General features: G+C 35.5%; 2 protein-coding genes across 7 annotated transcripts; one reads left to right on the top strand and one right to left on the bottom strand.

Annotated features, from left to right (window-relative positions):
- Positions 1 to 31,484: 31,484 nt before the first annotated feature.
- On the bottom strand, positions 31,485 to 69,496 carry LOC138694573 (meiosis-specific nuclear structural protein 1-like). Of its 4 annotated transcripts, none has more exons than XM_069818438.1 (10): positions 69,122 to 69,496; positions 48,886 to 49,065; positions 48,466 to 48,572; positions 45,308 to 45,431; positions 43,334 to 43,563; positions 38,991 to 39,107; positions 38,518 to 38,644; positions 37,416 to 37,619; positions 33,641 to 33,825; positions 31,485 to 31,825 (listed from the first exon to the last, which is right to left on the bottom strand). In XM_069818438.1, the coding sequence occupies exons 3-10, from the start codon at positions 48,507 to 48,509 to the stop codon at positions 31,657 to 31,659; spliced, it is 1,200 nt and encodes a 399-aa protein (XP_069674539.1). In that variant the 5' UTR covers positions 48,510 to 48,572; positions 48,886 to 49,065; positions 69,122 to 69,496; the 3' UTR covers positions 31,485 to 31,656. The 4 variants fall into 4 exon arrangements, with proteins under 4 accessions (XP_069674539.1, XP_069674538.1, XP_069674537.1 ...); XM_069818437.1 differs by lacking the exon at positions 69,122 to 69,496 and adding an exon at positions 59,141 to 59,337; XM_069818436.1 differs by lacking the exon at positions 69,122 to 69,496 and adding an exon at positions 52,928 to 53,130.
- LOC138694575 (guanine deaminase-like) lies at positions 59,495 to 70,950 on the top strand. Of its 3 annotated transcripts, none has more exons than XM_069818441.1 (10): positions 59,495 to 59,509; positions 60,982 to 61,285; positions 62,558 to 62,665; positions 64,139 to 64,402; positions 64,650 to 64,868; positions 65,721 to 65,828; positions 66,662 to 66,769; positions 66,853 to 67,018; positions 68,224 to 68,379; positions 70,662 to 70,950. In XM_069818441.1, exons 2-10 carry the CDS (start codon positions 61,265 to 61,267, stop codon positions 70,856 to 70,858), a joined length of 1,347 nt encoding a protein of 448 aa, XP_069674542.1. In that variant the 5' UTR covers positions 59,495 to 59,509; positions 60,982 to 61,264; the 3' UTR covers positions 70,859 to 70,950. The 3 variants fall into 3 exon arrangements, with proteins under 3 accessions (XP_069674542.1, XP_069674541.1, XP_069674540.1); XM_069818440.1 differs by lacking the exon at positions 59,495 to 59,509 and adding an exon at positions 59,523 to 59,790; XM_069818439.1 differs by lacking the exons at positions 59,495 to 59,509; positions 60,982 to 61,285 and adding an exon at positions 61,385 to 61,414.
- Positions 70,951 to 72,089: the final 1,139 nt, after the last annotated feature.

The following is a 72,089-nucleotide window of genomic DNA, read 5'->3' as shown; positions in this document are numbered from 1 at the left end:
AAGTGAAATAAGAAGACTAAGAAGACTGAGAAGAGGATGAAAGGTAAGTAAAATAAGAAGACTGAGAAGACTGAGAAGAGGATGAAAGGTAAGTGAAATAAGAAGACTAAGAAGACTGAGAAGAGGATGAAAGGTAAGTGAAATAAGAAGACTAAGAAGACTGAGAAGAGGATCAAAGGTAAGTAAAATAAGAAGACTAAGAAGACAGAGAAGTGGATTAAGGTAAGTAAAATAAGAAGACTACGAACACTGAGAAGAGGATGAAAGGTAAGTGAAATAAGAAGGCTAAGAAGACTGAGAAGAGGATGAAAGGTAAGTGAAATAAGAAGACTAAGAAGACTGAGAAGAGGATGAAAGGTAAGTGAAATAAGGAGACTAAGAAGACTGAGAAGAGGATCAAAGGTAAGTAAAATAAGAAGACTAAGAAGACAGAGAAGAGGATTAAGGTAAGTAAAGTAAGAATACTACTAAGACTGAGAAAAGGATGAAAGGTAAGTAAAATAAGAAGACTAAGAAGACTGAGAAGAGGATGAAAGGTAAGTGAAATAAGAAGACAAAGAAGACTGAGAAGAGGATGAAAGGTAAGTGAAATAAGAAGACTAAGAAGACTGAGAAGAGGATGAAAGGTAAGTAAAATAAGAAGACTAAGAAGACTGAGAAGAGGATTAAAGGTAAGTGATATAAGAAGACTAAGAAGACTGAGAAGAGGATGAAAGGTAAGTGAAATAAGAAGACTAAGAAGACTGAGAAGAGGATGAAAGGTAAGTAAAATGAGAAGACTAAGAAGACTGAGAAGAGGATGAAAGGTAAGTGAAATAAAAAACTAAGAAGACTGAGAAGAGGATCAAAATTAAGTGAAATAAGAAGACTATGAAGACTCAGAAGAGGATGAAAGGTAAGTGAAATAAGAAGACTAAGAAGACTGAGAAGGGGATCAAAGGTAAGCAAAAGAAGAAGACAAAGAAGAATGAGAAGAGGATGTAAGGTAAGTGAAATAAGAAGACTAAGAAGACTGAGAAGAGGATGAATGGTAAGTAAAATAAGAAGACTGAGAAGACTGAGAAGAGGACCAAAGTTAAGTGAAATAAGAAGACTAAGAAGACTCAGAAGAGGATGAAATGTAAGTGAAATAAGAAGACTAAGAAGACTGAGAAGAGCATCAAAGGTAAGTATAATAAGAAGACTAAGAAGACTGAGAAGAGGATGAAAGGTAAGCGAAATAAGAAGACTAAGACGACTGAGAAGAGGATGAAAGGTAAGTGAAATAAGAAGACAAAGAAAACTGAGAAGAGGATGAAAGGTAAGTGAAATAAGAAGACTAAGAAGACTGAGAAGATGATGAAAGGTAAGTAAAATAAGAAGACTAAGAAGACTGATAAGAGGATGAAAGGTAAGTAAAATAAGAAGACTAAGAATACAGAGAAGAGGATTAAGGTAAGTGAAATAAGAAGACTAAGAAGACTGATAAGAGGATGAAAGGTAAGTGAAATAAGAAGACTAAGAAAACTGAGAAGAGGATCAAAGGTAAGTAAAATAAGAATACTAAGAAGACAGAAGAGGATTAAGGTAAGTAAAATAAGACTACGAAGACTGAGAAGAGGATGAAAGGTAAGTAAAATAAGAAGACTAAGAAGACTGAGAAGAGGATGAAAGGTAAGTGAAATAAGAAGACTCAGAAGACTGAGAAGAGGATGGAAGGTAAGTGTAATAAGAAGACTAAGAAGACTGAGAAGAGGATCAAAGGTAAGTAAAATAAGAAGACTACGAAGACTGAGAAGAGGATGAAAGGTAAGTGAAATAAGAAGAATAAGAAGACTGAGAAGAGGATGAAAGGTAAGTGAAATAAGAAGACTAAGAAGACTGAGAAGAGGATCAAAGGTAAGTAAAATAAGAAGACTGAGAAGAGGATCAAAGGTAAGTGAAATAAGAAGACTAAGAAGACTGAGAAGAGGATGAAAAGTAAGTGAAATAAGAAGACTAAGAAGACTGAGAAGAGGATGAAAGGTAAGAAAAATAAGAAGATTAGGAAGACTGAGAAAAGGATGAAAGGTAAGTGAAATAAGAAGACTAAGAAGACTGAGAAAAGGATGAAAGGTAAGTGAAATAAGAAGACTGAGAAGAGGATGAAAGGTAAGTGAAATAAGAAGACTAAGAAGACTGAGAAGAGGATGAATGGTAACTAAATAAGAAGACTAAGAAGGGTGAGAACATTATGAAAGGTAAGTGAAATAAGAAGACTAAGAAGACTGAGGAGAGGACGAAAGTTAAGTAAAATAAGAAGACTAAGAAGACTGAGAGGAGGATGAAAGGTAAGTGTAATAAGAAGACTAAGAAGACTGAGAAGAGGATCAAAGGTAAGTAAAATACGAAGACTAAGAAGACTGAGAAGAGGATGAAAGGTAAGTGAAATAAGAAGACTAAGAAGACTGAGAAGAGGATGAAAGGTAAGTGAAATAAGAAGACTAAGAAGACTGAGAAGAGGACGAAAGGTAAGTAAAATAAGAAGACTAAGAAGACTGAGAAGAGGATGAAAGGTAAGTAAAATAAGAAGACTAAGAAGACTGAGAAGAGGATGAAAGGTAAGTGAAATAAGAAGACTAAGAAGACTGAGAAGAGGATGAAAGGTTAAGTGAAATAAGAAGACTAAGAAGACTGAGAAGAGGATGAAAGGTAAGTAAAATAAGAAGACTAAGAAGACTGAGAAAAGGATGAAAGGTAAGTGAAATAAGACTAAGAAGACTGAGAAGAGGATGATAGGTAAGTGAAATAAGAAGACTAAGAAGACTGAGAAGAGGATGAAAGGTAAGTAAAATAAGAAGACTAAGAAGACTGAGAAGAGGATCAAAGGTAAGTAAAATAAGAAGACTAAGAAGACTCAGAAGAGGATGAAAGGTAAGTGAAATAAGAAGACTAAGAAGACTGAGAAGAGGATGAAAGGTAAGTAAAATAAGAAGACTAAGAAGACTGAGAAGAGGATCAAATGTAAGTAAAATAAGAAGACTAAGAAGACTCAGAAGAGGATGAAAGGTAAGTGAAATAAGAAGACTAAGAAGAGGATCAAAGGTAAGTAAAATAAGAAGACTAAGAAGACTGAGAAGAGGATGAAAGGTAGGTGAAATAAGAAGACTAAGAAGACTCAGAAGAGTATGAAAGGTAAGTGAAATAAGAAGACTAAGAAGACTGAGAAGAGGGTGAAAGGTAAGTGAAATAAGAAGACTAAGAAGAATGAGAAGAGGATGAAAGGTAAGTAAAATAAGAAGATTAAGAAGACTGAGAAGAGGATGAAAGGTAAGTGAAATAAGAAGATTAAGAAGACTGAGAAGAGGATGAAAGGTAAGTGAAATAAGAAGACTGAGAAGTGGGTGAAAGGTAAGTGAAATAAGCAGACTAAGAAGACTGAGAAGAGGCTGAAAGGTAAGTAAAATAAGAAGACTAAGAAGACTGAGAAGAGGATGAAAGGTAAGTGAAATTAGAAGACTAAGAAGACTGAGAAGAGGATGAAAGTTAAGTGAAATAAGAAGACTAAGAAGACTGAGAAGAGGATCAAAAGTAAGTAAAATAAGAAGACTAAGAAGACTGAGAAGAGGATTAAGGTAAGTAAAATAAGAAGACTACGAAGACTGAGAAGAGGATGAAAGGTAAGTGAAATAAGAAGACTAAGAAGACTGAGAAGAGGATGAAAGGTAAGTGAAATAAGAAGACTAAGAAGACTGAGAAGATGATGAAAGGTAAGTGAAATAAGAAGACTAAGAAGACTGAGAAGAGGATGAAAGGTAAGTAAAATAAGAAGACTAGGAAGACAGAGAAGAGGATTAAGGTAAGTGAAGTAAGAAGACTAAGAAGTCTGAGATGAGGATGAAAGGTAAGTGAAATAAGAAGACTAAGAAGACTGAGAAGAGGATCAAAGGTAAGTAAAATAAGAAGACTAAGAAGACAGAGAAGAGGATTAAGGTAAGTAAAGTAAGAATACTACGAAGACTGAGAAGAGGATGAAAGGTAAGTAAAATAAGAAGACTAAGAAGACTGAGAAGAGGATGAAATGTAAGTGAAATAAGAAGACTAAGAAGTCTGAGAAGAGGATGAATGGTAAGTAAAATAACAAGAATAGGAAGACTCAGAAGAGGATGAAAGGTAAGTCAAATAAAAAGACTAAGAAAACTGAGAAGAGGATGAAAGGTAAGTGAAATAAGAAGACTAAGAAGACTGAGAAGAGGATCAAAGGTAAGTAAAATAAGAAGACTAAGGAGACAGAGAAGAGGATAAAGGTAAGTGAAATAAGAAGACTAAGAAGACTGAGAAGAGGATGAAAGGTAAGTGAAATAAGAAGACTAAGAAGACTGAGAAGAGGATGAAAGGTAAGTAAAATAAGAAGACTAAGAAGACTGAGAAGAGGATGAAAGCTAACTCAAATAAGAAGACTAAGAAGACTGAGAAGAGGATCAAAGTTAAGTAAAATAAGAAGACTAAGAAGACAGAGAAGAGGATTAAGGTAAGTGAAATAAGAAGACTAAGAAGACTGAGAATAGGATGAAAGGTAAGTAAAATAAGAAGACAAAGAAGACTGAGAAGAGGATGAAAGGTAAGTGAAATAAGAAGACTAAGAAGAGTGAGAAGAGGATGAAAGGTAAGTAAAATAAGAAGACTAAGAAGACTGAGAAGAGGATCAATGGTAAGTAAAATAAGATGACTAAGAAGACTGAGAAGAGGATGAAAGGTAAGTCAAATAAGAAGACTAAGAAGACTGAGAAGAAGATGATAGGTAAGTGAAATAAGAAGACAAAGAAGACTGAGAAGAGGATGAAAAGTAAGTAAAATAAGAAGACTAAGAAGACTGAGAAGAGGATGAATGGTAAGTGAAATAAGAAGACTAAGAAGACTGAGAAGAGGATGAAAGGTAAGTAAAATAAGAAGACTAAGAAGACTGAGAAGAGGATGAAAGGTAAGTAAAATAAGAAGACTAAGAAGAGTGAGAAGAGGATGGAAGGTAAGTAAAATAAGAATACTAAGAAGACTGAGAAGAGGATGAAAGTTAGGTAAAATAAGAAGACTAAGAAGACTGAGAAGAGGATGAAAGGTACGTAAAATAAGAAGACTACGAAGACTTAGAAGAGGATGAACGGTAAGTGAAATAAGAAGACTAGGAAGACTGAGAAGAGGATGAAAGTTAAGTGAAATAAGAAGATTAAGAAGACTGAGAAGAGTTTGAAAGGTAAGTAAAGTAAGAAGACTAAGAAGACTGAGAAGAGGATGAAAGGTAAGTGAAATAAGAAGACTGAGAAGAGGATGAAAGTAAGTGAAATAAGAAAATTACGAAGACTGAGAAGAGGATGAATGGTAAGTAAAGTAAGAAGACTAAGAAGACTGAGAATAGTATGAAAGGTAAGTAAAATAAGAAGACTGAAAGGACTGAAAAGAGAATGAAATGTAAGTAAAATAAGGAGACTACGAAGACTGAGAAGAGGATGAAAGATAAGAAAAATGAGAAGACTACGAAGACTGAGAAGAGGATAAGAGTAAGCAAAAGAAGAAGACTACGAAGACTGAGAAGAGGATGAAAGGTAAGTAAAAGAAGTAGACTACGAAGACTGAGAAGAGGATGAATGGTAAGTAAAAGGAGAAGACTACGAATACTGAGAAGAGGATGAAAGATAAGTAAAATAAGAAGACTACGAAGACTGACAAGAGGATGAAAGGTAAGTAAAATAAGAAGGCTACGAAACTGAGAAGAAGACGAATGGTAAGTAAAATATGAGGACTAAGAAGATTGGGATGAGGGCGAATATTAAATATAATGGGAAGACTACGGAGACTGAGAAGTCTACGTAACCTGAAAAGACTCTGATATCCGAGAAGACTACGCAGAGTTAGAAGAATGCGAAGATTGAGAAGATTGCGAAGAGTGAGAAGGCCTGGAAGACTGAAATGGTTAAGAAAACCGAGAGGACTAGGAAGGCTGAGAAAATTGAGAAGACTGAGAAAATTAGGAATACTGAGAAAACTGCGAATAATTAAAAGACTACGAAGAGTGAGAAAACTTCGAAAATTTTTTAAGACTACGAAGACTGAGATGACTACGCTGTCCTGGAAGACTAGGAAGACTGAAAAGACTGGGAAGACTGAGAAGATTGAGCAGACTGAGAAGACTATGATGACTGAGAAAATTGAGGAGACTAGGAAGACTGAGAAAACTACGAAGACTGAGGAGATTGAGAATAGCTGGAAGACTGAGAAAATTAAGACTGAGAAGATTGGGAAGACTGAAAAGATTGAGAAGACTGAAAAGATTGAGAAGACTGATAAGTCGAGAAAGACTGAGAAAATTGGGAAGACTGAGAAGACTATGAAGACTGAGAAGATTTAGGAAAGCTGGAAAACTGAGAAGACTGAGAAGATTGGGAAGACTGAGAAGACTACGAAGATTGAAAAGACCTGGAAGATTGAGAAGATTAGGAAGACTGAAAAGATTGAGAAGACTGGGATGACGAGGAAAACTGAGAAGATTGAGAAGACTGAGGAGACTATGAAGACAGAGAAGATTGAGAAGATCTGGAAAAACTGAGAAAACTAGGAAGACTGAGAAGACTACGAAGACTGTGAAGATTGAGAAGACCTAGAAGACTGAGAATTTTACGAAGACTGAGAAGATTGAGAAGACCTGGAAGTCTGTGAAGATTGAGAAGACTAGGAAGGCTGAGAAGATTGAGAAGACTACGAAGACTGAGAAGAAAGAGAAGATTGAGAAGATTAGGGAAACTGAGACCACGAATACTGAGAAGGCTGAGAAGACTAGGAAGACTGAGAAAATTGAGAAGACTGCTGGGAGTGAAAAAGCTGAGAAAACTGAGAAAATTTCTAAAATTGAGAAGACTAGGAATACTGAGACGAATGCAAATATTAAGAAGAGTACGAGGACTGAGATGGCTAAGAATACTGAGAAGACTAGGAGTAGCTAGCAAGAATACTACGTAGATTGAGATGGCTATGAATGTTATGAAACTGTCGTAAAGGAAGACGACTAAGAACAAGAGGAATATAGTTCTTAATTTTCATTGTAAGTAGCCCTAATATTTGGAATGCTAATTTATATAGATAATGATAATGTGAGAATAATTAGATTAATAATTAGGAATTGAAGGAAATATAAAGGAAAATGTCGCGACGAGTAAAGGAGGAATTGTAAGTAAATCACGTACTGAGCATTTACAGTGTGCACGATGTGATGGTAGAGACGTAATTCTACTAAGAAAATGTCGTTAAATGAAATTTATCCAAGGGACACAAGAATGTAATGGAAATTATGGTGATTGAAAGGACGAAGAACGCTACTGTGATAAGAATATGAAGAAGATGCCAGGAATTGGTGGCCGGAATGTCTCTCACTTCATTTAAATTCTGAATTTTGAGTTTCCCTTCTTTTCCTTGTAGATGTCTTCAAACTCAATGCAAATATATCATTGATTCCGGGGTGAGTTCTTTGTTAAATTATAGCATATTTGTTAATAATATAATTTTCAATTTTTTTTATTAAATTCAGAGCTGGTTTATGTGAACCGGCTACAATGAGTCAGCGGCGGCTGACGAGACCCGTTCCATTCCAGTTCCCCTCAAAAGGGAACTGCTATGGACTTAATGCAGCTTCTTGCTAAACATTCACGTTTCATAGTCGTCTGTTTAAACGGTCTTACAATCCACTATGACTGTTTCAATCAGGTTAACTGTTTACTATATTGTGCCCTGGAATGTAGTTTCAGTGACAATATGAATGTGAATGTAGCTTGAAGCTGGGGGACCGGATGCGATGTAATCCAGTTCTCTTGATGTACCCAGAAGTGTTGTGCACTATATCAATATAGAAATATGTTAATTCTTCGATGCTCATAAAACTTGTGGATAAAACCGTCATAGATTTTAATTTACTAAAAGAGTTCAATTAGATAACAGTTTCGTTGACCGACATAATGATACTGATTCATGTTTACATTTTCAGTAATAACTTCGGATAGATTCAATTTAGGCCTAAAATTTCCACATTTCCAACAGATATTTTCGTGGTTGTCTTTTGCTGGTGCAAGAACTACCGAAGTTTTCAAATGTACAGTTATCCAAAAAGGAAAGAGACGACTCTTGGTGATGCGAATGTCCAAGTTTTATAGCGTGGTTCACACGATATCGACGTCACCATGCAGGAAGACATCTGGCAGTGCATGCGTATTTTCACCCTATTCCAAAGTAGACACCAGTCAAAATGTTATTAGTTATCTGTTCATTTCTGATACAGATCCCTGATTACGTCATAATACTGCTGAAGTCGATTGAGTCATGAATCTCTTGTATGCTTTTAAGCAATTTAGGACATAACTTACGTCTTCCTGTATGGATATTATTTTTAACCAGTGCAGCATCGTAATGCGGCAATGTACGAGGCGCATCCAGAAAGTAAGTTTCCCGATTTTTTCCCCTTGAAAGTAAACGTAATTAGCCGTGTCAATTGCGCATGAGTAACAGATCTATGACGTATCAATCATATGCCAGCCGGACAGGTCCCGCCTGGTGCCAGTATCGTGGCAGCAGTGGTCCGAAATGGAAGCTCTTATTTCTTCTCCCGCTGCCTGCGAGGTTCGATCGGTGATAAAGTTCTTTAATGTACAAAGCATTGCGCCAATTGAAATTCATCAGCAGCTCTGTCAGGTCTATGGGCCGAACATGCAGATGGTGCGTCGCTGGTGTAGGCAGTTTTCCGAAGGTTGTCAAAGAGTCCATGATGAAGAGCGCAGTGGGCGACCGTCCCTCATCAATGATGATCATGTTGAGCTGGTGCGGCAGTGCATCATGGAGAACCGTCGCTTCACGATTACGGAGCTGAGCAGCTATTTTTCGCAGATATCGCGATCCTTGTTGCATGAGATTGTCACTAAGCACCTGCTGTTCAAAAAAGTGTGTGCCAGGTGGGTGCCGAAAAACCTGACACCCGAACACAAAATGGAACGTTTAGGAGCAGCATTGACATTTCTGCAACGGTATCACGATGAAGGCGACGAGTTCCTCGACAGGATCGTCACGGGCGATGAGACTTGGATTTCGCACTTCACCCCGGAAACCTAGCAGCAGTCAATGCATTGGCGGCATAGTGGATCTCCGGTCAGGACGAAATGCAAACAGACGCTGTCGGTACGGAAAGTGATGTGCACGGTGTTCTGGGACAGGAAGGGCATGCTGCTCATTGACTTCCTTCCATGAGGTGAAACAGTGAACGCTGACCGTTACTGTGAAACACTGCGAAAATTGCGACGTGCCATTCAAAACAAGAGGCGTGCAATGTTTACTGCAGGTGTTGCGCTCCTCCATGACAATGCTCGTCCACATACGGCTCGGCGCACAGCAGCTGTTTTGACGGAATTTGGCTGGGAGTTGTTTGATCAACCACCCTACAGTCCTGATCTTGCTCCCAGTGATTTTCACGTTTTCTTGCACCTCAAGAAATTCCTGTCCTCCGGTGAGTGTTTTGGCAACGACGAAGACCTGAAGACTTCTGTCACACGCTGGTTCCATTCACAGGCGGCAGAGTTCTACGACAGAGGGATACAAAAGTTGATCCCACGATACGACAAGTGTCTCAATTCTGATGGTGGCTATGTTGAAAAATAGCTGAAACATTGCTGTACCTGTTGCCAATAAATGTTTTCCTGAAAGTGTGTTCTTTTTTTTTTAAATAGGGAAACTTACTTTCTGGATGCGCCTCGTATGTACAATATGTCACCTTTAAGTAACTCACTGTGTAAAACCTTACTAGGTCGCTCACACGGTTCTTCGATAGCTTTTGTTTTTAATGAATTGCTAAACTTTTGTCTGTTTAGTTCACTTTCACAGTATCTTCATGGTTGTGTTCTAGAAAATGTTTAATCACTTGATTTTTTCGTTCACCTTAAGAAAACATTGTTTAGGCCTAGCCTACATCTATCTATACTACATCGCCATCTTGTAAGACCATTTCGAAGTTCTGTGTGATTTTTTAATTTAAAACCGGACACAACAAAGTTTACCCGCGTTCACTCAGGATTGTACAGGGACATAATTTTATTTTTATTTCAATTTTTATTGTACCTGAGGTTTTGAATGTACTTCACTCCCACTCCCTCTACTAGTAAACTTCCAACCGCTCTCAACACAGAATCAAGCGTATACAGTCAAAGTCGCCTTACGGTCAAAGTAAACACAAACAGTACTGAATTAGTGAGCATAGTACCTTCCAGAATTATGTTCGCGTTTTCCAGTGACGAAAGAGCTTTCCATATTGAATCATATTCTCGCACAGGTACTGTCATCCGTTTGCCTATGTCGCATCCCGATTTTTCTCACCCGCTTCTGCTCGTCCCTCTTTAAAGGCTAGTGGCTGGGCTGTCTTAGCTCTTTTCTGACAACATTAATTTCTGTTAGGAATTAGACGTCTACGTAATATTATACAACTGTTTAAAATAACATAAATAAAACGGCCTCGTTAATTAATTAACTGTCACGGGATTTCCCTCCTTTCTACGACCCTGCGACAAAACCACTTGGACTGACAGTAGAGAGCATGTCTGAGTAATTTTATCTTTTCGAATCGGGCAGAAGTGAAGATTGAATTTACAGTACGTAAGGTACTCTTTTATAGAGTGGGTACAGAATTATTTCAACATGAATTACTAGTACGAAGGACGAAACTGGTAATTGGAATTAGGTACAATAGTCTATAGTGCGATAATTTGCAAAAAAAATAAAATAAAATAAAAAATAACTGAAGCCTGTATCGAAATGAGCGGCCACCATTTTCAAAATTGTGTTTAAATATCCATATTATGATTATTTTTCAATTTAACTTCATTTTCTATATTGTACGCTAATGTGCTGTATACAGTATAAAGTACATTGCATGATGAATACGTCCGAATGGATAGCTTAGTTCGTTAGTAAAAACACTTACTGTTAATACTGTACTGTATTTTGATTAAACAAAAACCTAGTGAAAATTATCAAACTCAAAATCGCGATATTTCCTACTTTACGTAAATGGATGAACTACTTTTCTTCCCTCCTCTACCTAGTAAAGTGATTTATTTGTATTTTACGCCACTATCATCGAACTCCAGTCGTAGAAGGGGGTAATAAACGGTTTCCGGTTCTCAACCGTTAATACAAAGGTATAGCCAGGTTAATATTAGAAATGTTACTAAAAATAAAATGATGTCCTTGTACTATCACACAACTACTCATCTCGAAGGCTGACTGACACCGACTGGATGTAATCTAATGAACATAAAACAAAAGAAACGACGTCAGATTTCCCTTTAATAGTTGGTAAATAATTAACAGGAAGCACAAAATTTAATCTTATCCTTATCAAACAAAAAATAATAGAAACCAAACTCCGCTAACAATATTAGCTATTATATGAAATATAGGGCCTGAACTATAGACGTATAATAAGAAAGATAGAACATCATCAACTAATTTTGTAACAAGATGGCGAGCAAGGAGTGTGGTCAAAGATTAACTGTTAAAACTTTCTATTCAGAAAATAGCGGAATGATAATTTACATCAAATTTACATGGGAAACTAAGCCTTAGCTATACTCTACAGACCTTAAAGTAAGCTAATTAAAAGTTAAACAGCACTAGTAACATAATCCTGAACTAACCCGCATGATAGAGATTCAAACGTAAAGAGAAAGTAGAAGGACAAGTGAAGCACACTCAACTAACTGCTGCTCTTCGATTAGCTCACCAGCAAGGCTCAATCTCTCACCAACTTCCTTTTTATTACGAATAAAGGATATCGATAGGATTTAATGTCGGCAACTATAGCAAAGGAAGGAAGCTGCGTCCAAACCATTGCAAAATTCAATTCAATTGCCAGGGCCGAATTAGTAAAAGTAGGCCTATTGGTGCCAAATTAGGATAACCTTAATTCCCAACCATTCGCGCAAGGGCCTAATTCGTATGCAGCCGTACGCTCTCAGGAAGTGAAAAGGCATTCTAGAGCGACTTCACTGGACCTAGCACATACATGATTGAATCGACAGATTGCACCATATAGCTAAGTGACGGTATATACAAAAAGCGACCATTCAGATCAAACATTCCTCACATAAAAGAAGAGGTATCGCACAATATGTATGTATATATGTATGTATGTATGCATGTATGTATGCATGCATGTATGTATGTATACACACAAATTCCACAATTTGGGACATCTGACCGACATCTACGGCCGACCACTAGGATCCAGAATACAAAGCAAAATACAATATGATTGCTGAGAGAATACGGAACAATGATAAATTTAAAAATAAAGTACAATTTGATTTCGGAGAAACATGAGATGAAAGTACATTGAAGAGTAATGAAATGAAGTAAATATATATATATATATATATATATATATATATATATATATATATATACCTATATAGTAAGTAATGTCATTAATTTCAGGAGTTACTCTTTGAGATATTCAAACAAAAAACTTTAATACAATTTTGCTTGTTTTTTGCTTCCTCTTCGAGATAAAAATTGTTTTATGTGAAACATTACATAGCGTGTTTTGGGAATGCTATTGATTTAATTTCCAATATGCTCAGTCAATTTAAGACATTGTATTTTGATAATAAATGATTGAAAGAATTTCAGTTTATTCCTTTAAATGCGAAGTAATTTGATGCGAACAAGCGTAACATTGTAAAATTCCTTTGCAGAACGAAAAGTTACATTTGTTCGGATTAAATTTCTGCACATTTAAGTGACAAAACTAAAATTCTTTCAATCATTTATAATACACTGTTCTCTTAAACTGACTGAACAGTTTGGAATTAAATGAATGGCTTTCTCAAAACACGCTATGAAATATTTTATATAAAACAATTTTTATATCGAAAAGGAAGTAAAAACGAGCAAAATTTTATTGAACTTTTTTGTTTGAAATATCTCAAAGAATAACTCTCTGACATTACTTAGGGTCCACTCTGTATATAGCTCCACGAGCTGCCTCCGTTTTGCAACGAAACGATTGGGAGCTCAGCTTCAATTCCACTGTAACTTACTACCAAATGCTCGGTAACACACCGTTCTTGCACTAAAAGATCGGGCATATTTTTTTAACGTATGAAACAAACAAAACATTAATTTGACCAAAAAGAGGAGCCACTCCTTTTCTGCAGGGAGTCCAATTTGTTCTACGTAATATAAGTCTAAGACCCCGTATGAGTAAAACTCATGTTCGGAGTATAGAGTAGTTTAATAAATCATTACTAAGAAACGAAGCAGTGACGTGTCGTACATGGGAGGCAAAGAAAGTATTGCTTCCTCTGTGCAGAAAGCGAAAAAGAATAAATGTATTGCAGGAATTATATTTTAATCGTGAGAACTATAAATTCTTTAACATTAAAGTGTCACAAAATTCTTTCTCTGAGCGCCTGTTCTGGTAGAGCCGGATTCGTTATTCATATTCTATAGAGAAGAAATTACTGGAAACCATTCACAGTATTGAGGACTTCTATGCTATCAGTTTTCTACTATACACAGTGAGGGAAGTGTGACGGTATGAGACGGTATGGAATACCGCCACTGGTTTCTATGACCAGGAAACATACCGTTAGTGAAAAATGACATACCGTCACTGAAAAAATGTGATTAGTAAAATTATGTTTATACATTTCTTCTCAGCAAAGAGTACTAGGCCTATCTGTTTGCTTCCTAAATCTAAACCAGCCTTCTGGAACTGTGTTCAGTGTGTATTTAGACACGCTTATTTGATAAGCTCAACCCCTGGAATGTTTACAACGGTAGTATTTCAACTATAGAAGGATGTGGTCTGTAGCTTATTTTAAATGATAATTCGCAAAGGACATTGTAAAATGATCTAGTAAATAGCTGAAGTAAATTGAAATTATTTTATTAAGAAATTTACTGTGTTGCGTAAGCTTCAAAGATTCGCGTTACTGATTGCTCGAAACAATTTATTGTACACATTTATGTCTATGTTGTAAGGGAGGGGGTATGCCTTTTTTAAATCGAGGTATGCCAAAGGAAAATCTTGGGGTAGCATACCGCCTCTGGTTTTTTCCCCACTTCCCTCACTGACTATACATATACCTACAAATTTGTATTACTGCTTTCCTCTCATAAAATTGCATCGCGCGCCACTGAAACGAAGATACAGGTAATATTATACCCACTTAAAATGAAAATAATTCAAGTACTGCATTTAGTAAGGATTTAATATTAGTAAGAAGTCAGAATGAAAATTTTATAGGTTAACTTGATAACAAAATAGAATAAAAGCTGGTTCACAATAAACCAGGATCGGAAACGAGAACGAGAACGGAAATAATGTTAAAATAAATGATTTTACGTTCTCGTTCTCGTTTACATTCCCGGTTTATTGTGAACCAGCCTTAAATTAGACCAGTTTCTTATGGCGCACCCTAGGTAACGAATTTATCGATAAATTGGTCTGCATAATTGGTATCATATGGATGAATGTCGAACTGAGAATCAAATGAATTAAAATGAAGTAGGCCTACAGGTATCACAAATTCAATAAATCCTTACGCTTAGCTACGGTAGTCACTGATGCAGTTTTTTTTGCATGTATAGTAAGTATCGCTATTTCTTCGAGCTGTGATAGTTAATTAAAATCTACAGTAGGTTAAATAATATACATTAAGGTACTAATTTAAATTGCATGTTGTAAATATCTTCTATTTCTAATTTGGATTTATACGCTATATTTTTTTTTAATACAGATACCAGTACTTCAAAATAATGTCATAATTTTTGCCATCAGTTCTGACTCATTTTGCCTTTTCAAATAATAGTACATTATGCAACGAGCCTATAATGGTAGTAATTAAGACGCAAGTATGTTTGTTTATGAAACGAGCGCAAGCGAGTTTCATAATTTTCATACGAGCGTCTTAATACCATTATAGGCAAGTTCCATACGACTTTTTATGCTCGACCATATTTCCAACTTGAAATTATTCAAAATTAGGTCTTATGGTTATGTGCGAACTGGCCTGAATTGTGAGATGTGCGCAGACGTGAAAGTATTGATTTTTTCTGAGGCCGAATGTCATTGACCTTGACAGAGAATAAGATGAACATTAGTCTGATATAACCTGGAAATTGATTTAGAATTGAAAAAAGAGATGACAAATTGAATTTATTTGAATATTATTTACAATTAACGCTAATTATTATAGTAACAGAACATAGCCTTCTGCGACAGTATTGGATTTCCAGCCTCCGTGACTTTTCGCTAATTGTCTTTCGATTGCATATCCGAGAATAATCGATATTTGCGGTTTTATAAGGGTACAAAGCTGACTTGTCATTGGCTGAACACCTGAACTTTAATGAATAGGTGTACTTTAATGACATGCATTAAAGGACTGCTACCAGGTATATAATTACTACATTTCGGCATGGTCGAGCATAAAATATACTTTTGTTATATTTTTAAGGTTTTTTGTGTGGGTAGAATTTAATAATGCATATTTAAAAATTTGTTTCAATTGAATTTTGTTTTCGACACCGTAATGACTTCACGTTATCCCAACTCTCCCAGCTTCAGTGCTAGTACGTACGAAACCTCCAACCAGATCTAGACAGACAGCGCAATGGACAGATCCGATAAATGGAAAAAGTAAACAATCCCTAGCCTCTTCCCTCCAATCCTGCCCAATATTGCACTATTAGTTAACCAGTATATCTCTCAGGCGAGGACCTGGAACTTCGAAGTCTAATCATTAAGTACGTAAACTTGGCTGAAGATTATGTAATAATAACTCGATAGGAACCGGTTCGATGTCCTGAATATTTTAAGGAAATATTTCAGGTAGTTTTAAATGAGGATAATACAAATAAAGCCCCTAAAACCACGAGTGATGAGCTCAAATTTTCAACTCTGAAATTATGACTTCAAATGCTCATGTAAAATCGAAAAGTTTTTTGTTGACCTCCAGATATGAATACAGTACGGCTCCAGTTCTGTGAATGGTTGTAAACGTACCGTGACCTAGTAAACAATGATGATGCTAGTTCAGTTCAGTTCATGCACTGACACCGAGTACATCACAGACGGTAAGAGTGTCTGTCAAGCTGATGTCTTTAAACATGCAATGAAAACTGCAAGTTAGTCGTAAAATAGAAAATGGCGAGGACTTTAAAATTTTAAACATATCGCAAGTAATTAGTACAAAATTAATGCTCCTACGCGATTTATAATGTCGCTGCCTGCTGGGATAAAATTTTCACTGATACTCTAAAGACAGGCTGGAATAAATTACTTGCATATGAAGTCGAAAGGGCTACTTCTGAATAAAGAAACCTTATGTAAAATCGACTAGTCATCAGAGCCGTTAGTAAAATACTATTAATTTTTTTGAGAACAGAGTAAAACTATACGAGTAAGTTTGTTTGGAACTCTTTCAGTCCTAAAAATATTAAAGTTCATAAAAGGAAGAGGAAAGCTGTATATTTTATATCTGTGGATGTAATTTGTGTTTAGTATTAAAGCAAATCGATGGTGCTGAACATCAACCTAGTATTTTTTTAATTTTATTTTAGTAGATAGGTTATTTTACGACGCTTTATCAACATCTCAGCTTATTTAGCGTCTGAATGAGATGAAGGTGATAATTCCGGTGAAATGAGTCCAGGGTCCAACACCAAAAGTTACCCAGCATTTGCTCATATTGGGTTGAGGGAAAACCCCTAAAAAAATCTCAACCAGGTAACTTGCCCCGACCGGGAATCGAACCCGGGCCACCTGGTTTCGCGGCTAGACTCTCTAACCGGGACTCCACAGGTGTGGACTCAACCTCGTATCTTCATAAATAAAGAAAAAACAATTTTACACGCGTCTGGCCGCGAAACCAGGTGGCCCGGGTTCGAATCCCGGTCGGGGCAAGTTACCTGGTTGAGGTTTTTTCCGGGGTTTTCCCTCAACCCAATACGAGCAAATGCTGGGTAACTTTCGGTGCTGGACTCGGACTCATTTCACCGGCATTATCACCTTCATTTCATTCAGACGCTAAATAAGCTAGATGTTGATACAGCGTCGTAAAATAACCTAATAAAAAAAACAATTTTACAGGAGAGCGAAGAAACACTTTATATCTTGATAAGGGAGAAATGTCTGACATATGAGAGTAATTAAATCTCTTCCTGTGAAGTTTGTCTCCATGCCTTGACTTACGATGCGTTTGAGGAAGTTCCGGGAAAATTTCTTTAATGGGAATCAAATGAAATCTTATTGTGTTCATTTTTTTTTACATACGAGCAATAGTAACAAATATAAATAACACTCGGGAGGAAATTAAACGGAGAATAAATATGGGAAATGCTTGTCATTATTTGGTTGAAAAGCTTTTGTCATCTAGTCTGCTGTCAAAAAATCTCAAAGTTAGAATTTATAAAACAGTTATATTACCGGTTCTTCTGTATGATTGTGAAACTTGGACTCTCACTTTGAGAGAGGAACAGAGATTAAGAGTGTTTGTGAATAAGGTGCTTAGGAAGATATTTGGGGCTAAGAGGGATGAAGTTACAGGAGAATGGAGACAGTTACATAACGCAGAATTGCACGCATTGTATTCTTCACCTGACATAATTAGGAACATTAAATTCAGACGTTTGAAATGGGCAGAACATGTAGCACAATGGGTGAATTCAGAAATATATATAGAATGTTAGTTAGGAGACCGGAGGGAAAAAGACCTTTGGGGAGGCCGAGACGTGGACGGAAGGATAATATTAAAATGGATTTGAGGGAGGTAGGATCGTAGAGACTGGATTAATCTTGCACAAGATAGGGACCGATGGCGGGCTTATGTGAGGGCGCCAATGAACCTGCGGATTCCTTAAAAGCCATAAGTAAGAAAGTAACTACGAGGTTGCTGTTCAACACCACCGAAATGCTACCTTTGTATACTTATTTTGGTACAATCGGGATTATGGGTCTTTTCCTAGTGCGCCTGCATCGCTGCAACTTTGGTGAACCAAAGTAGTGGGCTATTTCTGTAAGGATTTTATACAGAACTGGAGTTGTATTGTAATGCAACATTCCTCCTTCCTCAGTAATCAATCTAAACTTGAATCGTTTATTTCTAAAACCCCACAAGTGACAAAAATAAAACTTTTTGGAAACCAATAAAAACTGTTTAGTTTCATTAATTTTATTTTAATTCTCAAAATGTATTTAACAAGTGATATTAGTTGCTAAATATGAGGTTTATTCACAATTAGTTGTGTTTTATAATATATATAAAGTCCCTCCCAAAAATTAAATTAATTAGAATGTTATGGGTTTTTTTCCAACAAACAAACTGAAACTAAGCAAAGCATTGCCTTTTTCCAAGTATTAGAGTGAATGAAAGTAAATATGAACAAACTTTATAATCTATGTAAAAACTGCAGTATAAAATCACAAAAAAAAAATAAATTCTGCTGTAACAGACATTTTTCTTATCAAGACTATACAATTCTTTGATTAGTTAAAATACTAGCACTATATCATGTTCTTACAGCTCTAAAACAATCACACCATTTACTTACTTGCAATCTCCGCCAATTTGAACTTCAGGTTTAATAGTCCCTTTGTTGGTTGCGTAAGATTATTATTATTATTATTATTACCTATTTTTTTTAACTGTGCCTTCTTTATAACGTTTCTTTTGTACATTTCATCATTCCTAACGCCCCTTTTTCTTTTCTTACGCACTTCATTATACTCATTAGCAACATTTTCATCACTTGAACTAACAATCTTGTAACAAAATACTCAAAACAGATAATAATAGTAAAGTAATCAGCAATAGACGAAACAAAACACTGATCCGGCTGTGACTGGAATCAGCTGTTGGGTGCAATAGTACTGCTGTTAGCTACTGCAGCAGACTAGTTTATTTGAAAAACACCATAATGTGATTGTAGTTATGGGGTTTTTATGGGGCGTATTTCTTGTCCAATTTTTTACATGTTACAGTCATGCTAGATATAAGGTTTTTATATCAAAAGATGCGCATTCATAATGGCAATCAAAATTCACAAAAAAACGCATTTTGTAAAAAAAAAAAAGTAGGTTGTGGTGTTTTTACAATAAACGATTCACTTACAATAAAACATGGTTAGTAAGCTTACAGTATATGGTTAGATATATCTGTATGTATGACTACTCTAAACTTACCTTATGAGAATTTTTATAAGGACTTTCTTCTTGTGTATTAAATTTAAATGCAAAGTACACAAGCTTCATAAACTAACGTGTATCCCAGTGTTGTCAGACACAGCCTAAACGGAGCGGAGCGCTCCACTATAACGTCTATAACTTGTTGCGAGCTCCGGTGCTTCCACAGACATAAGCAAGTTCACGCTCCGACTGGACGTCTCTAGCACCACAACCGGTTTCAGAGCTTACAACTCTGACACTACTGGTGTATCCGATATGGCTGCTCGTTCCAGAAGTAAGTTTACGTTCATATAACCTGCAGAGCGACAGATCACAGTCGCTTGAAAGTAACGATGTTATCGTCCTTGCATAGACAGAGTTTCTTAAACTCTTTAGGATAGAGTATCTTCCGCTTAAAACCTTAACTCACTGCTTCTCTTTTGTACGAATCGCACGGGTATAACATTCGTTTCAAGGCAAGTAAAACCGGTCGCACACCAAATGCAGTCTTTTATCTAGGAACGAAACATTTTGTAGTTTTTTTTAGATTTCCTGCTAGTTGTGAGATTTCAGAGTGTATTACAATGTTTTATTGGTCATTGTGCGAAGTTGTTTCCGTGTAGTTAGTTAATGAGTTGCGAAGGATATTGGAAGTGAAGAAGTAGCTATACATACGTTTGTAGCTGTTATTTTGAGATACTTTATTTAATTTTATGTTGTTGTTGTTGTTGTTCTTTTCTAATGCCAGGCATTTGACAATAAAGTCATTTGACCTCTTGCACTCCAATATTTTTCAAAGATATTATCATGACTAGCCACTGAAGCACAGATTTTGAGGTTAAATGGCAAGTTGTAGCCGATTTAAGTGAACACCATATTTTAACGTTTTGGTGGCTACTTCATTCACACACAACCCCCAGAATGTCTGGAGGACCACACCTGCTGTTGGTCGACGGGTCCATTGGACCTAGCTGGGAGATCTTGTTGATCACCAGCTTTCCCTCCTTAAGCCACTGGAGGACGATCTTAGTGCCATAGCAGGCAGTGGCGGCTCGTGCCGGATAAATTAGGTGAAGGCCAATAGAATTCTAGGTAATTTCCTGGAATCGTTATATAGCCGTGACGTCGCGAATGCTTTTGTAACCTATACGATGGCCATATTGAATTAATGCAATATATTCACCATTTTTTAAGTTTTATGAAAAGCACAGCATATAAAATAAACAAATTTTCAACATTTTCGGAAGCTACGTCCCCTTAATCCCGAAGAATTCACTGTCCCAACAAAACTTCCACACAATACATACCACAACATAATAAAACAACTACAAGTCCACATTACATAAAAAAGACCAGGGGCGTATTTTGCGGGCTACCGGGGCTACCGGCGGTAGCCCAAGGAAATTACAAAAGAAAAAGTTTATAATATAACATAATGTAATAGTTTTGTATTATTAGTTTTACCATAGTAATTAAAATTAAAGTAATTGTTAGATATATTTTGTGTAATAATAGGGTCAGCGGTAGCCCAAACCCTTTAACCAGTATACGCCACTGAAAAAGACAAAATCTAACACATTTTATACAACACATCAAATTAAAAGAGTACACAAGAAATAGGACCTATAACAAAATTCAAAATCACAATCATAATCGTAAACTGTATTCATATTTTAAATCAACTTCGGAACATGCAACTTCCAATATAAGCTTACCTATCCAGTAAAATCAAATAACTACGATTAAATCAAAGCAGTATTCTGTTGAACAGAAAACTTACACTTGAACGGAAAAGAAAGGGGCATTAGTAATTTCATCTCTTACAAGTTCATTGATGCATTCAGAAATACAATCAATTATTTCATTTTGAATCGTTTTAGATTTCCCAGAAAATACAGGCCTAATTTTTTCATAGTGATTTCTAATTTCCATAGGGCCAATGAAATGAGAGCCAATAATTCTTTGAAATTCCCCCTGTTCTGTGACGAAATACTCTCATCATGACCGCGAAAAGCCAACTCCTGCTTGCTTAGAAACAATACCGTATCGATTGCGGTGTGCATTACCAATCTATTTAAAGGTACGTTTTCATTAAATTTACTTACGTATAACCTATAACTTTCCTTTAGTGCATCCGCAATGGTGTTCATGTTCTTCTGCAGTGCCTTTAATTGCAAAATACATTTAATGTGTTCAGCTGAATCTGCATGGCTGTGAAGACCGCGATTGACATTTTTGAAATCACAAAATCCAGTTGAATTCCAAGCGAGTCTCTTGTTCCCCAGAAGAAGACAAGGCCAACAATATAACTTCTCGTTATAATGACTTCCACATAACCAGTTGCAATCGGCATACCACGAATCTTGAAACTGAATATTGTATGACCGACCACCACTTTTCACTTTTTTCACAGTTATATTAATGTGACATGTTGTTCTGCGGTATTTTAAAATATCTTGCTTATCTTCTGCATAACAACGAGAGAACGGTGTCTCCAAAAGATTACACACTAAATCGTTTAACGGATGCATGTTTTCATCGCGTTAATACACGTAATAACACCTTCACACTTCGCTGCACTTGTCACAACAAAGAATACGTAAAGCGAAATCGTTGATCAGCGCGGGTCAAATGTACAACGTAGTTTCAAATGTTATGCCAACTTTCTTTATTACAGGGTACTCAAATTATTTCAAAATCCATACAAAACATAATATTCAAGAGGTGCTAACGTTAAAAAATACCAAAATATATACGTTATATACTAAATTTAAACAATATTTAACTTCTTTACAGAATATTTTATGTTTTCTTATTTAGTTGCAAAATATTACAGTTTGCCGCCCTGATCCAATGTTTGGACGAGAGAGAGATTCTGTCTTTCAAGAAAGGAGATGAATGCCTGCTCCACAGACATTCATAATAGCACTGCCTTCGTGATCTAATACAGGCCGTAAGGCAGACCACGTGACTCGCTTGACAGCTGATCGCGAAGGGCGGTCTTTCAACCATGTGAATTAGTTGCAGTGCATGAAGAATAACATATATTTCTCTGAAATGCAGTGTAATTGCGTCAGTAAAATTTTAAACAGTGATTGTGAGACACTTGAGACAGAATTTACTTGCAATTTAAGGTATAATATTATTATTTTTGGTGTGAAAATTACGTTGTTGCAGGCAAAGTTCGTATGTGTAATACCTGCCTTCATTTCGATTAAATATTGCGCCCTTATGTGGTTAAGTGAAATTTTGGTCTTATAAACAGTAGGCTAAATATGTGTAATAATACATACGTGAAAGTGAAACATTGACTGGCATGTAAAGTAAGTTGTGATTAGGCCTAAGTGCAGCGTTACCGATGTTACTCTTGTCTAATCCATTATTGTTAGTTTACCGTATTTGTGTTATTAAATTTAAATTATTGCGCCCTTTTTATTTGCGAATAACCTACATTACACGAGTAAATAATACGACGTTTGATAATATACACAATTTGAACTAAAATTCGAGATACATATATAGTATATTACGAAAAATTATACCCTATAGTTTTCATTACTGTTACAGTATCTAGAATTGTAATTAGTTGAAATAAAGCACTCATGCTTCATTACGAAATTCTTGCACATTCATTTATGCACGTTTCAACAATTTTCAGTTGCATCGCACGCATATTTTAATGTGTTGAAGTTATAGGTTATGTTTATTCTATCAGTACTTGCCTTATTTCCATATTCGCAATTATGCATTATAATTAAGCATAACGCTACGTATAACTTATAAATGCAATTTGTCTACACTTCAATTGTATTTATTCGTTTGAGACGGTACTCCAGTCTGAAGTTTGATTAGTTTAATATGTTACTAGGGCTAAACTAGCGCTGAGGTAGTTCCCTTCGTATTCATACATCTTGCACATACAAATTAGTTCGGTTCGTTCAGGATTTTAATATGCCTTGCTTATAGAATCAAATGCATCTCCACAAAAAATAAATTCAACTGTTTTCAGTTCAGAAATTACCGGAACTATACCTCAGCGCTACTAAATAATATAACGTATGTACATTTCATAGGAGGGACTGTGGTGAATTTTCTACCTATAAGTAAGGACAGTAACCGTGTTCTGAAGTTTATCCTAAAAATATATTTTTCTTTATTAAATCTCAAAACAGTTTTCGTTCTCAATTTAAGCCTAAAAATGTTGACGCAGATAGGTTATGTTAACATGGTAAATTCTCTTCACATAAAAATAACACAGTTTTATTTATTATTCCTGCCACATTATGCAACACATAAATGGAACTTATGCACATATTACATTGAATAAAAATTTAATTGTATTATTTATTTGTTCCCTACTATACTGGGTTGTAATGAATTGTATTTATCTAACCTACCAGATTAACACACAACTGTACATACACTAATTTCATAGGAGGGACTGTGGTAAATTTTGTACCTACAAGTAAGGAAGGTAGATGTGCTAAATTAAAATCACAATATAAATAATTCTTCTTTATTAAATCTCAAAATAGCTTCCATTCCAAACTTAAAATGTTGATGCAACCAGGTTATGTTAACATGTAAAACTCCGTTCACATTAAAATAACACAGTTTTGTAATTATTTTTGCAACATATTATGCAATAAGAAGTGTGAAGGGGTCTTATACACACATTACACTAAATAAAATTGAGCGCCAACACGCTATAAAGTAATATATTTCACTCAGCTCCGTATACTCAAATAGAAAAGCCCGACTCGAGTGACGTCACACAACCTGCATTACGGCCAGGTCTAGATCACGATGGCAGTGATAATAGCCTCGCAAAAGGGACCGGTAATTCATAGTAAGGAACTCGTTGTCATGGCAACCGGTTGTGTTTACTGAAGGCGAAAAGGAAAGTCTCATTCGGACCTTCAGCTGGTCTGCTAGCCACGTGGCCTGACTGGTGAGGGGTTCGTGTGAAGTACTCCAGTGAACGGTAACTGAGCGGATTAAGCCAAACAAGATATTAAAAAATAGAGCAAAATATGGTTTAGTGAAGAATTCATTTTATTTTAATTTATTGATAAAATATATTTTATTAATGCACGAAAAAAGGGGTGAAGGTGGCCTTCATGTACTTCACTTGAATAACCGCCACTGATAGCAGGTCAGCACTAGGAACAGAAAAGTAAAAAGAGGAGGAAGGAAAGGGAAAAGAACCCCTAGGCCTCGAATGTTCTAATGCCGTTGGGGTCGAAGAAAGTAAGAGTTCAGTCAGAGGACTGGATAGGAAAGGGTAAAGAGGGAATTAGGTATTGGATAGAGGAAAATTATACCAAATTCAGTCATTAACACATCAAGCTGACCAGTGCTAATTGATGAGTAGCCCCTCTCTTTAGTTCAACTTGTAAAATTATGCTTACTAACAGCTGCACCACGGGAAGGTAGGGATGGGACATTAGGTATTTGTCCAGGTTGGTTCCTTAAAGCCTTCAATGGGAAGGATTAATGGCTCTCCCCCCTGTATCCGACAGATACCCTTTTGCAGCCTATATTTAATTTTATTAGACAAGAGATCAAAAGGAAATTATTGTGTTCAATCAATAAAAAAAAAAATAGACATTGATAGTTTCGTTACAGAACTTAGAAATAGCCCGGATACGTTTCACAACTAGGCTACTGCTAATCAAGAGTAACTACATTTAATTATCTGTTAGGACTTGTTGGAGACAAGATTAGGAAAAGAAATACAATATTCATGGCCATGTAACTTTAAAAAAAAAAAAAAACCAAAAACAAATGCGGCACAGCTTCGCAATCACAACGCTGAAGGGAACAGACAGCAATGTTTTTTTTTCTATCTTCGCAAAGCGCATGCGCAATTTGAAATATCTCAAGCATATTACACTGCTCCGTCAAAATAGGAGAAAGTCAATGTTCACTTACATAGATATAACACGCTGAGCAAGTCCCCTGCAATCGGCAAGGATCATTTTTAGGTACAGGCAAGACAAGATAGTCTGATCTTGGTAGAGCATGAAACTCGAGGAATATTATGGACAGGAAAACATCGATCATACGGATCGGGATTGGGTATTTAAGAATTGTTAAATTAGAAAAAGTGAATCTGATACAACGTTGATACAAATTAATTTTATTTCCTAGAATATATCTATCAAAATTACAATATTAAATAAAGAAAGAAATAAACAAACACACACACACACACACACAAAGAAAATAAATAAATAAATAAATAGACGAACAAATGAATAAATAAGTAAATAAATGAATGGATAGATAAATAAGTAAACCAAACAAATAAATAAATACCAAATAAGTAAACAAATAAATTAATTAAACAAATAAATATTACCTTGCACTCTCCAGCAATATCCTTAATATTTGCGCCGTTTTCTAGGCGTTGAATAATGTTTACTTTGTCAAAAATACTGAGACTTGCCTTACTAATATCCAGGGGCTTGGATTCTCGTCACAACAGACCATGTTGTACTATTTTCTGCTTTCTTTAGACTCAAACACATTCTACTAAATCGACGGAGCAGTGTATTCGAAATGTAATACGTCTACACTAAAAGTGACTACAGAAATAGAACGATTGTTACATAGGAATGTTGATCCTGAAACCGTCTGAAGGGTACTGATAAGGTATAACTTACATGGAATAGTGACTAGAATGAAACCCTACGTCAGTAGGAAAATTCTAACAATTGGAATGGAATTTCTAGAAAATGATTTACAAAAGTGTTCTACTCTATGTGGAAAAGCTCTGTCTAGTGATAAGAGCAACTGTAATTCATTCGTGTCAGATGGACGTAATTACTGTATTTACGTTGAAGACTTGGAGAAAAACTTTCGAAAATTGCTCTTGGTAGTATCGCGGTTATCATGCAGGCCGTTTGGTCAGAGGTCGCGAGTTCAATCCTGATCGAGAATGATACAATTTATTTTAACACAGTTTCCTCCGAGAAGAAAGAAAGCTTTGTGTCCCGTATCGTAGATATTCGGTCATCTCCTTCTCCTCTCGCCCCAAGTAAAATAAGTGGATAATTTCTTGCCCATGTTTAATGCAGATGCTGAATAATGTCTGCAGTTGAGCGCTTCGTTTAATAATAACTACTAACAGTTCTGCAAAAATATGTGATTTAAAGACTTTATAGGATAAGAAAACGTGACGACAAGGATAATTCTCAATCTAGTAATAAGGTACCCAACGAGGAAAGCCTAATGCCGAATACGTCAGTATAAACAAAGCAAAGCTTAAGCAAAAACTCCAATCATAAACAACAATAAATCTAGTGAATAAGTATTTTAAAAATCACATTATTGCTAATCCACTTAGTAATGAAAGCAACATTACGTAACAAATGATGATTTATGAATAATTTGAAGCAACCACATGAAGACAATTTCACATTTTATCTAAATTATAACTCGAGACATTCAAAGAAAATGTGTTTATACAGGGTGTTTAAAAAATATGGGGCATAATTTCAGGTATGTATTTCCCACATGTAGACAATCAAAATATTTCATTACAACATGTGTCCGGAAATGCTTTATTTCAGAGTTATGGCCTTCACAACATTGAAATTCACCGGAACGTTTTTCTTTCCGCAGGTCGTTGCCGTCAAAGGAGACATTAAGAGGGCACTCTGACAGTTCATTCCGAGGTGAAGGTTACATTCAGTGTTGTGTAGGCGTTAGACTGTGCGACATATATTCAAATCAAGAGCTGACAGAGATACACTTCATGTACGGTAAGGCGGACGGCAATGCTGCGCTGGCTCGTCGTTTGTACCAGGAGAGGTACCCACAGCGACAATGTCCAGATCGGAAGACATTTGTACGTCTCCATTATCGTCTGTGCGAGTATGGAAAATTTAACTCTCCTGGTTTGGGAAGGGGACGACCAAGATCTACAACTCCAGAAGTACAGGAGGAGATTCTGGAGGCTGTGAACATGACTCCTTCTATCAGCACACGAAGGATAGCGTTGCAAGTCAATGTTCCTCATACGACTGTCTGGAGACTGTTGAAGGAGTATCAATTGTATCCTTATCATTTGCAACGTGTACAGGCCCTGTCACCAGCAGATTACTCTGCACGAGTTAGGTTCTGTCAGTGGTTCTTGCAGCAGTGTGGTGTAAATCCGAACTTTCCTGCCTTAGTATTATTTACAGATGAAACACAGTTCACACGAGATGGCATAACAAATTTCCATAATCAGCATGTATGGGCGTATGAAAACCCACGTGCAACTGTTCCATCTCATCACCAGGTGCGGTTCTCCCTCAACATGTGGGCCGGTATCATTGGTGATCGATTAGTTGGACACCATGTACTTGTAAACAGACTTACGGGGCAGGCGTACACAAACTTCCTGGAAAACACCATACCTCATGTTTTAGAAGACACTCCACTGATCAATCGTCAACACATTCACTTCTTGCATGATGGCGCTCCTGCACACACTTCAGTCGTAAGGATCGCCGGTACTTGGATCGAAGGTTTCCTGATCGATGGTTAGGTAGAGGTGGCCCAATTGCTTGGCCTCCACACTCACCTGATCTGAACCCTCTCGATTTCTACTTGTGGGGCCATTTAAAATCATTGGTTTATTCGTCTCCGGTGCCTGATTTGGAATCCCTTCGGAATGGAATTGTGGCATGTTCTGAGGACATACGCAATACTCCTGGAGTTTGGGATCGTGTTCGCAGGTCAATGAGACATCGATGTGAGGTCTGTATTCAAGCAGGAGGTGGACATTTTGAACATCTTCTCTAATGACAACGACCTGTGGAAAGAAAAATGTTCCGGTGAATTTCAATGTTGTGAAGGCCATAACTCGGAAATTAAGCATTTCCGGACACATGTTGTAATGAACTATTTTGATTGTCTACATGTGGGAAATACATACCTGAAATTATGCCCCGTATTTTTTAAACACCCTGTATAATTGCTCAAAGGTAATAAAATTGATACAATGAATTGGAATAAACTTGTGGGGATCCGACAGAAAAAATAAAGGAGTATCTAATATTTGTGGATCTGGAAAAGGCTTTTGACAGTGGACTGGAATAAACTTATGAGGATCCTGACGAAAAAAAAATACGTAAGTGAACGTAATATTTGTGTACCTGGAAAAGGTTTTTGACAGAGTGGATTGTAATAAACTTATGGAGATCCAGTAGAAAAAATAAAGAATTTATGTAATATTTGTGGACCTGGAAAAGGTTTTTTTTTTTTTTTGACATATTGGATTGGAATACACTTATAGGGATCCAGAAGAAAAAAATAAAGAAGTATATGTAATATTTGTGGACCTAGAAAAGGCTTTTAACACAGTGGATTGGAATAAATTATGGGGATCCTAAAATAAATGAAGTGTACATAATATTTGTGGATCTGGAAAAGGTTTTCGACAGAGTGGATTGGAATAAACTTATGGGGATCCTGAAGAAAAAAATAAAGAAGTTTATGTAATATTTGTGGACCTGGAAAAGGTTTCTGACAGAGTGGATTAAAATAAACTTATGGGAATCCGGAAGAAAAAATAAAATGGTGTATGTGATATTTGTGGATCTGGAAAATGCTTTTGACACAGTGGATTGAAAAAAAAAAAACTTATGGAGATACTGAAGAAAATAATTGTGGATTGAAAAGAGAGAAGGCTGTTCTGTAACCTCATATGAAATGAGTCTAAGTCAGCATAGGACAAGAAATGTCAGAGGGAATTTGAACAGAGAGAGGAGTACGACAAGGATGCCCTTTATCACCTACCTTGTTCAACATGTACTTGGAGGATTTAGTGAAGAACTGTTTTCAGAACACAGAACGGGTGATAACAGGAAGAAGAAGAGTAAAGTACATAAGATTTGCTGATGATTTGGCGTTCTTAGCAGGAAAGAAGACTATACTAAGAGGCATCCTTGCCAAAATCAGTGTTATTTTCACAAAACTTGACTAGTTTTAACTCTGTTGGTTGTCTCCCAACATAAATATTTTGTTTCCTCCATATTTATCTCAAAGTCATCTTTACTATATTCTTCTTTCGCCTTCCAAGCCATGTATTCAAGATTATCAGTGTCCTGTGAAATGACTACCTGATCAGGTGCAAAATGAAGTGTATGTAACAAAGTTTGGTCTGTAATTGGTATACCCATATAGAGACATTTGTCTTGTGTCGTAGATTTTATGCATATAAAAGAATTCTGTTCTTAACAAAAGGCCCAAGTAACTATTACACTGCTGAGGATAACTCAATTCTTATATAATGTCTAAGATGTCGGATACATAATATAGGACAAATCCTAAATGCAGGTGTTCTACGTTTTGTATCATTTAACACACCAAAGTTGGCATATGTCTACAAAAATAAGTTTTCAGGTGGGATAGATGGCAATGAAATATATATATTTTTTTTAATTTCCAGAAATGTTTCCATATCGAGGTAATATGGTAAAAGTATGTATGTACTGTATAATGAAACTTGAGCACACCTTTTCTAGTGAATGTGGATTCATTTGTAAACAATATCGTGGACCAAAATGCTGATCCCAATCATTTATATACAGAAAGCAAGAATATATTTTCTTTTAGTAGGTTATTTTACGATGCTTTATCAATATCTTTAGCGTCTAAATGAGTCCGGGGTTCAGCACCGATAGTTACCCAGCATTTGCTCATATTGGGTTGAGGGAAAACCCCAGAGAAAAACTTCAACCAGGTAACTTGCCCCGACCGGAAATCGAACCCAGACCATCTGGTTTCGCTAACAGACGCGTTAACCGTTACTCTACAGGTGTCGACGAAAACAAGAATAAAATCTATTATTTATCGTGGAAGAACATCACTTTCAGTAAATCCTTCAAATCTCTGAATAAGATAGAGATACAACCTTCCATTCTGTCACATAACATACCCTGTACTGTTGAAATTCTTGGTACATTATTAAAATAACAATTCACACAATGGCAGCTGATTGGCCGAGGCAAGTGAAGCCAGGCCTCAGCCATTGAAACTGAACTTTTGTGTTTTTAGTCGTACATAACATATGATATTAGTTATTTGAATGAAGCATAAAGTGTTGTAGAAGTATCAGTATTAGAAAACTTTGTGATGTACATAGTCCTGTCTTGCAGTAAAATTTGTTTCTGAAGCTCGAAACATTCCGGTTGGGTCTGGCTTCTGCATTTCGTGTTTCCGTGGTTTTTAGTTTACACTCAGAAAGCTGGAACTGAGGCACATTTCTCGTGGCCTAACAGGTATTCACCAACCCATCAGCCTTCATTTCTTCCTTTCACAGACCGGTCTTTTGTCAATGCCGGTCTCAAGGGTGGGATGTGGTGAGAATAGCAGTGGGTGTCTCGTCTTCCATATTATGTGTTTCGGGAAAATAGGAACAGAAAGAGATGCAAGAAATAATGATCATAATTATAGTTAATTCTTTGTTAGAGTATTCCTTTTCGAGAGAAAATAATATTCGTCAATTTAAGCACAGAAACAATCATAAAAAAAAAGCAAGAAACATCTTTTGATTTCAATATTTTCTAATGTTAATACAAAAAAAAAAAAAAAAAAGAGTTCAGACAAGCTTGAGAGTGCCCCCCCATAACTCTATGTTGAAGGACGGAATATTAAACTATTATTATTATTATTATTATTGTTCTATCTGTTGGATCTCACATTTCTGCTTTATTTAGACAGGCCAGTGCTTCGTTTCCGTCTCAGGCCTCATAAATCGTCAGGACAGCTCTGTCTGTGAGAATCAGCAAGGGTCTACACGACTTAGATCCCTGATCACATATATAACAGATTGACCATCTCCATGTTAAAAACGGTAACATGTGCAAGAGAACAACCATCAGGATCGCCACTGTCAATTGGTAACAACCGCTAGATGGAAGTACAGTTGCTCCATGCATTTCAAATGGGAGTAATTTCTTCTGCAGTTGATAAATGGCAACACAGTAAAATTGATCAAAGTTGTTGCCTTCAAAGCCCATAAGGTTGATCAATCTGTTATATGTGATCTGGGCTTAGATCAAAGGAAAGGATGTGAAAAGTAACTATTTTACTTAGGGTGTATAAACAGCAGTGACCTTATGTGGGAAAGACAATGAACCTCCGAACTGCATAGGAAAATGGATACGTTCTGAATGGATCAAAGATGCCAGAATAAAGTAATTAACAGCTAGTGGAGTCATTTAAATAAGGGAGAGACAGAACTGTGTTTTAAATATCAGTAAATTGTACACAAAAGTGATATAAATAAGCTTAGTATTTCTTTATGTCTCTCAAATGCATTCAAAATGGACTTACAAAATTACGAAAATACTCCGGGAACATACAAAAATACAATCGGATGTGACTGGACGGCATAAAAATTACACACGTAGAGGATTTCAGTAGTATAAAAAGGCCTTGAATCCATCTCAAGATTCCTCTGCAGCATTTTCACTATTATCACCATATTTTTTAACAAACTCTGAGCCTAGATGTGGCAGATCATCCTCACGAAGAACTCCTCTAGGTAGATACCCAATAAGTTTACCAGCATGCTCCTTCAACATGCGTAAACGTTCTTCTTCAATCAAACGTTTCCTGAAATAACACAAAAATATGCTCAATAAGATTGTTTAGACTTAAGAATTTAATTATAACAACTTTCATGTGTTAAAATGAAAACATAACTAAATTCTTAAGTGATACAAAGCGTGTAATCGACATGTATAATTTGTTTAGAGTTGTAAAACTGAGTACAGTATAGGTACATACTGGCCAAGCTCTAAAGAAATTATGCAAACTCAAGACCTAAACTAACAGAAAGAACTGTGTCATTGGCATAGTGGTCCGATAAGCAGGTACAATAAAACAAAATATATTTGTTTATGTTCCGTCTAATTACTTATTTTTAATATATAAATAGGTCAGCACATGATGATGCCATTTATGGCGAAAACGTTCGTCCTTACCCACACCTGGGCTTTATTATGTGTAATTAGGTCATGTGCTGACCTATTTATATATTAAAGATAAGTAATTAGACGGAACATGTACAAATATAATATTTTGTTTTATAATTGAAAGAAGCTGTAACATGACTACTGACACCAGTAGTAAGAAAAACATATACGTTGGTGTTCAATGAGATAAGTATTAGTAATTCTAAAAACCGAACAATGCTAAAAACTATATTTTAAATCAAAAACTGAATGTGTTCCAGCTACATTCGAGAGAAAACTATTAAAAATGAGCTTGTATCACAGAATGTTACAGGAATAAGCCCACTGTAGTCCATCAATGGAAACTCCAATCTATGTTACATCCTTTGTAAAATATCGTGGGATCGAAAACAACTGGATAATTTATGTAAGCATGTGATAGTAACAATTTCACTGTTCTAAAATATATCTGAGTTGGGAAACTATTATTTAATGAACGTAAGTAAACAAATGAAATCTTTTTGTTTTGCCTTATGTTTGAACCAATTAGAACTAGCTTCCAGCAGATACTACTACTACTACACTCATTATCATAAAAACAAACACAAATGGCTACTATGAAACACTGCTTTCAAACTTCATTCGAAAAAGACAGTTATAGTGAAAAGTTCGTCCAAAACAAACTAAAGAGTGGTAACTCGATTTTTCAGTGCCAATGATTGACAACTTCTGGAAAGAGTTCATTTTCAACTTCCATACAGTTATCACGAACAAATATCAGGAAAGCTAACAACTGGCATTATATTGTTACATGATAACTAATATCTACAAATTTCGAGGTGCGTCTAGGAGGCATTGCAGCAAATGCACTGGAAAAATTTTGAAGCACCCGCAAGACTTGTCGCATTAGCAAATAGTCAAGGAATGCTTTTGTAAATAGTGTCAAAGAAATGGATAATGACGATCAAAGATAAACAATGTATTAGTCTATAAGTTTAATCTGTAAGCATACTCTGTAAATAATGTGTCTGTCATTAGTCTGTAAGTGTACTCTGTACTCTATAAGCCATTTTTTCAATAAGATAAGTCCATAGAATCCCTTTAGGGCAAGGATCTCCTACCTCCTGGTAGGACTAGCTCGAAAACCATCTCACCGGATGAGACAATCCCTGTGTTTTTTCAATACATGAAACAAATATTTCTTTCGCCAATTTCACTGAGAACTACCCTTGCTGATAGATGTAGTTCTACATCCATAAAATCTCTGGCTCACTTCACTAGAGAGCCAGTGCTGTTCCTCCTCTCACCCACCTCATTTAAAAAGAATTCGAGAGAATCCTGTCCTCTCCAGGGATCACATCTGGTCCACAGGACGTACTTTGCCGATCACTGGACTAGCTTGTTTGATTTTCATTAAAATCAATTTCAAGTAATTACGGAAATTAAATCCACGACACGAATGTGGCAATGTTACCTGGCTTTCTCTTCTTCAAGTTCCAGCTCATGCATGTGCAACAGATACTTCATTTCCTCTGCTCGGTGCTGTCGGCGTTCTTCTAGCATTTCAGTCACTGATCGGCGATATTCTAACATTTTTATGCGGCGCTTTTCTGCTGTCAGTTGTTCCAAACGCTCATTTTCTGCAAATTCTTGTAACAGCTATGAAGAAAGAAACAAATGACTATAAATAATACTAGACATATATTGCAGTGCCAGTTAAAAATAAATAAAATAAAAACAGAAGTCCATCAGTCATCCTACTTGTATTATTTATCTGTGATGCTGTCTACTTCTTGAGGGTTCCTTCATGAAATGACAAATGGAGTGGAATTCAGAAAACAACAGCTATAGTCCATTACAGGACAATGATACTTTCCTCCATGGACTACTCAAAACTACTAAAAAAAAAAAAAAAAAAAAAAAAAAAAAAAAAAAATCATAATATGTTGACTGATCTGTAAACATTTCATAGAAGAATCTAGCATATTGCTTTGCATTACCCCATTTCGTCCCTTAAATAAAACGTGAACAAATATGCGAAAATAATTTGTTCAGGACATAAATGATAGTGTGAAAAAACATTTTATTAAAAGAAACTGGCAAAAATGTAAACAACGAAACCATATGCCTACGTGGAATTAGTTAAATTTCTGATGATATCTATATAATCTGATTTTTAACTTTCAAAACCCCTGCATAATATATGTATGTTTACATTGTTAATATTATTGCAAACAGCAAATGGAAACAAATTATATTGGAAATATAATCCTAAACACATTATTGCTTATTGTTTATCTCAATTCGAAAAAAAAATACAAAAACCAATTTTCAGTATCAGTAAAACAGTGAAAGGATATATCGATGCCTAAGAAGTGATGTCATACCTACAAAAATGGTCATTTTGTTTAACTACATTATTATTATTATTATTATTATTATTATGTTCAACATTAGAAAGTTAACTAATATTTTGTCCTCAGTATAAGATCTTGCAAAGCAGAAGCATTTATAAAAAGTTTATTTTGAGAAAAAATAATTTCTGAAACAGTTTTTTTATTCATCTGAAAACTTACAGAGCCATCGATATAATATCTATACTATAAATTCTCTATCATTATGCAACGGAATATATGAGATAGGCAAATGGCCGGAAGATTTTTCGGAGACAGTGCTGCTTTCAATACCAAAGAAAAATAATGCCAAGAAATATAACAAATTCAGGACTATCAGCTTGATATCGCACTCAGAGAAAGATTCTCCTGCGAATATTGAATTGACGTTTATATTCTAAGATGGAAGAACAGTTGGAAAAAGAGCAGTTTGATTTCAGGAAGGGAAAAGGCACAAGAGATGCAATTGGGCTGCTACGAACAATCGGCAAAAGATACCTAGAGAAAAATAAAGAAGTGTATGTAGTACTTATGGACTTAGAAAAGGCTTTTGACAGAGTGGATTAAAATAAATTAATGGGGATCCTAAAGAAAATTGGTCTGGATTGGAAAGAGAGAAGGCTGTTCAGTAAGCTTTATATGAAACAACGAGTCAAAGTCAGGATGAGAGAAGAAATGTCAGAAGGAAATGAAATAGGGAGAAAAGTACACCAAGGATGCCCTTTATCATCCACCCTGTTCAACATCTACTTGCAGGATTAATTGAAGAACTGTTTTCAGAACATGGGAGGAGTGATAGTAGGAGGAAGAAGAATAAAGTGCATAAGATTTGCTGATGATATGACATTGTTAGCAAAAGAGATGATACTAAGGGTTATGCTATTGGAGCTAAATGACAGCTGTGAGAAGTATGGAATGAAGATAAATGCAAATAAGACGAAGACCATGGTCATAAGAAGAAAAATAAAAAAGATAAACATGCGAATTCTAAATGAGGCAGTAGAGCAAGTGGACAGATAAGAATAAAATAACAATAAGAATAATAATGGTGATAATAATAATAATAATAATAATGATCATGATGATAATAATAATGATGATTATAGTAATATTACTTGCTTACTTATGGATTTTATGGATTTTAGAGAACCAGGAGGTTCACTGCCGCCCTCACATAAGCCCGCCATCTGTTCCTATCCAAGAGCAAGTTTAATTCCGTCTCTACAATCATATTCCACTTCCCTCAAATCCATTTCAATATTATCCTCCCATCTACGACTCGGCCTCTCCAAAGGTCTTTCTTCCCTCCAGCCTCCCAACTAACACACTATATGCATTTCTGGATTTGTCCATACGTGCTACATGCCTTGCCCATCTCAAACGTGATAATAATAATAACAATAATAATAACAACAATAATAATAACAGCAGCAACAACAATAATAATAAAGTTGATGAAGATGACAACAATGGTGAGCAATGGTGGAGATGCTGTCGCAATTTGGATGAAGGTAGTGATAATACTGATAATAATGGTAGCAATGAAAAGTTCTGGATGAGTAGATGATAGAGAAACCATAACGTGGCATCCTGACTACCTCTTGACTTGTTCATTGATGACGCATTACTGGCTCTGATAGTCAGCTCATGTAAGTCATGTTGAATCAGTCATGGAAGTAAGCTGACACAATTGTACTGGTGTGAGGGTTATTCAATTCTATCATGAAATGACATTTAAATATAGCATTGCACAGTGGCTGTTTATGTATGAAAATTGTGTGATCACAAATTCGGCACATGTAGTTCGACTTCAGGAAAGATTAGCAAGTGAGAACATTCCAAGTTTTAAACCATCAGAAATGAAGATGACGACGTGCTGTGCTTGCTGAGGAAAAATTGGATGGCATTGGACATCATTAACGTAAAAAATTGCGCCATCATTTTAAAAAAAAAGTATAGCTTACAGTTCTGTACAAATTCCAACTGAAGTGTTAAAACAAAACCCGATGATCCTGCAATTAAGCATGAACTTAGTTCGTGGCTTTTAAATGGAGTGTATGATGGTAAAATTGAGCCTAATCTCTTTCTGATTTTGGATGAGGCTCTTTGGTTTCATCTCAATTTTTTTTTAATTTTAGTAGGTTATTTTACGACGCTTTATCAACATCTCAGGTTATTTAGCGTCTGAATGAGGTGAAGGTGATAATGCTGGTGAAATGAGTCCGGGGTCCAACACCGAAAGTTACCCAGCATTTGCTCATATTGGGTTGAGGGAAAACCCCGGAAAAAACCTCAACCAGGTAACTTGCCCCAACAGGGAATCGAACCCGGGCCACCTGGTTTCGCGTCTAGACGCGCTAACCGTTACTCCACAGGTGTGGGCAGTTTCATCTCAATCTACCGACCTAACCCTTTGTGACTTTCATATCTGGGGAACTCTAAAAATAAAAAAAAAATAAGTGTACAAAAATATCCCACATATTCTGGAAGAACTGAAAAATAGCAACCAGATCACAGGAACTGTTGCAAGTGATGTGTTATTTCTTAAATAAGTGAGACAAATGTTTCAAACAAGAAAGCAGGCACTTTCTACATCTCTTTTCTTAATTTTCGTTTGTAAATGATGTTTCATCTGCTTATATATAGTAATATTTTACATTAAGATTAAATTTGTGATGTGTCAAATTACCGATACTGCATAGCATATTTTACCGATAAACTTCTGCTTAAGCGGAATCTACGAACAAGTGAGAGAGAGCCAGAATGCTGTTTTGTAGTTTTTCTACTATATACTGGTACTCGTATAAGGATACGATAAATGATATGGTGTTGTGGCGATGATGATGGTGATAGTACCTTCTGTTTATAAGCAGCTTCTTCTTCAGCTTCCTGTTGCAATTTCCTCATCCTGGCAGCCATTTGGTCACGATAAGCCTGCTGCTTCTCAATACGCTGCCTTAGTTGCCTCTCCAATTCTAATTGTCGCTGTCTTTCTTGCTCTTCTTTTTGTTCTTCTTCAGCCAATTGTAGCATCAGCTCTTCTTCCTCTCTTTTCTTGGTCTGTAATGTTAATATTCGTTATGTGCAAATCTTATCTCAACAGCATCCCAAGTAATATTGGATAACATATATTGAAATTGATAATTTATAAATTGGATATTTAGCAATGCTGTATCAACTGTGATGTTACCAAGTACCAATAGAATTAGTAATAGCGAAATGATATGTGGCAAAATAAATCAGAGGTTTCAGAATAGGATTTCCTGATATTTGCCTTAGAAACTGGGGAAAATTTCTGAGAAATTCAACCTGGTAATCTATCTAGGATTGGAATTATGCCACAGCACAGTCTCATATCAGTAGGCAAACATGCTGAAGCTACACTGGCTGCTCTCACAAATTGATACTAAAGAAGACAAATCAGCATTATTAAATAACCAGTATTCATTTTAATACTTAAGTAAAGTGAAGTGGGTAGGCAATGGATATATACATACATTTTAATACTTAACAATTATATTGCATTCAAATAAATTAAATTAAACTATAGTTTTTATTTAACAACACTCGCAACTGCAGAAGTTATATAGAGGTGCCAGTGTGCCAGAATTTTGTCCCGCAGGAGTTCATTTACATGTCAGTAAATCTACTGACATGAGCCTGTCGCATTTAAGCACACTTAAATGCCATCGACCTGGGCCAGGATCGAACCAGCAACCTCGAGCACAGAAGGCCAGCACTATACCGACTACACTACCCAGGCCGACATATATATTGCATTAATGTTGCAAGCCTGCAGTGAACATAAATGTAAATATAATTAGAAGAAAAATGACACAGAAGATATTAAAACTGTAGTATCAAACAGTAATAATCATCTGTTGTTCTCGAAATGAATGTTTACAGGTTATGGTAAAAAATCACACGTATGCTCCATGAAGCAGTTAATAAAACATACCTCTATTTCATACATTTGTTGGGCAATTTTCTCTGTAATAATCGCCTTTTGCTCTTCTTTTACTTGCAATTCAGCCATACGTTTCTGTTCTTGTATATCTTGTTTAAAAAGATACTCCTCTATTCGCCTAAAAGTGAAAAAGTCATACATTTACAAAAGAATCATTTTATTTATTCAAAACATCACTCCCTACAGTTACTTCATATTACAAAAATTGTAAAGTTAAAATGCAATGCTTGAAGAATAAACTAGACCGTTTTCCTACCCCTACAAAAAAAATAATTTTGTAAGTCTCCATTAAGATTTAAAATTTATTCCCATTTATCAAAACTTTCTGTGCGTTAAGACATACTATAACATTTTAATTTCTTGATCGATGACACTACAAATTAGATCTGTACTTTTGTGTGTTATCACTTGAGATTCTCTGACGGAAATAAGTACGACTGTATGATGCTAAGAATGATACTCACTTGTTCTCTTTCTCCATTTCTTCCTTTTCCTTTTGTTTCCACTCTTCTCTAGCGTGATGAAAGGCTTCCATTTCTTCCTTCGTCTTCTTCATTTTCAACATCTTTAATTCAAATTCCCTGCATAAAGAAATGCATATAATTATAATCCTTAAGGAAAAAGTAAATTTATTACTGAAGTCAAAAAAATATTAAGTATTTATCCCACCTCTCGAGATTACATGATTTGTCCTACATCAGTAATTTTTATCTAGTGTGCCGCATAGTATGTAAATATGCTGTTGTAATATGGAGGAATAAACAACTTTTATATAAATATCTTTGACAACTTAAATATTCAAAACTGTACAGAAGATGCTGCAATTGGTTACTTCACAGATATATTTAATACTGAATTTCCAGGCCTCAAATTTATTTCTACTACAGAAATTGTATATGTGATAAAACATCTAAAAACAAAGAATTCTTCTCAGTACGATGAAATGCCTAGTAAGGATATGAGAGTCTGTTCTGATTTAAACTATTTATGTAATTTGTCAATACAATACGTTATTTTTCAACAAAAATCCAAATACTCAATAGTAAAACCAATGTACAAAAAAATAAATCCACTATAGCTAATTACAGACCCATATCGCCAGTAACAACATTTTCAAAAATGTTTGAGAAAACCATGTGAAATAGATTACTGGTGTATTATTATTTGGAACCCAACAATATATTACTTTTAGAGCAGTTTGGATTTAGAAAACAAAAATCGACAGAAAATGCAGCAAGGTTGGTGGATGATGTACTGAATTCTTTAAATCTTGTGACTCAGCTAAAGTATTCAACTGTGTATATCACAACATATTGATAAAGAAATTGAAGTTTTATGGCATTAAAGCCGAGACCTTAGGTTACTTTACATCTTACTTATCAAACAGATAACATAAAGTAGAAATAAATGTCAAATTATCACGAAATTTCTTCTTAGAATTTAGAAATACTGAACATAGACTTCCCCAGAAATCAATTTTAGATCCATTACAGTTCCTAGTTTATATTGATGATTTAGCATTAATCATAATTTATCCCAGGTAGTTTTATTTGCAGATGATACAACTGTGATTATCTCAAGTAAATAATACGATCACTTTGTAAATACTTCTAATAGTGTTAAAGTTAATAAATGATTGATTTAATGTAAATAAACTAGCACTTAATGTTAATAAAACTAGTGTAATCTGGTTATCTTCTACAAAACTTCAGGAATGAGAAAAAGCAAAAACATACACACAATGACAGAAAATTAGTAAAAAAAATCTTCGACCATTTTAAAAATAAGAATATTTCATGCGGTAATGTGTGCAAACTAATCGACTTTATGCCTTTGTTTGCCACAATCAGATGCCCCATAGAAAAGGGTTTTCATTCTTAAACAATGTTTGGGATAAGAACAAAACGCAAATGAATACAGAACTTTGGAAACCCTGTTATTAACAAAGTTTAATTATGATATGGCATATGTGGAGTTCAACAAACACAAATTAAGAACGATATTCATCAATACATGTGTTGGACCATTCTGTGTACACTGCTGAATTTTTTCATTCTTTTGCACAAAAGAGCAAAATGCTACCAACGTTACATTACAATCTAAAGTTCAAATGATTTCCGACATTAAACAGTCGAACTACTGTACAACGAAAATTGATATAACGAAAAGCCCTATTGCAACGATAAATTTTATTGGGCCCGGCATATTTTCTATATTTTTAATGTTTCATCCCTCATTATAATGACAGTGAAATTTTGGAGAAACTGAATAGAACGATAAAAACATTATAGGCCTCCTCTTAAGGATGTTTTCCATTATTTCGTCTATCCTCTTTCATAATTTTGTTAACGAATCTTGGCATTCTATGCAAGGAGTGTGTTACAATCAGTGGCGGCTCGTGAACTTGTGGATTGGGAGAGCTGCAGTAGATTTTGATACGTACAAATTTCACTTCTTGATACCATTACTAATAAGTATAGGACAAAAATAAATTAACTACATATCGAAAAACCAAAACTTCCTGACTTCCTTGGGAGATGTCTGTGGCATCATTTGCTTTAAAAAAAAACTAATACCATCGATTTCAGTCTGAATTTCAGATCGGCAGACACTCAACTTGCAATCTACCAGTGCATTCTGAATTGTCTTAGAATTATCTTTAAACAGTGGCATGTTCCAAATGATTTTTGAGAGGCACGTTTAGATTACTCATGAACTGTAGCAACCCACGAAATACACCAGGGTTCTTCGAATCGTTTTTTCATCACGTCCCCTAAGGGAAAGTTCATATTGGCCACAAAATTTGATACAATCAATATTTTTTAAAAATAATTTCACAATTTTTTCTCACTTCTTGATTATGTTTGAGAATGTTTGTTCTGTTCGCTTCACATAATTGCGCAGCAATATTAGTTTTGCCTAACATAGCCAATGAAACAACATTTTTCAGCTGAGACTGCGAAGATTCGTGCATTTTACTTTTTAGGGGCAAATGTCCTAAATGTGTCACACCACTCCTAGTCCATGCAGCATCACCACCGAAGAGGAGGCAAGGAAAATAAAATACAGTTTTTTTTTTTTTGTTCACATTCACATAACCACAAATGCTTAGCGTAAATTTCATTGTTATAATTCCTTACATATATGCACTATTTCGGCTGGATGAAGCTTGAGTAAGATTTTAGTCAGGTAACGGACGATCCTTTAATTTCACTTCATTACATCAATCTTCTCCGCAAGGGAAAGTTGAGAAAAATAAAATTAATATTCTGTAATTCACACACACTCATGCTTGCAAATTTGCACTGGTTAAGTTACGTTACTAAGACGTCACACTAAAGCAACACTGAGATATAGTGATGGTGAACAATTTTCTAAAACTGGAAAAGAAGTCTCTTTCGTATTTTACGTGCTATATCAAAAGGATTCTACCCGTGCAATCATTTTGAGTTAAGGCAAATATTAGGTTCTGCTGGAGGCTGGATATATACTTAACAATAAGGCAAAAGAGAATATTAATTTCGTTACATTAACGCGAAAAGATTCTACAACAATAAATATGTGAAAAGAAAATAAAAATTTTGTCATTAAGTTTCAAGGGAATAGAGAATCTATTTGACATAGCATTACAATAGCGGTGTGGGAGGGGAGGAAAGATCTTCCCTTGTGGCCTGGCTCTGCAAGCCACTGCAGCGAAATATGACAGTGGCAGTTTCCCTCTGCTTCCCTCCACCTCTCTACCCCCTGACCCAGCAAGACACACACTCTATGATAAGATAATAGTACATATTCCTGGTCAGATGAAATATAAAGCAATTTACCAATAAAAGCTGTAACAATTCTTCTACAAATTGAAATAAATATTATTTTTATTTTCCTCTCAAAGCAGGGAGTGCTGCAGCTCCGCAGCTCTTATGGACGGGCCGCCCCTGGTTACAATAGAACTCTATCTGCTTCAAGGGCGCATGATCCTTAACAGGATTTATCTTTATGGTTCCTGCCACTGCCTGGTGCCTTTCACATTCAAATGCTACTTGTTAATGATGGTAGGTGTGACACGAAAATAAATCAGTTTGGAGTTTAAATTAGCTGTATTTAATGATTTAGGCAGGGTACTGAAGCAGATTAAAGTAGCTGAAAGTTATGGGTTTGCACAGTCAACACTCTCAATATTCATAAAGGAAATAGAGAACAGTGAAAATTAACTCTGAATGAATGTATGTATGCATTTAAAAACTGCAGAGCAGAGGATGTTGAAAGTGCTACCTTGAAGTGGTTTAATGTCTCGAGCAAACCACCAAACCATCTGATTGTGCTCGAAGCAATAAGAAACACATTTGTTGCTGAAAACCTCAAAACCAAAAGACAGAGTACATTTTTTTTTTTAAAACATGCCTCAATGTTAAATGAATTTGTACGTCAAGGAGGGTACTCAAATGGTGAGTAAATGTTATTTCATAGTATATAATGTTCTTTTATACTTATTTCTATTATATTCTTTTACAGAACATAAATATGGGTAAAATTTCGTAACACCTCTATACAACAACAACCCTGATATAACAATACAATTTTAATAGTCCTCAGAAAATTGTTGTATCGAGGTTCAACTGTACACTGTCATGTGTTTTCTATAATGCAGAAAGGCACATACTGTGTTCAAGCTTAAAGCATCCCGTGTTTATTGTCATAAAATAGTCACCTTATAGCAGTAATTTCTCTATAAACTGAATATTCAATAAACTAAATATGTAAATCTAAAACACTGCACAAAAGTCTAAAGAATGCACTCAAAAGTCTTAATTACCTTTGGTCTTCTTCATGTATTCTGCGAACAACGTCATCAAGGAGCCTCTTTTCCCTCAAGAAATCTTCATAAGCCACTTGCTTCTGTCTCTCTGAACATATCATTTGATCTTGCAACTGAGCTCTATATGCTAATTTCCTTTGATATTCCTCAGCTTCTCTCACTGCCTCTGCAGATTCTTCATTCTTCCATACCTCCCTCAAAAACTCTACAGCTTCTTTTTCCCTCATCTGAAAGCCAATTACAGGATTCATATTTAAGTGATAAGTAATTACAAAAAATCATATCAAATTTTAAGGATGTTGTTATAAAACGAAAATGTAAAAAGTGTTTGCGCAGGTGAAGTAATTTCTACATTGTCATAAGAACTATCTGATTAAGGTTTCTTAACCAGCATTCTGCCCGAAGTTGCTAAGAGACATTTTAACTTATACTGCACAATACTAATGTTCACAATGATGGACAATAACTGAGCAATTTCAAGATCTTTCAAACATGTATGTCAATTCGCAGGAGGGCCACACAGAAATCGGTAATTTACAAAGGAAGAGTTCTCAACAGGATGTTTGAATTGAAAGGGGAAATGCAAAAGCACTTTTATGAAAAAATGACAAAAGCCCAGTTTTTAGAGATGAATGACTATAGAAACTATCACACTTACCTGGTATTTTTCATCATATGAACGACTGAACAGTCTCTGTAAGATCTTGGAGAAAATGTTTGATTTAAAGTGACAAAATTCTTGAATTTAAAAGGAAATTGAAATTTTGGAAAAATCAATTTGCGAAAGAGAATCCTGAAGTTTTCTACCTCCCCCTTTCCATTCTGCTTGACTTTGAGATAGAGGAAGAATTTGTCTAGTTATTTAACGACGCTGTATCAACTACTGGATTATTTAGCATCAATGAGATTTGCGATTGCGAGATGAGGCTGACATTACCTGACATTCGCTTTACAGTTGGAAAAAACTTCGGAAAAAATCCAATCAGATAATCAGTCCAAGCGGGAATTGAACCCATGCCAGAGCGCAACTCCGGATCGGCAGACAAGTGCCTCAGCCAATTGAGGTAAGCCAATGGCTGATAGTGAGAAAAATATCAGTACGTCTCAAATCTCTTTCAAAACCAACTAGAAAAACTGCAGAACATATTTAGCAGTATATTTTCCTCCTTTGAACGTGAGTTTGTTTTTGGATGTTGTTTTCTAATGATCTCAGTGGCTGACTTGTATCTGGTTTCCCCAACTTGAAATTCACACAATATGTTATAATTTAAACAATTAACAGCATTTCTGAGATATCATTGTAAAAAATGTTATAAGAATTCACGTAAATAAGAAAACAACTAAGAGCGATAGATTGCTGTAATGTGATTAAATAACTTCACAACTTAAGCAAGAAACCCACATCATGGCAGAGTTGCTGGCAATAAAACAGTAAACCAACTATGAAGTGAGGTTGTATCTTAACACAAAATCTAAAAATAGCACAACCATTTATTTCTATAAAGTCAAACACACAACCACAGAAGGAATCAGCTAAAGAGAAATCCCGGAAATATCCTGTAACCTGAATGTATTCTAGAAGAACCAAGAATGCTGCTTTTTTGCCTTCTTACTGGACATAACTGACTGGAAAACACTTACATAAGAATGACAACCTTTCTTCACCAAACTTACTGGTATTCTATGTCAAAAGAATGAAATCATAAACAAGAATAATCCGGCTGTCTGTGATACCCTTACCACCAATGAAGACATCTTGGAAAAATACTGGGCTGCAAGAAAGCTAATGACTTCATTGACAAAGAAATAGTTGAGCACTGGAAGAACACAACAGCGACGAAGATGACTGATGATGGTAACAACATGGCATCATATAAAGACAATTAAATTCGTTTGGAAAAGAAATGTCCAAAGTAGCAGACACCTGTAAATGGAATTCTTTTCAATAAGATTTTACTGCAATTTCTTTACCCTTTCTTCCATCTTTGCTGCTTCCTTTTCCGCCAACTGCGCCATAAGTTCTTTTGAAACATATGCTGCTCTAAGTTGTGCTTCTAAAGTCTTCAGTTCTATACTTGATTCACGTAACTTCTGTCTGTAAAAATAGCATCAAATCAAATCTAAACATAACTGCATTAATGATTGATAAAATGGCATACTTACTAGTGTTAATTATATAAGCACATGTGGCTTACAGTTGTTTCGGTGTACACTGTACGCCATCATCAGAGCACTAGATCCCCGCGTCATCCCGACTTTGCTGCCTGTTGTAGGAGTGCGTTTGTGTTTTGAAAAGTGGAGTCAAATAGTGTGTGTGTTCTGAAATTGATCTGTGTGTTGAAAATTTGATTAGGGTGTGTTTTAGTGTGTCTGTATATTTCATATTATTCTAGTGTGTTGAGTTTTTGGTTTTTGGGTTGTATGTGTAGGATTTCCATGTCTGTATTTATGTTATTGTATGTCTGGTTAGCATTAGTTATGTGTTCGGCATATGTAGATGTATTGTGCCCTCTGGTTATTGCTTTGATGTGTTCTTTGTAGTGTGTTTGGAATGATCCGCCTGTCTGTCCAATGTAGAACTTGTCGCAACTATTACATGTGAGTTTGTATACGCCTGTATGGTTGTATTTATTTGTTTGTGTTGTTTGTGTGTTGAGATGTCTTTGTAGTGTGTTTTCTGTTCTGTATGCTATGTTGTATTTCTGCTTTCTGAATGAAGATGCAATCTTATGTGTGCAACAGTTGTCTATCTACCACCATTGACTACGGAACTACCATCATCAAACACACGATATTGAATTATCTACATTCAAGACATCATTGGAGTTTTGTCACAGAAGATTCAGCAAATTGCAACTCAAGACAACATTTTACATTTTAATATTTTATTGACCACAGCTTATATAGCTTTTTATTTTTCCACATTCAATTAATTTGAGTCCACATCTGTTTACGGTAGAGGCTCATAATTAACTCATTGTTCACACTGTACTACATAACACGCATGTACAATATACTTTTATATGTATTCTCAGGCATAATCTTCTGAAGATGGCTTATTCAAGCTGAAAACGTTCAAGTTAATAAAATGTGGCAAGAATTTCAATATTTAATATTTGTTAAGTAGATAAGCATAGACGGACCCTGCTCATACAGTACCTATTCATGGTAATGGAGCCAAGTCTCATCACCAGTCACAAGTTTGGACATAAAGCCTCCTGGATCCTGGCTGTGGCAGTGAAGGAGATCACTGCTCATGTCCTTGCACTGTTGTCTGTGTGTTACAGTCAGGGGCTTGGGAACCCAACTGCCAGACACCTTCCCCATCTTAAGTTGTTCATGCACTATGACGTGCAGAGTGATTCTGGCATGTCCTGTGGCCGTCTCCAGTGCCGAGAATGTGATCCACCTGTTATCCAGAATATGCCGCTCCACTCTAGAGATGTTGACTGGCATTGTTATAGTCACTTCCCTTCCAAAACTGGTTCCCCTATCCGTTGATGCGTGGCCACATTTCCAGCCATCCACCCAGTTGTACATGGTTTTTCGTGTAGTGTTTACACCCTCTTTCCACAGAAACCATGTCGTCCAGTGCTGTCCTTGATGATCACTCTCCATACTGTCCACTCACGTAATGACAGCAGTTGGGGAAATGCACTGTAGTTTGCAGGAATTACACTCCTCTGTATCGTGCTGCCACCTGCTGCAGACCAATGTACTACATGCTTGGAACTGTAATGACAAGCCAAATGGCGGCCCATGGATGGTGGGAAATTTGAAAGTGGAATACTCCTGGTATATGGACTATAAAATCTTGATCTTTAGTTACAAAAAACTTGAAATGCATTTATATAATGGTAGCATATAATGTGGAACTACGGAATAAAACATGCAAATATGCTACAATCAGCCCCTACTCATTTCTGTGTAAGTGTGTGTAATTTCTTTATTATTTCCCGAATTTAAAAGAAAACTTACAAATTAAACCAAACCCTTTAACACTATTAAATATAGAGCATAATCTAAATTTAACACAAGAAATACTGAAATCAGAAGTAAACACTGAAATAATGAAACAATTGTCTTTAGAGACAATTAATATTAGGTACCCTCCACAAAATTGGCTTCATTTATACACCGATGGATCCTTGATCTCCAGGGAACAAGGTGCAGGTGCAGGTGTTACGTGCTGTCTCTTCTCACTTTATAGATCTCTTGGATATGGAACAACAAGTTTTGATGGAGAAATCACTGCAATAAGTGAAAGTCTCAGGAATCTTCTCTGCCACATCAATAAATTTAAAAATGCAGTTAGACTCCAATTGCAGTTAGACAATAGTCAGACTCCAAAGCAGCTATTCTATCAATAGTCTCTAGACACACACCTTCATCTCAAATAGCAGAAATAAATAAAATGCTCTCTCAACTAATAACACTCAATAAAAGAATTGTATTCCAATGGATACCATCCCATTGAGGAATCCTGGGAAACGAGAATGCGGAAGCTTTAGCAAAGAAGGGCAGCACTGCTACTTACAGACCTGTTACTAAATCTACGTATTCCTCTGTGAAAATATTGATTAAATCTACATATACTTAGACTTCAACAAACAAAATTTGATAACACAATCTCAAGGGAAAAAATGGAACTCTCTGCATCATAATCCACACTTGATTCCCGATTTACCACGCAAATCGTCTGTAGCTGCATTTAGATTGGCAACAGGCCATGACTGTTTGGCCAAGCATCTGTATAGAATTGGAATATATCAGTCTCCTAACTGTCCATTGTGCAACTCAAATCAAGAAATGGATTCAGAACATCTCAAAATCTGTGCGTCAGTGGCTAACCATGACAATATCTGTGAAAAATATTGGAATGCAAGAGGTCAAATGACTTTATTGTCAAATGCCTGGCATTAGAAAACAACAACATTTTCTAAAAACAATCATTGCTGGTTCATTCTATTTTTTAATATTTCGAACTTTTCAAATTTCTCTTAGAGTTCCCAATGTTCAAATTATAAAGATTCTGCCGTATATGAATTCAGAGCTGATGTCAATGTCTATAGACAAGTCCAACACAATATGTTTTATTAGACAAATATTTCATTGATGTGCCATCTCACCTCAACTTTGCCTGTTTCATCTCTTCTCGATGAACACGATCCATTTCCTGAGCCAACTTAGCTTCTTGTTCATATTGTGCTCTACGAAGTTCAGAAGCATTTTTGGCCTAGAAATGAATGTATAATAAAGTATATCACATAATGTAGTAAGAACACGAGAACAAAGCAACACAGTCATATAATGTTAAATGTGCATAGAAAAATTACTGATTTCATCTTACTAGCAAAATTCCAGAAAGATGTTAAGTTGACCATGTTGGAAGCATTGGAAACCAACGAAACAGCCATGCTATTCGTGTAGTAATATTTTTTTTATTGTTAAGTCTAAAAATTACATTGTGTTACAGAGTGAAGAAGAAATCATGAGTTAATATACCAGAGAAGTTTTTTTCCAACATTCTGGTCACTTATCATAATTACCTGAACAATTCTATCTTCAGTTTCTGCTTCTCGTCGCTCTGCATGTAGTCGTTGGAACAATCTACGATTTTCTGCTCGTTTGTCAATGTTCAGTTTTTCTGCTTCACGAATTTCCAATTTCCGTCGAAATGCTTGGTTTTCTATTTCTCTTTGTAACAACCATTCCTTATGCGAAGAACCCTAAAAACATTAATTTACACTAATTCGAAATAATGACAAACAATAAGATATAATGAGTTTTTAGGCTTTCACGGTGAATGTGATCAGAATTAGAGGCTTTTGGGTTTCCCACCATATCCTGAAACTTGACATTTCCAATGTTTCGGAACTACACTGAGAGGCAAAAACCGGACCACTTGAAAATTCTACATTAACTTATATAGAGAGAAGCATTTATTGAGATCCGAGGTAGCAGTCTGTTATCTGGCTGGGGAGCGGCTAGGCACTAGGGTGAGGCATGAGCATGCAACTCAGGTACATTACATCACATCTTTGCTAGGACTATCTACGCATCTGATGTTACCAACAATCAACAATTTTAATTATAAACAGCTGTTTCACAACTTCTCAAATTGTGACAAATTAGTAGACCTACTGTCGGTTATGTTTATTGCACGGTTTGGTGAGTTAATTAGTGTGTTGAAGAAAAATCCAGGTGTATCAGTGCTGTGGCATCTGAACTAAGTCATGAATGGTAAAGCGAGGATCTTTGTGAAAGTGAATAATAATTCCATAAAAAGATGTGAACAATGTATTGCAGCAAATGGAAGACATTTTGAACAATGAATGTGAGCTAGGTAGGTACAAATTCTACAATTCTCATTGGTAAGTGTTGTATCAGTGCCAGGGAGACGGGCATGTGCCTCGTGGTAACCAAACCATAGCTTGGCTGGGACTGGCACCACCTATCTCCAAATCACAACAAATGTTCTTCACCATACTTAGGATACCATCCCATTGTGGAATCCTGGGAAACGAGAATGCGGATGCTTTAGCAAAGAAGGGCAACACTGCTACTTACAGACCTGTTACTAAATCTACGTATTACTCTGTGAAGAGATTTATTAAATCTACATACTTAGACTTCAACAAACAAAATTTGATAACTCAATCCCAAGGGAAAAAATGGAACTCTCTGCATCAAAATCCACAGTTAATTCCCGATTTACCACGAAAATCGTCTGTAGCTGCATTTAGATTGGCAACAGGCCATGACTGTTTGGCCAAACACCTGCATAGAATTGGAATATATCAGTCCCCTAACTGTCCATTGTGCAACTCAAACCAAGAAATGGATTCGGAACACCTCAAAATCTGTGCTTCATTGGCTGGTCATGATAATATCTTTGAAAAATATTGGAGTGCAAGAGGTCAAATGACTTTATTGTCAAACGCCTGGCATTAGAAAACAACAACAACAACAATACTTAGGATTAGTTCATGATGCATGAATTTCTGTTTATATCACAAAGCAATAATTAATTTCTCATATCTTAATTCAACATAGAACTTCTGACAACAATTTTTATGGAGAAAACAAAACACTACGGTTTCAACGTGTAAACCACAGATTATTTTCGTGATATCTTTTAAAAGTTTCACAATCATAATCAGCGTCAGCATTGTGCATCTAGAGTTCTCCAGGTTCCTCAGATTACAATACAAAGGATGGTTCAACACCATAGGGAGACTGGGATGTATTCTGAAAGACCTGGATCAGGGAGAAAGCGTTCGACATTGGTTAAGGATGACAGTTTTATTGCCTTACAAACATTAAGAGACTGGCACATTACAACTGTTGAGACATAAATTTAGTTCCAGGAGGTAATTCAACAAGCAAATTTAAGCTTGAGAACTGTAAAAAGATTGCATGAGTAGCTATGGCTTGAAAGCATGCGAGCTGCTAGAAGGCTCTAAATTGGAGCCACAGCATCGTGTAGAGCTTTTGCTCTTCACATGTAATAACGCCAATTGGACACAAGCAGAGCGGAGAAGTGTCATGTTCACCAAATCAAGATTTGACTATGATTACCAGATGGTCGTGAAAGAGTTTAGAGACCAGGAGAACGCAATTACCCCTGCACCTTCAGTTCCCCGGTCAGTTTCCAAGGTGGATCGGTAATAGTGTGGGGAGGCATTTCTTACGAAGTTCGTACAGAATTTGTGTGCGTCAAGGCAGATCCCTTGAATGGACGACGATATATCAAGGAGATCCTTCAGTAGGTTATTTTATGATGCTTTATCTACATCTTAAGTTATTTAGCGTCTGAATGAGGTGAAGGTGATAATGCCGGTGAAATGAGTCCGGGGTCCTGCACAGAAAATTACCCAGCATTTGCTCATATTGGGTTGAGGGAAAACCCCGAAAAAAACCTCAATCAGGTAACTTGCCCCGACTGGGAATCGAACCCGGTCCACCTGGTTTCGCGGCCAGACGCGCTAACCATTACTCCACAGGTGTGGACGAGGAGATCCTGAATGAACATGTAGTCCCATAATATGCACCATTTATCAGCTAGGATTACATGTTAATGCACGACAATGTTCGTCCTCATGCTACAAGGTGTGTTACTGAATGCCCACCTTGATCAGGTCAGACTGAACAGAATTAAATGGCCTGCTCGAAGTCCAGATATGAACCCGATAGAACATGTGTTGGATAGGTAAGCATGTCAGAAGTCACCTTCCTTTCTCTGAGTATCTAACCTGCTCTAACTCCGAAATGTCCTGAAGGAAAAATGGGACAACATCAATCAGGGCAGCATTCAGACACTCATCAATGGGATGGATGAATCGCCAAATGATAACTACCGGTATTATCCATGAAAGGGGTATTAACACATATTAGGAACAATTTAATTTCTAAGAAAACAACAATATTCTGTATATTTTCCTCATAAGTGATTATGAAAAATCTGTCCTTTTATGCTCCACTCACTAAGCATTAGGCTTATAACATTGGAAATGTTAAAAAATCAAAATTATTGTGGTTTAAAACAATGTTTTTCAGTATCCTGTAACACACTATTTATTAGATCGATGTGGGATTGATGTAAAATTTTCAAGTGCCCCGATTTTTTGCCTCCGAGTATACATATTACTATATCTATTTTTTTTTTAAGATGGGCCGAGCTTGAAACTACAGTGCTATGTTGCCAATATGGACTACCACACTGCCAGCTGATGGAGCTAGCAATTGACGTTAAGATGGCTGATGTTAAAATATTCATTGACAATTGACGCGAAGGTAAGAAAACAATACAAAAATCGACAGAGAATCAAACATGAAACGTACCAATGCTAACATTGTGTGCACAATAAATGTCACCAAGAGAGCTATTAAGCACTCGCCACATGGGAACGGTAAGTTTGGCAACTCAACCGTTGTTACCATAGCAACAGGCCTACCACGCTATGTATTCAGTTGTTTTTCCGATCGCAACGCTCCTGTCATGTCCCATCTTTCAAAAAAACAAGTATAGTTCAATCATCAGGGCAGAAAGGTAAGACCAGAGAAATCGCCTACTCTGGTCTTACCTATTTACCATGATGATGGAACTTGTACGTAGACTAGTTCTGAAACGTTGAAAAAGTCAAGTTCCAGGACACGACGCAAAATCCAAAAGTCTAATTCTGAATAATGAAATTATTTTAGACCATTTTACTTGTGGAATAATGCCAATGTAACGGATCTAATGTTTACCTTGACTAGTGGAAGTATCGTTAATATTATTAATATTGCCACCCTCACCTACTACTACTACTACTACTACTATCACCAATAGCCTACTGCTATTACTACGGTACTACACCATAATAATCATAAATATAAGAGAGATTACAGGTAAGGCTATTTCTGGAATTTTTTTTATTTCAGAATACCTTCAAGGTATTTTTCCCACGATAACAAATATCACAATATTCAAGAATTCCTCAAATTAATATGCTAATAATGAAACTGATCATCTATCGTTCACTCAATATTATAAACACTGTGACTATTTTATCATCTAGTATAGGGCCTATAAATGTAAATAGTTACCTTCGTAGTCATTCTCAAAATGTCGCACTTCTGCTTTTAACCTAAATTGGTGCTATAATTTGAATTTTTAATTGAGATACAGAAAAATCGCGGTTAAATCTCAATTAAACGAAACTAAGCAATAAAATTTACACTCCACACAGCTACAAGTTTAACGTTACTGACATTCATTACACACACCGCCGAAAACACAGTCGATTATATCGATCACGCACGTACAAATATGATCGATTACAACAATCGATTATAATCGCTTGCAACAAATCTCTCTTCCCCCAGTGTTGCCAATCCAGCGGTTTTTCTGCTAGATCAGGTGTTTTTCGGAATTTAGCGGATAAAATTTATCAAATTCGGATGTATTGGTTATATAAGAATTTATCTGTTTTTAACCTCACAGTACTTACTTACAAATGGCTTTTAAGGAACCCGCAGGTTCATTGCCACCGTCACATAAGCCCACTATCGGTCCCTATCCCGTGCAAGATTAATCCAGTCTCTATCATCATAGCATATCACAGTCTACTATATAGTCACGAAGCTTGAGTTTTGAGGGTGCTAGAAACAATAGACTGTGACGGTTCTATTTTGCATTGCCTGTAATGAGGCGATATTAGCGATCCTAGTGGTGAGCAACTATCTCATGTTTGCATATTTACTACGTATCGAGCTTCGCAATTGTATATACTAGACTGTAATCATATCCCACCTCCCTCAAATCCATTTTCACATTATCCCCCTTCTACGTCGGCGTCCCCAAAGTCTTTTTCCCTCCAACCTCCCAACTAACACTCTATATGTATTTCTGGTTTCGCCCACACGTGCTATATGCCCTACCCATTTCAAAAGTCATTTAATGTTTCTAATTATGTCAGGTGAAGAAAACAATGCGTGCAGTTCTGCATTGTGTAACTTTCTCCATTCTCCTGTAACTTCATCCTGTTTAGCCCCAAATATTTTCCTAAGAACCTTAGTCTCAAACACCCTTAATCTCTGTTCCTCTCTCAAAGTGAGAGTCCAAGTTTCACAACCATAAAGAACAACCGGTAATATAACTGTTTTATAAATTCTAACTTTCAGATTTTTTGACAACAGATTAGATGACAAAAGCTTCTCAACCGAATAATAACACACGTTTCCCATATTTATTCTGGGTTTAATTTCCTCCCAAGTGTCATTTATATTTGTTACTGTTGCTCCAAGATATTTGAATTTTTCCACCTCTTCGAAGGATAAATCTCTAATGTTCATATTTTCATTTCGTAGAATATTCTGGTCACGAGACATAATCATATACTTCGTCTTTACGGGGTTTACTTCCAAACCAATCGCTTTACTTGCTTCAAGTAAAATTTCCGTGTTTTCCCTAATTGTTTCTGGATTTTCTCCTAACATATTCATGTCATCTGCATAGACAAGAAGCTGATGTAATCCATTCAATTCCAAACCCTCTTTGTTATCCTGATACCTCACATTGCCAAAAATAATATATGATATAATCAAAGCTCGGAACTTGGGGACTTGTGTCTTTGCACATGGCTAAGCGACCGGACTTCATTGTCAACAAACTCCCGCTTCCAGCACGGCGGTACTGCCAGGTCTGCTAGAAAGTGATTTCTGGCTGAACAACATATTGATAGCATTATGATAGGTTGAAACACCTAATTTTATAGCAGATATTATATACTGGTATAATAAAAATAAACATGAGCAATATGTCAAATTTACTGTTCTGCTCTGTACATTTTCATTGCAGTGTATGACTACTTACATTCGAAGATTTTCAAGCTCATAACTTCTTCGCCTGTTACTGTAGTTAAACGTGATTTGAAACGAAAAAAAAAAAACTTATTTCCGCGTCACATGAAGTGACGAGAACAAACTTAAAATGCTGAATGTTTTCACTGTTACTATTTTCTGTTAGATTTTCATCAGTTGCTAGCTGATCTCGTATCTGAGACAAGTAGCTAAGTAGGTATATCCATTTTTTTTTTCTAGAAAATAGTTTTCAATTTGTGTGTCACTACTAAACCAGGCCCTCTATGACTTGGGACAAATCTTCCACTAATTTAAGGTACTGCTATGTCTTTCAATGAATGTCTGTTTCCAGCCTCTAGTTTGTGTGTGGCACAATTTACAAAATATAAATTCTCCATTCGAAGAAAATAATGTATCTCCTTCGAATTTCTCCACGAAATTCTGTACCTAAAATTTAAGAAATATATTTTCAAGCTTATAGCCTATAATACTCATTTGAATAACACGTATTTTCTAATTTCTCAAACAGACCGTTTACCTGTAATTCTCTGTATGTCATTGGCTTCGACATGACACAGTTTCGTCATCCGTCTTGTCGTTCGACGTGACCACTTTCTTCATACATACGAGTGTCCCTGAGCACTTGCAGTGTGAGCTTTGTGTACGTTATACCTGTAACTTAGGCCTACCCATGTGCACGATACACAAGTCCCCAAGTTCCGAGCTTTGGATATAATATAATATAATATAATATAATATAATATAATACTGTTTATTCAGTCCACATGACATATCAAATATAAAAAGTCAATGACACTTATCTATGTAAGATCATTGTGTTCTATACAAATATAAATTGAACAGCGAACGTTTTCGCCCTTCGGGCATCATCAGGCTTTACATACAATATCTTATACCTTATATCTTATATCTTATATGCAATATGCCATGATATTGAAATTCTCTACATAACATCTAATATATTTCAGATTGATTTCACCGTACCAAGTTTGAACCATTGAGACAAGATTAGCAGAAAACATCTAATTAACAATTATGAAGTTTAAATGAGGAATAAACGTTTTATCATGTTCACAGTTACAATTTTAACATAATACAGCAGTGCATCCACAATTTTCACCTCAGTATTTTGTATACATTTTATATCTGTACATTAATTTTAGATATAATTATCACAAGCCAGTTTTTTAAATAGTTTATTTCATTATTAAATGGTTGTATTTCATCATTCCATACTAAAGACACAAATGTATAAGATATTGCATGTAAAGCCTGATGATGCCCGAAGGGCGAAAACGTTTGCTGTTCAATTTATATTTGTATAGAACACAATGATCTTACATAGATAAGTGTCATTGACTTTTTATATTTGATATGTCATGTGGACTGAATAAACAATATTATATTATATTATATCATAACATTGACTATCTGAATATCACAATATGCTTTCTAAGCTAAAAATAATATAACTTTATATTGAATGCGTATATCAATTTAACGACTTCTGCATTGTTTTATAGGGAGTTTTTAAAGATCATGTTGGTGGGTGACATTGTTTTATCCAAAGAATATGAATCATTGGCCTGGGCATGCTAATACAAAAGCTGCAAATGCAAAATCACGTGAAATAATCGCCACTTTCCGTGACAGTTCCAATATTTATTCGATTACAGCTTTTCACCAAGCGAATTTACTATTAGTCAGTTAATAGTTCGAATAATAAACACGCCTGTGATAAATCTGTGCGTCTAGTGTCAGTAAACTTTCTGTTTTCCAGATAAACGAATAAATTTGGAATTTCTCATTTGCAAAGCAAAGTCAAAAGACGTAAGACAAAATACAAAGCCGCATTTTGAGATCTTTCCTTCTCCTCTCTGTCTTTGGGTAGTGATCAACAGATTTTTGTCATCACACTTTCCCTAGCTGAAGATGTGAACTGAAGCCAAAACAGAGAAAACGCAAAATTAGAATAGAGTTTACACTCTAAAATACAAGTTTTGTGTTTATCACTGGATTTTTGCCAAGGTTTTTACATTTCTCTTTTATTCAGTCTTCCTTCGCCTTATCAGTTTCTCTTTTTTTTTAGTAGGTTATTTTACGACGCTTTATCAACATCTTAGGTTATTTAGCATCTGAATGAGATGAAGGTGATAATGCCACTGAAATGAGTCCAGGGTCCAGCACCGAAAGTACCCAGTATTTCCTCATATTTCTCTTCTTAGTTCGTTGTTTAATTTCCTGTAGTTTCTTCCACCTTCTTCTGTGTTGATGTTTTTCCCTTTTCTCCTTTCCTCCATCTTCTCCAACATTTTCTCTATGACCCAAGGTTTCTTCATTTTTACTCCTTTTCTGTATTCTGTTGTTTCTTCTGAGGGACGGAGATATGGACCCGCAGCCTCCACGGCTGGACGCAATAAAAATTTTGAAAACTTAAAAAGTTAACATTATTAAATTTTAAATTCCAAACTGTCTGTTTAAGTTATTCAAAAATGTTATTTCACCTTTTAAAATATATTTTTCAAGATTGCAACATTTTAGACAGAGTTACTGATAGTGAGCTTTACCGTTTATCAGAATGTTTAAGTGACCAATATAATAGGGATCTGATGGATTCTTTCGCTTAACAGATGGTTAGCTTCCGTTCAATTCTGAAAAAGGAAATAAAAAACGCCATAAATATCATACAACTGCCTACAGCCATTATATGTCAAAATTCAACTTTGTCTACCAGCTTCCTCGAGTTTGTACATTTTATTTACCACATTGTCCGTGACGAGTGCGACAGCTGAGAGATCATTCTCAAAATTGAAAGTAGAAACCGTAGAGTACAATGTCGCAGGAGTGATTCAATGGTCTTTCTATTTTGAGCATTGAAAATGGCACAGCTCGGGAGACAAATTTTAATCTGATTATCGATTCATTTGCAGCATCAAAGATCCCGAGTAAAGAAGTTTTGGAATCTTTCGTAAATCACAATACACTTTTTAAGAATTTCTTTGACTTTTGTAAAAAGTTGTGTAATATACGAGTATTTATAGATGTATTACGCATTTAATCTTTTGAATTAAAACAATACCAATGTATAAAACAAAAAATACAGCCTTATACATTAAACAAGTGTAAGTTTCTTAATAGTGAAGTGCCATGGTAATCTGAGGGCTAAGTGGAGGGGGGAGCTAAAGGGAGTGTAATGTTTTAAGCAGTAGGGGTAGGGAGGGGGCACAACGAAACCAAGCTCCGCCACTGTTTCTTCTGCTGTTATCTGTATATAGCTTTTTAGATGAGTCCAGTACTCATTACTATTCTCAGGTGTGGATTCTAATTCAGCGGCTTTCTCTTTAAATTTGCCTAAAATTTTCTTCTTTCCTCTTTGTCCTTTAATTTTTCCATGTTCAATTTCTTTGTCAGCTATCTTCCTCTTATCTTCTTGAGACGAATATCTACTTCGCCTATCAGCAGGGCATTATCTAAAGCCGGCCATTTTTTCTTTCCATGAGCATGTATAAGAAATAACTAATAAATTTTACTTAGAGCCTTCTCATTCAGGGACAGAATTCTTTTATGTGCTAAGTCTCCCAGCATTATTTTCTTTTTGAAGGCAACCATGCTCAGGATTTGTATAGCAATTGGCAGGATTCCAATACATAAAGACATATCAAGCTGGAAAGTCAATACTTGATGGGAATCTGAATGAGTTCAGAATTGTTTTGAGTGTTATGAGTAATTCACCCAGAATTCTATTTGCGCTCTCAAGCCTGTCACTACATAATATTCTATCTAAGTTGTCAATATAAAACAGTAGAAGTAATAAGAACCAAAACATTATTTTTTTTGTTTGTTTGGTTGGTCTGTTTTATTTATTGGTATGTTGATTTGTTCGTTTCTTTCTTTATTTATCTTTGTATCTGTGTGTCTATTTATTTACCTATTTACCTCTTTACTTAGTTACTTAACATACTTCACTTAGGTACTTCCTTAGTTACTAACTCAATCACTCTATTTATTTACTTACCTATTTTTTTTCTTTTTACCGGCCAGAGGCCATTTTCCATAGTTACATTTGTTTTCCCGTTTTCTTTCCTTTTTACTTAAACTAATACAAACACAACACCCATGCCAAAGGTGGGACCCGAACCCACAACCCTTCGGACCAAGTGGGTAGAGACATTCCGTACCTCTACTGCTTGAGACAGCCAGGTCGGCATCTACTTGTTCATTAACTTATTTACTTCATTATTACTTATTTAATTACTTAATTATTTATTTACTAATTTACTTATTTAATTACGTATTTACTTGCTTATTTACTTACTTATTTACCTACTTCCTTATTTACTTACTTGTTTGCTTACTTTCTTACTCATTTATTCATTTCCGTATACTTATTTACTTATTTATATACTCATTTATTTACTTATTTATTTATTTACTTACACACTTATTCATTAATTGCTTATTTTATTTACTTATTTATCTGTCCATTTGTCTGTCCATCCATCCACGTACCGGAATTTATTTATTTATTAGCTTAAACAATAAGAAAATGTCGATGGATTATAGGTACAGACTGTAGATACAATATAATCAAGTAAATACATATTGAACAGAAAAATGCATTTCTTTAAAAAGTATGACGTATTAGTTAATGAAGCTTAAAACTGAGTAATTTGTGATAAGACAGACCACAGGAAGCACTGTTCCGGTTTCCTTCTTATCTCACTGTTGTAACAGACGTATATTTTATTCAATATAACGCTGTTCTAAGCACACAGAGAAATACTTAACAGTCTTCTTGTGCGAACTGTAAATTTACTTAATTTTCTAACTTACTCACTAATTTTAACTTTTTTGTGCTGTGAATTGTTTATTTTAGAGATGAAGATAAATTAAGCAGTTATTTGGTGAAATAAAACGTTATTCTTTTTAAGAATGCAATAAGATTAGTTTTAAGTGTTACACAGTTTTATTTCGTTTGCAGATTTAATGTTGAAATATGAATTTACAATTTCATTCACTGGTTCTTGAAGTGCTTTCATTTTTTACTAACATTGATTTGTGTAAAAAGTATTTCTAAATGCTAGAATGTGAGTACACTTGGAGAAATGTTAGTTTTCTGATCACTACCGGTACCTAAATATAGCCTACTACTGTACCGTACCTAAATTCCAGAAAAATCATAATCATAATATATTATAGCACAGGAATAAGAAAGATATTACGGGATCACAACAGAAAATACTGTTCAAATACTGAATTAAAAATAATTCCTGACTAAGAGTGTGTTTCATTATAAATTAAATTTCACGTAGCTTATCAGACTAGTCATTTTGTAAAGATTGTCAACGTGGAACTGAAACTCCCAAACACATAGTAATAGAATGCTCAACATAATATTCATTCAGAAACAAAGTAAAGAATAAGATAAACTTCAGTCAGAAAACTGGCTTCATCAAAATTTTAACCAGTCCCAATATTCTGGTCAATAGCAGCAAAAATATACTACAGAAGATTTCGTGAAATTGTTTCCATATTAGGAAATGGAAACTCGTACCGTAGCAAGGTGCACTAAACAAACATGAAATAATAATACTGTAACATGCCAAGGCAACCAATTTCAAAATATGATCAAAGTTTAGAGTTATCTTCAGTTTAATTAAACTGGTAGATATGGGGGAAGTTTATTTTCTTTCTTTCTTTTTTTTTTTCGCATTAAACTTTTTTTTATTTATTTATTTAAATTTAAATATACAGAATAAAGAATATAATTATAAACAAGAGAAATAGAAATAAAATAATACAATCAATATAAAAAAGGAGGTACCGGTACAGTAGTATTAACAAAATTTGAGACCGAATGAGCAGCGCTCCGTTTCTAACAGATAATTTCCAAAATCACAAAGTCAAAATCCAAATTGTACAAATATCTTGCCATAGTCGTTATTATATTCCAGTTACAACTTGTAAAAACTGTGCAAATGATTCAATGTATAAATAATATTACGTACATTATAAATCCAATAAACATAAAATGTATAATGACTAGGTACCGGTATCGGTAGTTTAAATTTTAACTCAGATTTGATTCTTGACTGTATTCAAGAATGTAATTAAATGTATACCAGTACAATGTTTATTTATTTAAGTTAGCTTTAATTTTTCCTAACAGAAAATATATTTCAATATGACAACCTTAATAGATAATTACACAACTGCTTGAGCTCACTATCAGATGGTACCGGTACGTCATAATGTGGTGTGAATTTTTCTCTTATTAGTTTCAAAAGAGAGGGCAACAGTCTACATTAAAACTCGTAGGTACCGGTATATACTTTTATAAGGAGATGTGTGATAAAAGTGATTAACCTTCAAGACAAATTATGTAAGTGTTACACGATTCAAGGACGTCGATCTTTAATCACATAATTCACTTTATCTACGAGTATATTCTGTTAAAGTGGCAGTTTCTGCCATCAGAAAGAACAGTGATACAAATATTTAAAACAAGATTATAACTCATCTCCAATACATTCTGTTTATAAGAAGTTTAATGAAGTCAACATGAATGATAATTTACAACAGGTAACTCGTTCTCAGTTTGTAATATTTATTATTCTTGTAATACAAACATAAATGTTGCAATATCATTACAAACAAAAACAGCCTATAGTAACTTTAAAGATACGAGTTCCAAGGATGTGCAGTCAAAAGGTACAGCATATAAATTAACAATAGTACTGTACTGCTGGTGATGATTAGATATAGGATACCGATAATTATTTTCATTCATGATAAATGCCTCTTAAAGTTATGCGTTTTTACATCTTGATTACACATCTTTTAACACTGTATCACTTCGTAATATGTATGATAAGAACTTTCTTGTGTTAAATTTTAACGTACCTTGGTAACATGTTTCGGTCATCTTATGCGTTTTTCTTAAATTACGATTTGTCTCACATCATGTTCACTTCTGGCTGTACAATTTGGCGCACTGACGATACAGGAATACCTGTATGCTGGGCTAATTGGCTAATTCCATCACAGTCCAGAGCCCTGTCTTCCATTAGGCACTGCTCGACCACAGCCAATAATACATCTCTGTGAGCTGACACAGAATGTCCACTGTGAGGCAGGTCAGCAGTTGACTTTCTTCCCTGTTTGAAAGCCTCTACCCACCTTGCCACTGTATGATAGGATATAGCACGATTGCCCAATGCTTCCCGTAGCTCTGCATAACATTCTCGTGCATTGCAGCTGTAGAAAATGGCTACCTTGATGTACAAATGCTCTTCAACTTTAGTTACTTTCATTACGCACCGCTGTCATCAGATGACTGACACAGAGAGCATGATCACGTCCGTTATCATTATCATCATGATCATCATCATCATCGTCATCGTCATCACCACCACCATCATCATCATCATCATCATCATCATCATCATCATCACCACCACCAAATGTAGTAGATTTTTGAGCTCAGCCTACACTACTGCAGGAGGCTGTTGTCCTTATGCGATTTCAGGCTATTTGTATTATTATTATTATTATTATTATTATTATTATTATTATTATTATTATTATTATAACATTGTCATTAACTGCTACAACAACAACCACCACCATCATTAACATCAAGGTTTAAACCAATAAGATTTTTTCCACCTTCTTAGATCTTGATCGATCCTATCAGAGTAAATTATGTATTTTAGTTAGGTTTACAACAATAAGGTAAAATAATAATAATCGTACTTAAATATATTCTGCTGATAAATTTGGATGATACTATTTAGTATTTTTCCTTCATTGAATAATGAATACCGGTACTGTATCTCTTTTTCTTCTTTCCAGAAAGCATATTCCTCAACTTTCATTATAGTTGGGCCAATTGTGCACTCTGAAACAATAACGCCATTGACTGCAATTCAGCAAGGTTTTATAGCTGTAGTAAGAGGAAGGGTAAGTCTGTAATTTATTGTTTCATGCATGCAAATAGTATAGTCATATAATAAATCGAAACTAGAGTTCAGACATTTCCTACTTGCACATTTTTCTTATTTGCACACAGTAATTCTATGTCATATTAAATGAAAGAAAGAGAGAAAAAAATAAAGAAATAAAGCAAGATAGATTATATGGTCCTGAGTACCTTTTTTATCTGGAGTACACTTTTCCCATCTCTACTTCATTTTGAAAATCTTCCTACTTCTTAATTCAAAAAAATGAAACGTAATGTCCATGGTAATGAGGTAATGTAGGCAAAATCAGAAGACAAACTGATTAATTTCACTAACAAGGGAAGGCTTGAGATCAAAGTAACTGGTGCAAAGTGCGACATTTTGTAATCGCCTGTAAACTCTATAACATGGTTTATGAAAGTGGAGCGCACGCCAGAGAGTTCTGCAACAATTCTCATGGGGAGGTCCAAAGCCTTCCGTTGTAAGATTGAAACAGAGAAATAGGCATTAATGCTAAAAGCCTCATAAAGTTTCAATACAATTATCAGCCGTGAGAAAAGGTGTTTTGATCTGCATGATTACAATTGAACTTAAGAAGTTAATCATTTGATCAGTTTTGTCTTCAAGATGCATTATAAACATGTAGGTAAGTCATTACACAAAAAACTGAATTAGTTCGGGTTATTACTGGTTATTAGAAGAAAAAATTCTCTCTGGCGCCAAGGATCAAACCCAGATCCTTGGTTCTACGCAAGAAGTGCTCCTACCACTGAGCTACACCGAAGTTCAATCCACAGCATCAGATCAAATCCCTCTCTTCTAGTGTTTTTCCTTTCGGCGTAGCTCAGTGGTCAGAGCACTTGGTGCATAGAACCAAGGTCCCGGGTTCGATCCCTAGCACCGGAGAGAATTTTCCTCCTCTAATAACCAGTGTTACCATAACAGATATACTATTCTGTAGGACCAAAGATTCATCTTTACGTAGATTCTTCGCCCAACAGTGCATATTACTGTGAAATCTCTGCCACCAAGTCACTCAATTGAGTGCGTTCCTTGTATAATGGCAGTTGACTTAATATATGTCAGATTATATGTTGAACTTGGAGTCAGGCCACAAAGGGAAAAAAAAACACTAGAGGAGAGGGATCCAATCCGGTGCTGTGGATTTAACTTCGGTGTAGCTCAGTGGTTCAAGCACTTGGTGCGTAGAACTAAGGATCCGGGTTCGATCCCCAGCACCAGAGAGAATTTTTCTCCTCTAATAACCAGTGTTACAATAACAGATATATTCTGTAGGACCAAAAATTCATCTTTACATGAATTAGTTCCGCTTCTGAACGCATCATACTCGTACTATATTGGAATTAAAACACTCTGGTTTCACAGTAATAATGTATACCTTAAATAATGGCATATATCAGCTGATAATAAAATATGTAATTTTTCCCTCATGGAAAACTGTGGCCAATTGCAGATTGTGTGTGTTTCCTCAACAAGAGAGAAACTAGATAAAACGAAAGAGAAGTATGGAATTGAAGACAACAATGTGCATTTCCTCAAAGAGGGAGAGTTTGTAATGCCAGGCTTTATTGACACACACATACATGCCCCACAGTATCCAAATGTTGGCCTAGGCTACGACAAAAAGCTTCTGGAATGGCTTACAGCATACACTTATCCACTAGAAAAGAAATACAGTGATCTGGAATTTGCCACTAAAATATATGAAGCTGTTGTGGTGAGTTCACATTTGACAATTAATAGGTTTAGATACTTTCCAAATAATACAAGTACGTACTTGATAACATTATCTGCTTTGACATAAAACCATTGTGCACATGTATATAGAAGATAACAATTTATTTTATACTAAGGATTAGCATAGACAAGTTTTACAGAGAACTTGGAATACCAATACCATGTTGAGTGAAAATATTTTATCTTGTTAAATGATTGATGTGTACTTTTACGTCTATTATTTCTAGAGAGTAACTCTGGCCAATGGTACTACAACAGCGACTTATTTTGCAACACTCTACTATGAGAGTTCATTATTCTTGGCTGATATTGTAGAACAGCTAGGACAACGTGCATTTATTGGAAAGGTTAACATGAACAACAGCACTGCAGAGGGTTATGAAGAAGATACAAATGAATCATATACTTGTTCAGAACAGTTCATCAGGAATGTTCAAGAAAAAAGGGTAAGATCACACACACACACACACACACACGCGTGCACAAGCACATATACACACAAATACATATGGTGAATGGTGATGGTACCGGTAGTGGTTGTGGCAGTGTTGGTGGTATAGTTAAACTTAAGGTTATTATTATGATAAGAAAAGACCAACATACTTGAAAATACAATAGAATCATTCTAGGAGATCACACTGGTAACATATAAAAAACTGACTGGAAAATTTTATCATGGGCCTCTAAACTGTTGTTGTTGTTATCTAATGCCGGGCTTTGGCAACGAAGCCATTAGCGTTCTTGCTCTCCAATATTTCTCTGTGGTGGATCCATCATGTAGAACTTCACAGGTTTGTAGATGATCTTCAGTCATTTCTTCTTCTTTGTTAATTAGCATAAGTGTAACCGTTTTTTAGGTGGGCACCAATTTTTTGTTTGTAATGGTGGTTACATCACCCACTCACGTAAACCCCCAATATGACTGGAGGGCCACACCTGTCGTTGGTTAATGGGTCCATCGGACCTGGCCGCGAGGAGTTTTAGAGTCCACCGACCTTTCTCACACAAGCACCACTTGTGGAACATTTCTACACCGTGGCAGGCCAGCGTAAGAGATGAAATAGCATTTCCTCTATTTCTGATGGTGTGGTTATACCGCCATTACTCGGTCCCCAGAGCCTCATTTGTAAAAGCAGGTTGCACCATGAGCAGGTTGAGGTTGGGTTTTGGATAAGGGGCCTCTAAACTTAAAAGAGGCTATTTTTATACTCAAGTTACCCCAACCCACCCTATGCAATAAGTGAAGCTACCTTAGTACAACTTAAGTTTAATAATAATACGTTTGCTATGTATTACAGAATGAGCTTGTACAGCCAATCATATCACCACGGTCTGCACGAGGTTGTGATATGAAGCTCATGACACTTCTCGGCCAACTTGCAAAGAAGTACAATGTACACATTCAGGTAACTGATTACATTATGAGTTGATTATTTCGGTTGGTAAGTGTGATTTTCTATTGATTGGAGTTTAGGATTTCCATAGCAGAGACCAAGGTTCAAATCCCATCTGGTTGAAGTAGAATTTATGGTATATAAAGATAGTACTGTATTTGTTTGGAGCTTTTATGGTACACTCTCATTTCTCTTGTCAACATTACACTATTGTTTCGTTAATAATAATAATATAATAATAATAATAATAATAATAATAATAATAATAATAATTATTATTATTATTATTATTATTATTATTATTATTATTATAATCATCATCATCATCATCATCATAATCTCCACTACTTTCACTTTCACTTTCATCATCCTGGTGCAATATTTTACAAATCGAAGGAATTTACAGTTTCAGAGTGTACTTCTAGAGCAAGTAAGTTGGGTCAAAATAATAAAGCATACAGTAGTATTCGCATCACAAGAAGTCACTGTAAGTATTTAAATGACACGAAGAGAAGTTTCACTACACACTATTCTAAAACAATGAGCTGTCACTGAATATATTCACATTAACCTTAACAGAAAAGTATGTCACTGTGGCCTATATTACACAAAATGTACTGAAAACAATGCAACAGTATTATAACACAAGAATGCGCACTTTCAAGAACACGCACCACTTTTATTCATCAGGAGGTATAACAGTACAGTACACGTGTGTAAATTGCTCAATGTTAATTTTTATTCTGTATCAATAATAACTGGTTTTTAAGTTATACCGTACCATAAATCGTAACAATGGCTTATAATATCTATATTTGCCTTAATTGTGTAATGTCATATTGCAGGGTCATATTGCTGAGAACCAAGCTGATGTCAAAGCAGTGCTGAAGCTATATCCTGAGCGCAATAACTATGCAGACGTTTATGATAAGGCTGGATTACTTACAAATAAGGTCACATAATTCCAAAATTGAGTCTTTTCATGTTTAAGTAAATCTTTGTATAGTTCTACATACTAAAAGTGAAAAATTTACAGACTGTGCTGGCGCATGGTGTGTACCTTAATGACGATGAGCTGAAAATTCTTGCTGCTCGGGGTACCTCCATTTCACATTGTCCCAATTCCAACACCTCCCTTCAGAGCGGTCTGTGTGACGTTCGTAAGCTGCTAAATGCTGGTGTTAAAGTTGGACTTGGAACAGGTAATTTTTTCACTCACTTTATAACGATCGTGGAAGTTGAATAATATAATTCGAATTTGCTTGGACCGATTATTTGGTTGGGTTTTTTCTGAAGTTTTCCCCAACTGTAAGGTGAATGTCAGGTTATTGCCTGGTGAATTCTTAAGCTCATCTCGCCAAACACCATCTCACCATCACAAATTCCAATCGATGACGCAAAATTTTGGTTGGATAGTTCTCATTCAGTAACACAGTTATTTCACATGTCACACAGATGAAATACATGATAACGAGAAGGCTAATATATTGGCTAAAAAAGGAACTCAAATCAAACAAATCATATATATGATATGCGTAAATCACTTCGTGATTTAAGACGGCGCTTATTCCGTCGGATCCCGGCCAACTAGTCACTCATAACGAATGCACCTCAGCACATGTGTGGACTTCAGTCCTACGTTCATAGACATCTATGACGTAGTGCAGAGGGCGGCCACTAGAGGGAACCCAAAAGTTGGAACTTAATCTGAGACGATTCTGTCCGATGCCGGGGTGGCTTAGTGGATAAAGCATCAGCACGTAGAGGTGAAAACCCGGGTTCAAATCCCGGCGCTGGAGAGAATTTTTTCTGTTCCATTACTCTTTCATCATAAAAAGAAAAGTTAAAAAAAAAAATCTATAAAATAACACAAGAAAGGAGGGATTCCAAATGAATGAAGATCATACACAACTCTATCACAATTCAAGAATTATAGCAAAAGGCAGATATTGCTACCTTTCGTCTTTATCACTAGAACACCAAGCATGCATGCATGGAATAAAATAAAGATTTTCTCAAAATCCGTACTAATGCTTTCTTACAAATTTTTCTCTTGGTGCCAACCTCTCATGGAGTAAGTAGTTGAAATGTTAATGAACTTATAAAAGGTAACATTTGAACAGAATTTAACAATGAAGTCGTCTTACATTTTCTTGCTTTACAATAGTTAAAAAAAATAAAATAAATAAATAAATAAATAAATAATAATAATAATAATAATAATAATAATAATAATAATAATAATAATAATAATAATAATAATTCACCTTCAGAGTTTAGTACATTCTGAAGTAATTATTCCGTATTTTTATGAGATTATACCTTTATTTACAATTTTGTATAACCTTTCATTAGTTACTTAAGCATTGTTTGTAACATTTATTATTTCTTCTGTGATTTAATTTAGACATCTCTGGTGGATACAGCCCTTCTGTCCTGAATGCTATTCGTGCTGCATTACAAACTTCCATCCATGTGTTCTTTAAGAAAGGCGGAGACAATACTTATGTTCCTTTAACTTATCACGAAGCATTTTATCTTGCCACATTAGGAGGAGCCAAAGGTAGGTGAATGTCAGACTTATGTTGAGACTGTATAGGGGAATATGCACTTTGGATTCAAATCAGAAAAATCTTCACTATCATTACTCTCACTATCCAGAAGGCCTACTTCACTGTCAGATTCTGAGAAATTATTCTCATTAATGAAAATATATTGGATTTCTCTTAAGACTCTTCCTTTTTTTTTTTTTTTTCTCCCCCCCCCCCTCCAGAGTACCTGTCTGTCAAAATTTTTCTGCTACCCTACTGTCTGGTAGATGCTTTGCTTTTGGATAGCCTCACATTTTTTTCTGCAGGACTTTTAAACTGGGGAGGAACTTCATTAGCTACTTCTTCTTCTTCTTGTGCTAGTGAAACTGGATTTTTAAGTGTCACTCTGCTCGGTGCTATAGCATTCACTTTTGTTGGAGGAGGCTGTGATGGATTTGCTATGTTGTTAGTTTCACTAATACCACACTTGGCGGAAGGGGACAATTTGAAACTGAACTTGGAAGAAAAGCATTATAGCTGAATACAAGTGCATCATAGGAGAAAATACTGGTCTTCTGAAAAGCATTAATAATGTTACTTGGTGTCAAAGCACGTGGTAAGACTGTGGCTGCAAAATCAGCTACCGGTAGTTCATAAATACGGTTTAGTGTGTGACCTCTGGTACCCCAGATATGACTGGCCCATCATGCCCTGCTAAGAGTTCGTTATAAAAGTGACTAAATATAACCTGAAAAATTAATGATAGAAAATTACCTCCAGTGAAGAAAGATGAGCAGTGATGCAGAGCAACTTGATATAAAACTGATGTAAAAGTGTCTGTAACTATAAAAGGCAAAATTTAAGAAGTTCAAATGACTCCTGATTTACTTCCACAGATCGAAAAATACTAACACCACACATATCCCTAGACAAAGAAATTAGATCATTGCTACCTAGATAGTATTCATGGGCAACATAATAGAAGTCATATAGTACCAGTTCTACCAATCTAACCACACTAGATTTCTCATAACAGTCAGTGACCCTGTGTGCCCCATGGCTTATGGTGCCCTGGTCTCCTCTATATCAGATTCTCGTTCAGTTCTGCACTGAAAAATTATATAAATTTTTAGCAAAAGTAAAATTTCTGTTGCACAGTAAAATATAATTTATATCTAAGACTTTACGAAATAAAATTTTTCTTTTAAAATGTAAATCCATAACGATGAATATCTTCTTTGCTTGAGTATCTTCAGAATGCTAGCAATTACTTTTGCTTTACACATGAATTTCTTCATTACTTGTACACAAAAGTTTATGAATACTAGAATGTGCAATAAATATATTACTAAAAATAATTACTACCAATACTCTCAATCTGGATATATTATCGTGTTTTCATTATTGTTCATAAAATCGTGGTTCTGAAAAGGTTTACAATTTTAAATTAAGTAGACTACTTACTTTAATCAATTTTTTTAAATATATTCATTCATTCATAGTTTTTCACCCAAGGGCAGGTCTTTCACTGCAAACCCAGCATTCTCTAATCTTTCTCATTTTCTGCTTTCCTCTTTGTCTCTGCATATGATCCATAAATCTTAATATGGTCTATCATCTGATATCTTCTTCTGCCCCGAACTCCTCGTTTATCATTTCTTCCAATGCATCCTTCAGTAGGCAGTTTCTTCTCACCCAGTGATCCAACCAATTCCTTTTTCTCTTCTTGATCATTTTCAGCATCATTCTTTCTTCACCCACTCCTTCCAACACTTAATTTCTTATTCTGTCTATTTCACACACTCCATTCTTCTCCATATCCACATTTCCAATGCTTTTTGTCGCTTCTCTTCTCTTTGTCATAATGTCCATGTTTCTTCCCCATACAATACCACACTCCACACAAAGAACTTCACTAGTCTCTTCCTTAGTTCTTTTTCCAGAGGTCTGCAGAAAATGCTCCTTTTTCTATTAAAGTTTCCTTTTGCCATTGCCATTCTCCTTTTTGGCAGCAGATCATGAATTGACAACATAAGTCGATTTCAATATGTATAATGAAGAGGGCGAAAAATTTATATTAATTTACGTACAAGGAGATCTGGCACAAAATATCAACAGTAAAACTCAGCACTGAAATATAAAGCTAAGTAGTGGTAAGACAAAATTGGCAACACAAGTCGAAGTGGAAAGGGAAATCTGCCATACAATTATTGTTACATCAAGCCCTCCAGGATGTTCCTTTTCTTTATAATATGTAACCATCCATGTTCAAATTAGAATGGAAAATATTGTTACATGTGATTTTCTGTTCCAGCCCTTGCTATCGATGACAAAACAGGGAACTTCAAAGTAGGGAAAGATTTTGATGCCATAATTGTAAACATGAATAATCCTGGACCTATTGATATTCTTGACAAGAACGATATAAATGAACTTGTTCAGAAATTTCTTTACAATGGTGATGATCGCAATATCAGCAAGGTTTATGTTGCTGGACGACAAGTAAAATGAACCATTCCAGCACACATGAAAATATTAAATTACAAATGTACAAGATTATATTATAGTCAATAAAACTAATGTTAATGAGTCTGACACAACAAGGTTTTTATTTCAATGGATAATGATGTTCATTCTAAAAGGTAGTATGTTGCAGTACCAATTCCCTGTAACGCACGTGTGCACACACACTCACCCACTCACTTTCTCTCCCCCTTCCCCTCCCCTCTTTCTGTACAGGAACCCAGGCATATGTTGTGGAGTAAAAAATAAAGGTTATACCTCTTATGAAAAAAATTCGTTCTGGCACTAGGAATCGAACTCAGGACCTCTCAGCTTTGTGCACTGAGCGCTCTTCTATCTGAGTTATGCCAGGATCCGATTCACAGCACCGGCCAAACTCTCCTCCTTTGTATCATCAGCTGCATGCAGAGCTGAGAGGTCCTGGGTTCGATTCTCGGTACCGGAACGAATTTTTCTCCAATAATAGTTATCTGTTTAAAATGTTCTCCTCTTGCTTCTTCTTTTTCTCTTGTAGTAAACAAGTCTCCTTGGCAACACATAGCCATCTAGGATACAATGGGGTAATCAGCAGACTTGTATCGATAACATCATTCGATTATATAACAAAACGAATATTATTATCGGTTACAAACTTAAGTTAAGTTGTTTGATTGTACCTCGAAACGTGTTGAACATAAACTTTCATTCTTATGAGTTTATGAATTGATTAAAGTTGCAACACTTGTTACCAAGCTGACAATATCTAACAAATGTTTCATTATGTTCTTTCATTAATAACTAAAAAACTAAGAATTTTCGGACATATGTTTATATGAACTTTTTTTCTTGTTTTGATGTAAGGAACATGCCCCAAAGGTTTATCAAAGTATTTCTGAAACACCCTGTATATGAATATAAGTACATAAATAAAGGTCATATTCCATTTTGTAAAAAAAAAACCATTAAAGCTTTTTAAGAATAAAAGGGTTTCTGTAGTATTTTATCATAAAATTCTGATGTATGTCTTAGGAACTGGTCCAGGAAGTGTAACACAATGGAAATTCCAATGAACTATCAATATTTTTACATCACCTACTTTTTGTGGATGACCAAGTCATTATTACTCAATACATTGAAGATGCATCGTATATGAAGAGGAAACTAACAGAAGAGTAGGCCTATAAAATATGAGAGCTGAGTATAAATTATAAGAAAACAGAATATCTAACCTTGCAGATGG

The sequence above is a fragment of the Periplaneta americana genome, chromosome 2, assembly GCF_040183065.1.
Source record: "Periplaneta americana isolate PAMFEO1 chromosome 2, P.americana_PAMFEO1_priV1, whole genome shotgun sequence".
Lineage (NCBI taxonomy): Eukaryota > Metazoa > Arthropoda > Insecta > Blattodea > Blattidae > Periplaneta > Periplaneta americana.
The sequence above is the reverse complement of the archived record's forward strand: the minus strand, read 5'-3'. Positions and strand labels throughout refer to the sequence as shown.

Excerpts from the sequence above, each read along its gene's own strand:
- LOC138694573 (XM_069818435.1), bottom strand. The coding sequence starts at position 52,279 with ATGGTAACAACGGTTGAGTTGCCAAACTTACCGTTCCCATGTGGCGAG. Across the intron at positions 48,573-48,885 it reads CTGAAGATAGAATTGTTCAG|GCCAAAAATGCTTCTGAACT; the intron begins GTAATTATGATA and ends ATTCATTTCTAG. Across the intron at positions 37,620-38,517 it reads AACAAATGTATGAAATAGAG|ACCAAGAAAAGAGAGGAAGA; the intron begins GTATGTTTTATT and ends TTAACATTACAG.
- LOC138694575 (XM_069818441.1), top strand. The coding sequence starts at position 61,265 with ATGAATGATAATTTACAACAG. Across the intron at positions 62,666-64,138 it reads TAGCTGTAGTAAGAGGAAGG|ATTGTGTGTGTTTCCTCAAC; the intron begins GTAAGTCTGTAA and ends GGCCAATTGCAG. Across the intron at positions 67,019-68,223 it reads TAAAGTTGGACTTGGAACAG|ACATCTCTGGTGGATACAGC; the intron begins GTAATTTTTTCA and ends GATTTAATTTAG.